Source organism: Thalia democratica, chromosome 4 (genome assembly GCF_965202585.1).
Source record: "Thalia democratica chromosome 4, ktThaDemo2.hap1.1, whole genome shotgun sequence".
Lineage (NCBI taxonomy): Eukaryota > Metazoa > Chordata > Thaliacea > Salpida > Salpidae > Thalia > Thalia democratica.
This window is the reverse complement of record NC_139168.1, coordinates 57,411,535-57,483,623: the sequence shown is the minus strand read 5'-3', so window position 1 is coordinate 57,483,623 and position 72,089 is coordinate 57,411,535. Positions and strand designations below refer to the sequence as shown.

Sequence of the window (72,089 nt, the reverse complement as noted above, 5' to 3'; positions counted from 1 at the left end):
TTTAGTACAAGTTATGTAAATTAATGTTTGCAAATGTCTTTTTAGTTTACAAGTCAGTATTTAGCTGTATTTTTCTTAATTTTAATAAACCTTTTAAATTTTACAATTTTTTATAGTTGATAAGCTTAAAGTTCAAAAAATATACTTTTGTTCCTCAAAATTAAACACTACTTTGTATACTTGGGGTAAATTGGGTAATTACTGTCCAAAAAGGGGTAAACTTCGTAATATTCTAAAAAAAAAGGGGTAGAACATGAAAAAAGATTAAGTACCGCTGCTTAAAAAATATTAAATGGAATTCGAGGCTAAACTAATAAATACATATAAAAGGCAGATGTTTTAAGAAGTTTTTAATCTTTAATTGAATTTAAAATCATAAAAAAAATTCAAGAATTTATATTGTTTAAAAAAAGAACTTAACAACTAACAATAAAAAAAAATAATTAAGTTCAATTCTGGATCTTCATCTGGAAAGTCTTGACTCAAATCTTACTGCAAAAAAACTTACGCCTTCAACAGGCGCTTATATATATACTCTATATTTCTCCATGATAATTTGTTTTATCAAACGTTTTTGATTGCTGTTTATTTTCTCCTTCTGTTAACTTTCTCTTTATATAAACTCTATTTAAGTTGTATATGCACACGTCACATTCTAAAGTTTTCTGTCAAAAAAAAAACGGTTTACTAAATACAATTTGATATCCCGTTACAAAGGCTAATGGTATGCTCGAAATCTGTGTATGCAGACAGCGTAAAGTCTTAAGATCTTGGGTAGAGTGAGCTGTAACAGAGCAGAATCATCACCAAGGAATATTACGGAATACATTTTAAATTTCGCTTTGATTTCAGACGTGCAAGGTTGAATAGGCGTCCGTAAATCTCATATTTAGCTTATCGCCTATAATTGTCCGTCTGAAAACAATTAACAACATTAAAAAGAAACTTTTGAAAAGCGTTGGTTGAATTACCCATTTTTGCTTCACCCCACTTTTGATTTTCGTCATTTTTAATAGTTATGCTTGTGTGAAAAGTCTTCCCAATGTCAAGGAGACTTGGAAAGCATTCAATTTCCAACTGAATTGCTAACAGTTTTTCTTTACTTATTAGATTGAAAGCTTAAGTATGGACAAGGAAAGTGGTATACAAGTCACGTTCTGTTCATTATATTTCTTGTGCAGCTATTGTAAAAAAGTACTTATGTTATTAAATTAAGCACTGGGATATATTGTTATGTTTTCTACAACTACTTATTTATACTGCATACTAATTTATAGTATAAAAAGTTTATTAATCCTAAAAACAATTGTTGAATTTTATATTTTAAATTATTTTTTTTTATCTCATTCAAATCAATTTTTTTTATTCAAAAAGTGATAAATGGTGCTCTAAAACATAACATCTTATTTCGTTCAAACTATAAACAAATGAATCAAACTTTGTTAAAACTTATTGTTTTTACTTTTAAAGACATCTTAAATCTTAAATAGTTATACAAGTTCTTATTTAAAAATTTACAAGATACCATCATTATAAATTATGTTTTCAAGTTCGTTGTAGTATCTATAAAATATTGCTTTGGAAGTCTCGTTAAGATTTCAACTAACATTAAATATATTTAAATTTTCACCAACTGAGTAACAATAAAACTTCAAAGGATCAATCTGATGAAGTCAGGGAGCAAAACACCGCGTATTGAGCTCGAAGAAATGGGACCTCACATGGATCTGGTGATGAGAAGAAGGGAGATGGCAGATGATACGCCCTATAAACTTGCTTGCAGAAAACCAAAGGCTGTTGAAGTTTGTTTTTGGAAGTTTATTAAATTAAAAATCATTAAAATCATGTATCTATGTTAAAATTTGAAAAATGTTCAAAAATTTTAAAATATACATTACAATACATTTGCCTTCGTCTAGAAGTTTATATACCTAATAGTTGGAAATAAAATACTTTGATATTATCTTAGTTCTGAATGTATATAGTTTTTTGTGACGAATTATGTGCGAAAAAGGTCAAGTTTTGAATAGCCTAATTAAAAAGGCTTTTGCTATAACAGCCTTGCCTGAAACCAACTAGCGGTCAAATTGTTTAACTATTTTAAAACCCTTGATACATCTAGTATTATTAAATTTTTAATATAATTAGACATTGTGACCAAGAAATGTTATATTTACCAAGATATTTTACTGTTATAAAATAACTCTATTAAGAATAAATTTAAAAAACAAATAGGTTAAAATTTAAAAAGTTTACTAATAATTTATATATATTATTATTATATAAATATTTTTTTAATTAATTTATTTAATTAGTTTGTAATTATATTTATATACTAATATATTAGATAAAGAATATTTTTATTTTTTTATTAAAAAAGTATAATTAACAGGGTTGCCAAAAAACCTGAAATCCTAAAAAACCTGGAATTCAAGAAATTTTGAAAAATATACCTGGAAATTTGAACAAAAACCTATAGAAATATGAAATTTTAGAAAATTTTTACATGTTAAGCAATGAAATTTCAATTTGACACAAAATCTATCATATAGATAAAATTGTTTTGTTATTATTAGTTTTTTCTCTTATCAGAAAAAATATTTAAAGTAGCTTTACAGTATCTTTTCAATTTTCTTATGTTATTAATGACAGCTTTTTTACCTTAAACTTTATTTTATACTAAAAATAGACCCAAAAACTTGTACTTTTAAAAACCTGAAAAAAGTTTTTTAACATTTTTGGCAAGCCTGATTTTAGATCAACATAAGCAGTTTTGTCTTAAAACTTGAAATTAATAAATTTTTTATGTAATATTTTTATTGCCCGTTGTTTTTGTTTGTTTCCAGACCCTTTTTTATCGATAAACGTTATTAGTGAAAAAGTAGACACTCAATTTTTTTTTAATTACATTTTTTTAAACAATATAACGATAATAATTGATAATTTTTAAATTAGTTTACGAATAGTAAAATAGTTAATAAAATAATTTTTATGTTAAAACTTATAATGAACGTTATAAATGCAGGCTAAAAAAGTGAAGAACGTCTCCACAGACATGTTTGGTAAGTACGGTCGCGTCCACATGACCAAACAAAATCTTGATAATATGCAAACTCGAAAGATGACAGCTCTTAAGAGACCAGTCCCTGAACATTTTAATTTAGAAGATGATGAACCAAAAAAGGCTAATGTTGAAGAATAACCAAATTTCAGAACTTTTTCTAGGACACCAAAATTTATTTAGCGAAATTAATTTAGAAAAGTTTATAAATATAGTATTAAAAAAAGTCTAGTTTAAAGATAAGTATTAAAACGTCTATATATATATTTTGATGTGGCTTGCTTAGTTTAAAATGAATTCGTTAGTGGTTATCTTAGTTTTGGTTGTTATAAAAACATTGTTTTAGGGAATTATTAAAAACAGTTCTTTTACTAGTCGTATCATACTGTTTAGGAAACAATAAATGTTCAAATATATAATTTGTATTTCTATTACTTCTTATTATTTAAAGCTTTAGTTTAATTTAAAGCAACTAAAACACCTTTTGTATTAAACCATTAGCTTGTTTAATATTATACTTGACTGATTTAAATACAGCTATGTATATAAGCTTAAGTTTACTTTTAATTGACTTTATATGACGAACAAAGGCTTTTCATTATTAGTTTTTTTAAATAACTAAATAAAAAAAAACTCATTAAAATATTTATCTCATTTTTACAAATTTTATTAAATTAAAAGTTAGTTTTCAGTTTTAAAAATGTGAAGTCAATAGTAAGCTGATTAAAGAGTGTTTTACAAAAATCCATTGTTTAAGTAAGTTACCATGAGCAGAACAAAAAATAAACGTAATTAAAAGATACTTAAATAATTTTTTTTAAAGATGAGTTACTTTTATTTGAATTTAAAAAAGAGTATTACATATTAAATAATTTGACAAGATTTTATACTATCAGTAAGACCAGGGTTGCCAAAAAACTTGGAATCCTGGAATTTCACAAATTAGGTTAGAAAAGCCTGGAATTTAAAAAATAAAAATAAAAAAACCTGGAGTTTTGAACATAAATTACTAAAAACCCTAGAATTAGAACCAATTAAGTAGTAAAATTTTGATTTGACATGAAAAATCTATCATGTAGATAAAAATTTTTGTCATCATCAATTTTTTTTAAATTTAAAAACACATTTCAAGTAGCTTTCCAGTATCTTTTAAATGTTGTTATACTACTTAACACATTTTCTAACCTAAAACCTAACTTTAAAAACCTGGAAGAAGTTTCTTAAAAACATATTGCAACCCTGGTAAGAGTATAAAAGTTTTCAAGGTTGGTTGAAAAATAAACAAGTAGTATAAACTAAAAAATATTTCTGTTAAATTTTAGAATTTAAACTGTAAGATATAGTCTTAACTTCCTTAGTTGTATTAAATGCAGTAAGCTGGACTTAACTAAAAGTTAATACTTCAGACAAAGATTTGTTGTGCTCGATGTATACATGTAACTATATACGAAAAACTTCATTATTTTTGTAATTTAAATTCTGCTCTTAATATTCTTAATTTAGTTCTTGTGTCTAAATACTTAAATTTTGTATAAGCATATTTTTGTTTTATATAACATAATTTCGACTAATTTTTGAGAAAATTGAAAAAATGTTGAGCCAGAAACTGAAAAAAAACTGCTGTTAATCAAGCTTAAATACCTGAAAATATCAAAATATATAACAAAAGGTCTTATGAAGCCTGATGTTTAAGAAATGAATCTTAAATAGCTTGAGTTTTTCAAAAGTGTGAAAATCCTGTTTAAAAAATTTATTCAAAATAAAACTAAGTTATTCTGTTCCATAAGTTTAACTTCTGTAATCTAAAAAAATTACTTAAGAAGAGTTAATTGAAATTTTTTTTTTTTGCGAATGGTCATTTTCAATTTTTTTAGTTAGTTTTATGGAAAACTAATATTCTAAGGTGATAACAAATTAACAGCATTCAACTGTATTCTAAAACGAATCGAAATTTATGTGAAGAAGCTGTGGCTAATTTTATTATTTTGAAAAAGGGCTTATATGTATTGATGCATTTGATAAGACTTTGACTGCAACCAAGTATAATAACATCATGTCAAGTATTTTTCAGTTTAGTTTGTAGGCCCCGATTTCTTCATAATAGAAACATGTTAAAGTTTTAATGATTTCGTTATACACTGTTTGAAACTTTAATTTTTTACTTAAATCGAAATTGGATTTTATGAGTTATTTAAAAATAAATTGGTAAACTTAAAATAAATCTCAACACTTTAAACAATAAAAAAAGAAGTTAAATCAGGGAACGGCAGCCTTATATGATGAACGAGTCAGGTTTACTGAAAATAGTTCTTTTCTAGCAACGTTTAAAAGGAAAAGGCTTTTGCGGGCAAAAGTACTTGAAAAAAATTCTTTAAAACGAAAAACTATATAAAAGAACAATTGTGTAAAAAAAAATCATAAAACAGGCAGCAGATTTTACTATAAAGCAAAGAAAAAGTATGTTAGTTATTAAAATGCTTAAACTTGCTACTTCTGCATTCGTTGTCTTTTTAGCTAAAAAGCGCGTTGGCCCTTGCTTTAAATATTGCTCACATTTACGTATAATTTATCTTAAATACACTAAAGTAGTTATTTGAATCCAATACTAATTAAACTTGTAAAACACCAATTTGATAAGATTATAACCGTATTTAGTGTATTCATGATTGCCACTCACTAAGATTAGTTTTAAGTTTTTGAAATCTATGGCTAAATAATTTGAATTATTTTAAAAAAGACTGGTTTACTTAGGATACATATTCTACCGGATCCAAGTATATGCTTTTTTAATATACCTTTTATTACATACTTTTTTTTATATAGTATAATGCTTTTTGGATCTGGATCCGATCAGATCTTAATTTGAAAACATTACCTGCATCCGGCCGGATCTTAATTTTAAAAATATCCGGATCCTAAAGTTATGAGTTATTATTATTCGTTTTAGCTTTTTGTAGTGGTCTGCACGGGGTGCTTGAAAAGTAAGGTAAAATACATATTTGAGGGGAGTTTTGAAACTTACACTAGATATACTGAAGTTATAGAAAAAACAATAATTTTGCAACTTACACTAGGTAATACCTAGTAGGTATTATGAGAATATTTTAAAAAGTTACGGTAGATATTACGTGAAAACTTGATAGTTACACTAGATTTCACGAGAAAAAACGAAACTTAAACTAAATACTCTGGAGTTTATGATGAAGAGCAAAATAAAAATATGTTAAGAGTGTTTTCGAGTAGTTTTAAAGCTTATACTAGATATTATGGGTAAATTTTGAAAATTTGAGAGTTTCATAGGGTCCAACCGGATACAAATTGCTAAATAAGATCCGGATACTAATTTGAAATAAGACCCGGATCCGGTTTTGGGCGGATGCTAATTTAATGGATCCGGTATATTAATAATTAGGATAGTTTGATTCTTTTTGAAAAGATAAAGATAGTTAAAATATCTTTTGATAAACTTAATTATATTTTGTTAGAACTTAAATTATACTAGTTATGTACTGAAATTAAACTCTTGTTAACTGTATTGTAGTTGTTTCAATCATTAAAAAATTTTTGCTTTGTTATAAACAGTTAATTTTTATTACTCTTATATATTTAAAATTCATAATAATGATGGTTACTCAACAGTTAAAATAAAATTAAAAAGGAGTTTTAAAAAGTTATTATAATGTACTACATCCTAATTTAAGTTAATAAATTGAAAAATTAGCTATAGGTTTTCATGGTGTGCATAAAACTAATTTTGGGGTGCAATTAATCTTGAACTATATCACTTGAAATTAATGAGTTGTTTTTTATGTACAACAACATAAAAACTGAAGAGAGCTTTATTAATTTAAAAGTTCTTAAATAGACCATGTTTACTTATATTTTAGGAAAACTTTGCCATTAAATTAATTAGTCGTTAGAAAAGCTATGTCAGTTTATGTTTTAATTTTTCAAAACTTATTTACTTTAACAGTTATAAGCTTAACTTTTAGAAAAAAAACGGTTAACGTTATGAAATAGATCGGTCTTTTAAATAAACTTGTCTACTACTTAAGTTTATGGAGTTAAGGTCGTTTCTATGCGCATGTAATATTTATTTTTAATACTTCAAAAAGTTGTATATAGATTAAATAATAATTTAGCTGACTGAGAAACATAACATTACCATTTCGGTTAAAACAAGTTTTAACTCTACTTTCGGAAATAGTATTTCAGATATAAAATAATAACTTCACGAAATTAACTTTTAAGCTACTTACAAATATAGTTCCCATAAAAATTACGGTAATCGACAATTACATTGTGACATCATTTCATCAATACACGATAGTATAAAGTTTGGAAAGAATTATTTGTTAGTTTTGCATTTGAAAAAAAAGTAATCGCAGACTTACGATCATGAGGATTATGTGTTATATTTTTGCATTATATTTCTTCACATGTTTATTTGTAAATGGCATAAGTAAAAACACTTTATTTATATTAGACTCAACCTTGGAGTGCTTAAACAATAGCTATGAGTCTTCAAATACACTCATATCAAAAAGTTTATCAAGAAATCAGTTGTTTAACTTATCAGCTGAACATTTTGTAAAATTTGTTTCAAACAAAACTTTGAATAATAAAACAGTTTTCGGTGTAGAAAATCCCCTATCAAATTACGTTTTAGATTCTCAAAGTTTGAGTTTTCACTCAATAGCAACATGTGAGGATGATAATGTACAGCATCAGAACTACAAAACAAAAAATGTGAGTTTTGCTTTATTTACAAAAACAAGCTTAAAATTTTACGCTTTTCAGTAAACTATCTATATATGTGTATGCAGTTGTCTTGAAAGTTTAAAATCTATAAACCAAATTTTTTTAAACTTAAAATTATTGAAAAAAAGATTTACTTATACAGAAGTAAAAATTTTGCAACCGTTGTTTTAAAATATACTTGATTTACAAACGTTTTTGTAATTTTATGTTGCTCGTACTTTTAACTATTTTTTATAAAATAGTAGATAAACTTATCTATGGCTTAATTGAATGATTTTAAACAAACTTTCAAAAACGTCTTTTAATGACTTAGCGTAAAATTAACGTAAAAAAGTAAGCTAAAATAAGTACTCTATAATTAAAAGCTGAGGGCTTTTGTTGTTCAACTTAGAACTAAAAGAATAGTTTTATAATTAAAAGTTGTAAGATTATTTAAAAATTAAAATTAAAACTTGTTATTTTTTAAATATTGAAAAAATGTACATTAGACTATTTTTTTTCTTATACAGCTTGTATGATTTTCAAAAAGAAAACTTTAAACTAAAACTAAAATACTAGATGTATCGTTCTAAAATCTAATTAAAGTATACATCTATACAACGTTTTAAGTATTGGATATTTAAATTACTGATTTATTAAAAATAGTTTTTGTATAAATTTCAAATTAAACTTGAAAAAAAAAACTAGATTTAAGTTTTCAATTTTTTTTTTGGTATTGACTAAATTAAACTTATTAAAGCTTTATAAACTGTTCGATGCAATATCAAGTAGGAAACTAAAATCATTTACAGTTGTGTCTACTACTGACCAACACTTATTTTGCTATCAAAGTATTCTCCATGATCTATCGCGAACTTATATGATACAGGTTATCTTTAGAAAGTATTGTTTTAAAGTTCATTAATGATTAAACTAAACTTATACTTTATAAAATGAATTATTTATACTAACCAAGTCATCGTAATAGACTTTTGTTTATAAAAACTTATATAATTTACCAGTTAAATTAAACTACTATTACATTTACAAACTTTGAACTTATTTGAAAACCTTTAAAAACTATTTTTTAAAATTTAATGTCTGAGATTTATTAAATTTAAATTATATTTTAATTAATCTACAGATGCTACCAACTATTTTTATTTCAAATAAAAGTCATCTGAAGTTTAGATTGAATAACGTTTATACAAATTTAATAATAGCCATGGGTTTTAGTAATGAAACTTTGGAAATGTACAAGAAATATTTTGAAAACTTTGAAACGATCAACTTTGCAAACTTTAAAGTAAATATTTTTATTACTTTGAATATTTTTATACTTTAATACCTAGCATTTTTTATAGTTTTTTTTTCTGCTAAACATAAATAGTATACTAAAACTTTTTTATTCAAGATAATTGCACTAAAATTCAAAAAAGAAAATAAGCAATAGCAATCAAGTTCTCTGCAAGTATTTATAAACCTTACTAGTCAATTAATAAATATAAACAAATTGAAAACATGTTTTTAATTTAAAAAGATTAAGAATGAAACTTAATATTTGTAGGTACAATTACCACTATACTATACAGCAGTGTACTTTATTTTCTTGAAACCTACATTAAAAAATAAATTATGTAGTAAATAAAAGACATACAAGTTCAATGAATAAGACAAACTTCAAGCTACTTTCATCAGTTTTATACATAGCTAACATGAGGTATAATATTAAAACTTGTGTAGTAACAACGTAACCATAATAAGTAATATAGTAACAACATAAGAATAAAATTGTTGAACTCCAAAAAGTAATTATTAACTATTAGTTAAAAACAAGTTTTATTTAATTTAAATTATTTAAACTATGGTTAAAAACACACAATAAAAAGAAATAATTAAATCTATAAAATATAACGTGTTAAAAAAATAAAAAAACTATACAATCAAATTATTTTTGCTTACGTAAAGTAGGTTCTTAATAAAATACAAATAGCTTCTAGTTTAATAAAAACAAAAAAATTATTACAGTCTTAATTTTCTTACACGAATTATAATTGTTTGCACATGTTGGTTTACTTAATGACTATTCTGCAATCGACAAAAGTTTCAAATCTCTCAAAATTTTAACCGATGTTATAATTACAAAAACTCTCTATGCTCTATCGAAAATTTTCTTTAATCCCTTTTCTTAGTTTTCATGTTGTAATCCCGATGTAGCTTACTAAAAGAATAGAATTTGAATTTCAGACTACAGATTTGTAGTCATTAAGAACCTTATTGCTCTAAAAAAGCAGCTACACCTTTATATTACAATACTCTTTTCACAGTTTGATATCGGGTCTTTTTCACCTGGTATTATTAGTTGTTTTGACGTGAAAATAACTATTGGGTTCGCTGCATAATAAGTGATTGTGATTAAATGTCTTACTTTTTTATCCGAAACTCAAGAATTTTTATTTACAAACGCGAATTTTTAAGTCACAGAACATCTATTATACCAGATCACATGCCTTCAAATTAATCGTATTGTTAACCAACTTTTGTTGAATTATTGTAAAGATCATAGTATTAGTAACAGCATCGTATTAGAGAAACATATTTTGATTTTAATTAGTATCATTGCCACATTTTGCTGAAAATTTCTTTTGAGCTGTTTCTTTAGATATTTATTCATTTTGTTGTAAACTATAATTATCGTTAGTCAGATTATTAGTCAATTCTTTTTTTCAGAACTTTAATTTAAACTGTTGTTAACTATAGTCGTGTCCTGTCCTGGACAATGACCTTAACCTGTATCCAAGTGGTGTACGACTCGATAACTGAAATATTCTTTTGTACACCAGGTCCAAGGATCAAATATTTTGAGCATTTAATAAACAATACTATTAAAACTATAGTACACTGAGGCACTGTTAAATGTTTGTCCGAGCATCAAGAACAAAAATTTACAAAGTCTAGTCAAATATAGAAGTGAGCTAGCATTACAAAAAAAGTTAAATGTACTTTTAACTCAATACTTATAATACTGAAGATTTTTCAGTTATTTTTTTGAGAAATTAAAATTGCGTAGCCAAACGAGTGCGTAGGTTCGCGAGAGGTTACTGTGTTAATTTTTTTTTAGATATCGTTAAAATGGGTATTAGAATATGGCTGTTTAAAAAAATATTTTAAGTATATTGTATTTTATATTTTTAATTATCATAATACTATTAAATAGGTCTACGACCGTTTTTTTCAATACCTATATCTTTTTGAATTGTGGGCTTTTGTACATTTCTTTAAAGAATTTAAGCTGTCCAAATTTGAATTGTCCTAATTTTACAAAAAAGTTGTTACTTTAATGATTAATTCATGAATACGTTATCACTATAAAGTTTTTAAATTTGTATCTCTTGTTAGCTATACAATTGGTGAAAATAGCTTGAAATATGATTTTAAAAGTTGCGTGTCCTTCATTCACTAAATAGTTATTGGTCAGATTTTTTTTACTATTTTAAAAAGTAAGCGTTTGCAGCTAAAGCAATATAACCAGCTTCTTTAAACATCATGAAAAAATAATAATAGTTTCTAGAATCCACCGACATGTGGAAAACAAAATTTTATTCATGCTTAGATTTTAAAACATTCAACACGTCTAACAAATTATGCCAGTATTTTCAAGATGTAAAATATATGGGTAAGATTTTTTTTAAATATAATAAAAAAATCTGATAAATTTTAAATTTAATTAAATGAATGAGTTATCATAACATAAAGATGTTTTTTTATACTTGAAGTTTGATTATTTTTAAAGATATTTGCCTGTTTTGTCATTCTTAATGATTGTGTAAAGTTTTAACTTGACTGCCTTATTATTACTTATTACTTCAAGAATTTAAGAATAATCTATTGCAAAGTATTTCATAAGATTGGTATTAACACTACTAAAAATCGAACTAAAATGTTTTTTTTTGATAAAGATATATTTTGATAAAAATCTATAGATTATCAAACTTTAAGTTTTGAATAGATTTTTTTAAATGGGAGCAGTATTAAGTTTTAGAAAACTTTTCTTTTTCGTTAATGTTTTCAAAATTAAGCTTGCTAATTAATTATTAGTTTTTCAAATAAACTTACTTAAAAAAATGTATTAAAACGACAAATAATATATTCTAAAGATAATTTATTTATGTTTTTAAAAATGTATTATGCTATGAGACTAAACAGTTCATTTAACACATTTATAATGGATTTACAATTATAATTTCTGAGTAAACAAAAGTATTAAAAAAGTGAAATTTTAATTATATTTCATCATACTTTTGTTGATTAGTCTGGTAGAATTAAATTTTAAATTACACCTTGGTTTGATGTTTGATTGCTCAAGTCAAATAATCACCTATTTTGATAAATTTATGTTCAATTGTTTTAGTTATTTTTAATTAGTTTCAGTTTTCCGCTCTCTGGATTTTTGATTTTTGTACTTTAAAAATTAACTTTATTAACAAGTTAATGGAATAAACTAAATATTTTACATCGGTTAAACACTAGTGTATTTTTAAAAACTAGAGTTTTTTTTTGGTATAAAGTTTTAAATTAGTGATAAATCTACGTACCTCTAAAATTAAAATCGATTACAAGTTTGTACCCTTTTTTTTAATTCTTTTAACTTTCTAGGCTCATATTATCAGAAGCAAACTGTTTCTTCTCACGATGGTAAGGTAGTAAAACTAGTGGCTGAACTACAAAAGCCTTTGGCTTATAGAGTGAGTCATACACAATTTGTTATACTTTGTACAACTTTTACTTAGTCTTAATAAAAATACAGACATATAAGATTTTTACTCTATTTAATAAACTTATTTTAAAGTTATTTTACTCAACTGTTTTCTTTTATTACAATAAAAATATCTAATTATTTTGACGTCAAGAAGTTTAACTTAAAATTATGCAGGTGTATAGCTTAAAAATTAGCAGCAAAAACAAGTACTTATATATAATTTAAAATACTTAATAAAAAATATAAGGAATCTTTTGAAGATATTTCGTTAAAAAATTGCTACCAAAGTTCTGTAGTCTAATAGTGTTAGACACTTTTTAAACTTTGTATACTTGAGCTCTAAAAAACTAGTGTATTCCGTAATTGTTTTTTATACTTTTTATTTGATGTTGTTAGACACTTTTACAAACTTAATACACTTTACTAACTGAATAAAAGTACTACAACTAGTAGTTAATAGTTTAATACAAAACATTTTTATTATTTTGTAGAAAAAATGTAACTAATGTAAGCATTTTTATAAATCAATGTTTATTTTTAATATATGTTTGACACCTGTGAACTCATGTACTAGTATCTAAAAAATCTAATTAATAAACAAATTTAATGTTTTGTAAACGTTTGTTGTCGAATAAACAAGTAATAATATCATATGATGTAACATAAATAATGAAAAATTGTATTAAAGGCAGTATTGCCTACATTATAAAAAAAGGTTGATTGAATTCTTGCAACTTTTATAATGTTTGAAACACTAGTTTCTTATAACTATAGCTATAGTAATAGTTTATTGATAGAAAAAAAAAGACGCTCAATATATTTGGTCTTAGGACTTGATGCTCAAAGAACCTTTTAGTTATCGTTCTCAAATTTTTAAGACAAAAAGTTATTTTTAAAGCATTGTCGTTAAAATTGAAGCTTCATTATGTCTATCGTTTTTTAAATTGTGGTTTTTTTTAACTAATTTCGTCACCAGTAGAAGCATGTCGAAATGAATGAAAAAATAAATAGCATAAAAAACAGCCAGATTTACAATACCCAAATTTTCGACAACTATGCGCTGAAGTAAATAAATTAGAGCATTTATTCTTAATAGCTGTGTACGTCCTTAATATAAATATAAACATGTTATACAGTGTAGTACAGTGCTATGTGCTTTATTTTAAACAAAAATGTAGCAAAAAGTATACAAAAATAATATTTCTTAACGCATGCACAGTTGAACTCAGACATTATTATACTGTGGACAAAAAAAATTAATTTGTAATTAAATTTTATACTTCTTAAATAAGTGAATATTTTGTTTTAATTTGTTTAAAAAATGATAGTTTTAACAAGTTTAATAATATGTTCAGCACGAAAAAGAAGTTTTTGTAAAAATGTACATAAAAAATCTAAATAGAACAAAATTTGTTTTTCAGTGATATACTGTGCACAATTTTAGAAAATTTAAAAATTACAGTTCTAATTTGATTAATAGAAAAATATAGTTTACTTAAACGACAACAACGTACGATGTATAAAAATATGACAACTATTGTAAAAAATCTCACTTAAAGTTGCCTTCCTTATTTTTTTAGATATAAAATAGTTAGTTTTAATTACACTGCTTTTCATAATTTAAGTGAATCTCAATTCGTAAAAAACAGGAAAACAAAAATGCCACTGGATTTGTTGTTGAGCTATTTAGAAAAATTTGCAAGAATTTAAAACTCGAACATAAGTTGTTATTAACTAAAAACTTTGGAGTCACTGTTCAAGAAGCTGTAGTAACAGGTTATTGGAGTAAAATACTAAGCAAACTACATATAAATTCGTCTAAAGAAGTTTTAGTTATTCCCATCATACATTCAAAAACATCAAGTGAAGACTTTATTAAAGTTTCTACGCCATTTGCACAAGTGAAATTTTTACGTTTCTTAACTAAGTTCAGTTTTTTAAAAAAGAAATAAATAAAATTGATTTGCATTAAAAAAAATTATATAACTAGTCAGAAAAAAAAAATCTTTTGTTTAAAATGTGCTTATTAACGTACTATATTTAAACTGACGTAGTAAATATGCTTTATAACAATCTGGTTTACAGTCTATTCGTAATTGCAGATTTAGTTTTAACACTTTAACTATATAGTTGTTTTAAAAGCAAATTTGAAAAGTTTAAAAGTTAAATTAGTTCTAAACTAGGTTTCTTTTGAAAATCTTTTGACTCTCATAAATACTGTTTAAATAACTTATATTTACATAAAAAATAATAGCTTTAAACATGTAGTTGAAAACTTAAACTTCACTTCTTTGTATGTTACAGATTTAAAGAAATTGAATAACATAACCAAGTTAAATAAAAAGTAATATTTTTCATTATTAAAGGTTAACAATACCACTTAAAAAAATATATACTTAAAGTTCTTTATTAGTATATAACCAAAAAAGAACTTTTATTTCAAAAAAAAAAGGTAAAATGTTGTTTTTTGTGTAGTTCGTTTATGATTAATCAATCTAACGCAAAAATTTTTTTTTTACTTTTTTGAATAAAATTATTAATAAAAGTTATTAAATCACTAACAACGTACAAATTTTAAGACAGAAATTGTTTACGCTAAAAAAGTAAATGGTCTCGGCTCAAATTCAATAAGGGCTAGCTTTCTTTGGCCATTTAGTCATCTTCTTTGGTTTAGTTTGTTTGGAAGTGCATGTGTACTTGCTTTATTTTTGTTTTTCGTATCCCGACTAAGTCCTTTTGGTGCCCATGGAAAGTATTTGCAGAGTGAAGAAGCAGAATTAGCAATGGTACACCTTGAAACAAGAAGAAAAAGTACTTTGATTGCATCCAATGCTCAAGTTAGTTAGCTTATATCTAAAAAAGCTCTCAAAAATTTAAAGGAAATAAAAAAAATAAGCTAAAGTGTTTTTTCTGTAGACTTAGTTATAGCTCATAAGTTTTACTTGGTTTCTCTTTATTCTTTATCAATCTAAGGTTATATTTTAGGTTTATCCTAAGCCTTTTAGTTTAAATAACTGTTAAAAATAATTTATTACTTAAAGAAAAAGCTAGTAATATTTATTTTAGTCTAAATTTAGTTTTTATACTCTTAATTCGTTCTTTCATATTTATTGCTGTCGTTGAACCCAAAATTCTTTTATTAGGGGTTAAACAACTTATCTTTAAATTATTCTTCCTTTATTTAGCTTTTGCTTTGTAAACTGACTCCTTTTTAAATTTATTATTTAAACTAATATCTTTTTAACTCGTAATGTTTGTTTAAAATTGGATTGTTTCAATCAGGGTTGGTAACATACAATTCGTGGCCAGATCGGCTCGACAAGAAAATTTTCTTGTGCGCTAGCATAACAAATGTATTAATAACAAATTTAAACAGTACTCTTTCTGTATTATAAAAGTTTATATTTTGAATAGTTATAACAAATGTACTAACAAAGTATAATTAAATAAATTTGTAGAAAGATGGTTTTGTTTAAGCAATATAAATAAAGTTGTGAGTTATCTGTGGTGCTAATACAATGTTTTTTTTATGTCTATGATTAAAAAAAAACGTTTTAATGTGAGTTAAAAATACGGCGGTCTTTGAAAGAATATTTCTAATAAAATTAGAAGTTTTTTGTGCAGAAGGCTTTTACATCTAGCCTGCCGTCTAGAAAAGATTATACCTAACGTTACCTTTTTATTTAGTTTTGTGCTCTTTTTAGTCAAATAACTTACTCTTATAAATTAATGGTAAAACATAACGATCGACCGATGTAAAGTTGTTACTTAATTACGCGAATCTGGGTATTAACTGACTAAACGCGTTATAACAATATCGGTGACGGTTACTTAAATGTTTAGAATTGACTTAGCTAAGTTATTTAGCTGAGTCGATTTTCGAAACGTGAATTAACCTTAGACTATCATTTAAGCTTAGCCTAATTAAGTAGTAAGATTGTTAGATTGCTTAAATTAATAGTATGTAAAGAAATCGAGTCTTAGAAACAAAAAGCTGTATTACGATGAATAGAAAATGCGATAAAAAATACAACAACTGTACAAATAAACTAATTTAATTCAAAAGTTCATATAAAAAACAGTCGCCATCGTACAAGTGTACGATGCGAACACAACACTTTGCAATAGATAAGCGTTATCAACTAAGACACTGAAAACTAACTCACCAAAGCAAGCGCGTTACTGAATTTAAGTAAATAAATTTGAGAGTAAAGAAATAAAGCCAATTTCGACTGCGAAAAATACTGTTAAAGTGTTACACTGTTAAGAAGATTTGAAATTTTATTGACAATTTGAATTGCGTTAAACTTTTACGGTAACTTTCAGTAAAATACAAAACTTTGTGTATAAATTTTAAGCTGAATAACAATGTCTTGTATGATTAAGAAAAGTTTGGTATTCATAATAAAACCGATGTTAGTTTTTATAGCTCTAGTTCTTTAAAATTTAAGAATAAGTGTATAAATAACATTATAGCTTGTTAATATCTTCAGATAATAAAAATAATGTCATATGTATGTTTACAGTAAAAGTATAAACTTTCTTTCTTTACTTAATCAGAAAAATAACTGAATTAAAAACAGATGTTCCAAGATTTAGAGCCATCAGGTCTGTTTTATATTTTGATATGTAAAACTTTTGATTTTTAATTTCAAAAATTTTAGAAAATATTATTGACCGGAAGAGGAAAGTGTCGTTTCAGTATTTAAAGAAACACAATGGTTAGTTTTTTTATATTTATTCTTCACCAAGAATTTGATTTTTTTTTTAAATAATTGTAACCAAATAAATCATTAAAAACTTATAGTAACAATGTTTCAGGGCCGGACATATGTTTTTTAAGTGAGATAGCATATACTTTACTTGTAATATAATGGAGTGCTTTCTATAACAGCTTTATATAAAACACTTTATAAAACTAAGTAACTGTCAACTATTATGTTACAGTATTTGATTATTTTTATGTAAACCAAAGAAAAATTATTATTTTTTTATTTCTTCGTCAAATACAATTATTATGATAACTAATTTACCACTGGCATATAATTAAGAAATAATAGTTAGTTTAGAACAACAATAATTTTTATAATTAAATGAAAACTACAAACATCTTATATAGTTTATTGAGCGACAAAAAAAGCGCTTAAAACGTTTGGTCCTAGGACCTAGTGAACGAAGAACCTTTCGTGTATCGAGTCGCACACCACGGATACCTTTTAACGTCTTGTCCAGAACTAGTTTATACTTATAGATTAAAGTAGTTTTTAATTTTTTCTTTAAACTAAAAATTTAACTTCTTAAAATTTAGATATTTTTTATTAGTATTTTAATTTGATGAAAAATAAATTAAATTCCACTATAAAAAACTTGATAATTTTAGAATTAAGTTTTGTTAACAAATTATACTTGTAAGATAAAGCACCAACGATATTTTTAAATGAACGCATAATATAACCTAAACTTAGGTAAACTGTTTTAATATAACCTAACTTTAGTTACTATATATTTAAAATATACACATTTTGTTTTACATAAACTTATTTCTACAAATAGATATATGTAGCTCAACTTTAGTAATTAGCAAAGAAAATGTTTAAGTAAAATTGTAGTTTCTCGTTCAAAATAGAGCGTAAATAGTTTTAATTTAAAATTCGTTACAGCTGATTTCGATCTGATCCTAACCCAAAAGTCATAATATTAATTTGTAATGCTTACATCCCGTACTTAACATTTTAAAGCATAGTAAGAAAGCACAATTAAATCCATTAACGTATTTAAAGTTTCTTATCAAAAAACAAATTCAATGAAAAATGTTTTTTTTTTCATCTTTTTTGGTAGCACAGGCGCCAAGTAATCAGTCTAGAGCTGCCCCTGATATGCTCTGTTTAAGTTCTTAAGATTGGCTCAAATAGACTTGCATGCATAGTAACAATACTTAAAATAATCGTTTCAAAAAGAGATTACAATTATAACCCTCACCTCTTACAATATCTTCTCTTACCTTAAATGGCTCAGGGTTTATAGTTGGTTTGTGGTAATCAGCTTCCATACCTTCTTCAGCATCAGTAACTAACCTCGAGCGGTTGTATACTGACACAGGTATGGATTTCTTGCTGCTAGTGCTCATACTCAAATTAGTGCTACTAATCGTGTTAGTGAGAGTATGTTACAATTAAACGTTCTACAGAAGGTCTAATATAATCTAGCTTCTAGCCTATAAATAAATGCTAGATATATAAGTTAAGATTAACTAGGTTAAATTCTAGTTAGTAAACGAATATGAATTAACACTCAACGTTTATTGTACAATGTAAAATTCTACGATCTTGGAAGAGAAACTAAGTGACTCGCTAAATGAGAATTAAGAATATTAGCAAGAGTATGAATCAATGCCCAATAACAAAATAATGCTTAGTAAACGACTCAAAAGTACGTCTTAAACATAATCAAAATAGTGCTCGAAAAATAAACACATACGCCTACCCCTACGAGAACACAAATTTTTACCAACTAATATTAACGCTAAAGCAACCACGCTACGGCTACCACGACTACAACGACTCAACTACCAACCCTTGATCTCTCTCGCGGTGATTTTTATACCGTTTTCGCGTTTTTTTTTTTTTTGCGTTTTTTATACTCTCTTCAGAATGATGTGTGCAGCTATCGTTACACAATCTTTCAATGTAAAGTATTTTATCTTAATTAAGAATTTATTTGATATGCAATTATAATATTTAATACTTTTATTTAAAATATTTAATTTAAAGTTTACACATAAATTAATATAAAAATTCTAATATAAAAACTGGGATAGAAATTTCAAACATTTGTTCAATTGTGTAGAATTCATGAGTTTTGCATAGATATTTAAAAAAAGCTTTAATAAAACACCAGATATAAGTGAAGATGAAATAGAAGACCGAAGAAAAAAGTTCGAGCGAGAGATGTCACTTTCCAACTCTTTGTTTTTTGCTTTTGCTGGTCTTATGTGGCAGTCACCTGAATCTGTACCTCGAGCTCCGTCATCACGCATTCCTGCTTCTCTTTGGTACATGATAGGAGTTATTACTGTAACTTCGTACACTGCAAATTTGGTTGCCATAGTAAACGATGACAAGTAACAGATGTTTATTATTAATGTTTCAAATATTCAAACTACTTATAATCCAGTATCCATCCTTCTACTTATGATCCCAAATGTTATCAAAATATTTAGATAAACTAGTAAAAACTGTTTTGCCTATCTTTCTTAGTACATGGTAGTAATATTCTAGAAATATAACAGCTTTCAATCTAAGTCAACATTTTTTCCAGATTTACTGAAAGAATCTGAAAAATTTAGTCGTTGAAAAATATTAAACAACTAATGAAAACTTTTTTGTCAAAACAACTAAGACTTCAAACTAAATTTTCTATGTATCATTTATTCTAAACAAAAACCACTCAGATAACTAAAGACGATGTACTTGAGACTTTTTTAAACCTTAATAAAGTGTGTTTCCAAATTTTCAGAAAAAAAATCAATGCAAAAATCATGCAATTTAGATGAAATTTATTAAATGTTTTAAAAAATTAAGCTTACGTGCCAAAATGTCGTTAATTGTTTTTATATTCAAGCTTTTTATTGTATAAAATTAAAAAATATATATATACTAAAAAAAGAACGGTGTTATAGCAATTTTTTGTGCACTTTAGTTCACATTTAATTTTAATGTTCACTCTTAAATGACTACATTTAAAAAAATATATTTTTAATTCCCTTTAATCTGTCATACATAATCATATACCAAAGCTAATACGTTTCTAAAGGTTTTTAAAGACAAAATAGTAATAAAATTTTAACGTTTTTTCAGTTTAGCGTAAGCTTTTTGTTTTTCTTACTTTCTGTTTAAAGTTTAGATAATTCATTAATTTAATCAATTATCGTAGAGAATTTTCATCAGTAGTAAATAAAAGTAGTGTTAGTTAAAAAAACCTTAAATTATTTTTTTCACGTATTTTAATGTATGGTTATATATTTGGTTAATACTAAAGCTTGATGAGCAGTTTGACACAAACCTAGAGTTAATTTTACTATATAAGTTATCACTACTTTCATAGTATAAAGGTTTGATCCTACAACCACAAGCTTTCGGTTGACTGAGAACCGGGTTTCGTCTCATTGAAACTTGCCAGTCATTCGTAATGAAAATTCTAACAAACTTAAGCTCTAGATTCTAGAGCGTAATCTTTCTTTCCTAATGAAGAATGTTTTAAACAATGTACGGCAACTAGACAAGACTGGCGTCACTGGTCATACCAGCAAACGGCAGCTTCATGGTGAAATAAAGTACACCGTTTGTACATTGAACACAGTTTTAGGTTGCGACTGATTGACAAGTTTCAATGAGAACGAAACTCGGGTCTCAGTCTACTAAAAGCTTGTGGTCTGATAATCGAAGAGGTGTAATCGAACCTTTATATTAAACTATCATAATATTAGTTTAGGTTAGAAATAAAGAAAACATATTTTAAATTACAGCTTGTCTGCATATATGCAAGTTAAGAATATAAGAACAAAATTTGTAGTAAGGGAAAAAAGTTATTTAAAATATCACTTATACACCTCAACTCATCCATTAGCAGAAAAAATTGCTAAGAAAATAAATGTATATGCTGGTAAGTTAATTTTTTTTTTCAAATAACCAAACTATAATCAACATTTCAAACTATAAGAGTGTATTAACTCCCAATTACCAAACAAATAAAAAACTATAATTGTTTTATTTCTTATACTCAATATCTGTTAATAGTCTGTCTAAGTAGAAAGTAAAAACTTAAGGTTTAAATGAAGCTATCTACAAAAACTTAAATAAGAACACAGTAGTGTATGCTGAAAAAACTTTACTTACAAAAGAAAATGAAAAAACAAAGTGTAGCTATAAGGTGTTTAAAACTAATTTACCAAACTTGATGTACTCATTTGGATTTCAAAAAAGCTCAGTGCTAAATGGTAAGATTATTCACAACTTGACTCAAAACGAGAATAAAACTATCTTAAAATTAACAGATGAGTTTTCAAGAGAAATTAAAAAGTTACTTAAAAGTGGTTACATACGAAGTTTACGAAAAAAATACTTTTCAAAAAACGTGTGTGAAATTTTCAAAGAAACAAGTTAGTAATATTAATTACGTACTGAAAAAAAACATTGAAATTTTTTGTTAGTTTAAATAAAAGCTATGCTTTTGAAGAACTATATAACTAATTTTGATATAATTATAAAACTTTAGATATAAGTCAATATTAGAAAGGTAGCATTTCTAGAAAACTAAACCACTCCTAAAGTAAAATTGTTTACTGACTATGGAAAAAATTTGACACTTATAGATATAATTAACGAACTTGGTGTATAGAAAGACCTTTTGATCATTGAGCTACACACCACTTATTTAATTAAACTTATTTTAAACTTCAAAAATTTGTTTTATATTTTTCTGAATTGTTTTCATACAGCTAAGTAAGATTACAGCATTAATACATTTTTTGTTTTATACAATAGTGTTCTAACTTATTTGGCAAAGTTCCTCTGTATAAAATATTTTAAGCTCTACTTAGATATAGTAAGACCGCGTATACTGCTTCACCCTTAACAACTTTAGATGGAACTCCTTTAATAAACACAGAAAAAGCAAAAATAGTAGAATGACTCTATTTAAAACCAAATTGGGGATTGTTTAAAATATTATACTAAAAAACAATACAAACGGTTTACATAACTTTTTCAGTTATTTTAATTTCGAATGCTGATATTTTTAGACTATCAAATATATTTAGTGTGCTACTTCTTTCTACTTGTTTGTTTCCCATATTAGCAAATTTAGTAATAAGTTTATTAACTATATTTATATCTAACTTTTATGGAAAATTAATGTTTTTCTATTCTTTATTTTATTAGTTTCATTACTCTCTAAACTTTAGATGTAGTTTAATAGAGTTTTTAAACTTATTTTCAAAGTTTTCTTTAATTAATGTTGTTTTTGTAAGGTTTTTTCATTATTTTTTGTACTCTGGTACTTGAATTGAATAAGTAGAGTTGTTTTGCCAAAATTTTTTGTATGATTTTTTTTTCCTTTTTGTACTTTAATTTGCTTTTGGTTATCTGATGGTGTTGATTTCAACTTTAGTTTAACTTAAGTTAGCTTTGAAGTTTGAATATTTTTCTTGGTAGTATCTTTAACTTTTTTTTTAATTATAAAATATTGTATCTTTTAAAATTTTAGACTTAATAAACTTATCAGTTTAAGGTTTGTTAAAAGTAAGGAAAGGATCAGTTAAAGTAGGGGTTTTCAATATTTTAATTCAGTGGGCCACATTTACCTAGATAGGTTTATTACGGACTTAAGTTGTTTAAGTAAAAACTCGCGCGAAACATAACTTTGAATTATTATACTATAAAATTCAAAGTAGCATCTGAAAAGCAAAATTATAACTAAATGACGATTTAGTATTACTTCGTACTGAAAGTAAAATTAAGAGCACATGTTATTAAATTCTTTAAAAGTAATTAGTTTTTATTTTTTTCAATGACTTTTCAAGTAAAAACTACGTCGCAGGCCATACGGTTGGGAACAGGTCAGAGTAGCACGGTGTCACTTAAGCACGGAGCGACACTTTAGCACAATGCGTCACTTTAGCACGAAGGCCATTTTGCAAAACTAATTTTTTGATGCCTATATAACATTTAAACCATTTTATTCAAAAATATAAAATCGAATTATGCAAAAGGTGCTACAAGTTTTAGCTTCAACCAAAACTTGGTGTTTGAATTTTGATATAGTTATTTTAAAACATTCTTGAACCATTATCATGTTAAAACATGAATCATGAATAATAACATAAAATCAAATTATTTGTTACTTCGTTTTACTATAAAATTTGACCAAGATACTTTTATACTTTTATTTTAAAATTTTCAGCATTAAATTTTTTTTATTGACTTTGCAACAAATACGAGCTATAGTTTTTTTAAATAATATTAATAAGCTTAGTTTAATTTTAGTAAGCTTAAATTTTGATATAAGATTTAAATAAAAGTTGTGAAGTATAAGTATTAGTTTTTATCGATAAACAGTTTACCTTTGTTTTTAAAAGCTGTGATGACTCGATAGACGATAAAGAAATTACTTAATTTATTTCTAATATCATATAGCTTTAAATGCCGTAATACTAAAATATGTTAAGTACCTCTTTCTTCTTAAATTTACATGCACGAGTCTCACAAATTTTTTTTAATACTTATCTATGTGCTATAAAAGTTAAATATAAACATTTAGTAAATTAATTCCATTAAACGATATTTTCATATTTTTGTTTTTTATTACTTTTATCGTTTTCAAAATTAAAGGAACAGCTTAATTCAAAGTCCTTTTAGTAAAAACTTTATTTATAATCCTTTTAAGACTATACAATAACTTTAATCGATGTTTTGTGTGGTTTATTAACAATATCTTATACTTAAAATTTAGCTATCAGTTTTTACTATACTGATCAGAGCTTTAGTTATAAAAATAGATAAGCATGTAATAAACTAACATTAAGTCATGTATAACTGCTTGAAAATAATAACTATTTAATGTAAAACAAATAAAAAACGCTGCTTATTTCCTAAACTTAATGACCTTATTAGTGGAAACAAATAAGAAAAAGAATCATTTATTTTACACTATATTAGTCAAAAAGTAAAGTAATTTGATCCAAGTGTTAACTTTCAAAAGTTTTAGAATTATGTTTGTTTTTTTAAGCTTAATAACTATTAATTTATTGAATATAGTTTAAGTGTACAGTTTAAAAATATTTAGTATTAGTATGTTTACGAAATTTCAAAACATTTTATGCTTAAAGAAATTTGCTAAATACCTAACTTTATAAATAAATAAACCTTTATTTGGTCAGTTTATACAATAATATGTTTGTAATTATTTAAGAACTATATAAAGAAAAATTAAATTAGGAAAACTCCAAAAAATCTATGCTAAACAAACTAGGATGCTTTTATTTGTATTTATTATTTGTATGTGTTTTTAAATCAATTTTAAACATCTTATTTAGTATATTATCAATTATTACTATATTTACTAACTAAAAAGATATCGATTGTTCTTAATAATTCAAGCTACTCGTAAAAGTTACACTACGTGCTGAAGTGTTACTCCGTGCTGAAGTGACACTCCGTACTAAAGTGTCACTTTGTGCTAAAGTGCCGCTGTGCGATTCTGGCACCAACCCACGTGGGCTACCCTTAAATAATTTATTTTTGGTATTAGTTTTTGCAAAGTTTTTAGTTGCTATTATTTATTAAGCTATTGGTTACATTGCAATGTTTGAGTTTAATGTAAACAGGATAGTGGTCAGATATATCTGCTAGTATTGTTAGTAATATTTTCTTGACTTCATCAATAAGAACTATTAGACAATATTCTACCTAAGTAATTTACTTACTTTAATAAACACTTAACTTTTGATTTTTCTAAAGTGAAGACGATAAAAGGAATTTAAACGTAAAAATGATGGTTTTATTATTAATTAGCTTAATTTTATAACTTGTATTACACGTAAGTAAAGAATAAATTTAAGTTATGAATTTATAAGTTTTTATAAGCTGGTGTAGATTTTAAACTATAAATATTTAACGCGTGTTGATTTTTAAGGAATAAAGAAAGCACATGAACGCCATAAAGTATACACAAAAAATTTAAATGTTGTTCAAATATACTTAAGGTTAAATTTAAAAAAAGACTGCTTTTTAAACTAGTCATGTTTACACAAATTAAAATAAAGTAATAGCCCTTTTGTAGTAACAACACAATATAGCTTGTAGCAACTAATTGATTTTTAGTTTAAAATTTTAAGACTTAATTTTTACGACAAAACAAACATTTTTTTAAAGTCAATAGCTTACAACTTACTCTTCGTTTTGATTTTGTTTATAAACCTGTAAAGCAAAACGTACTGTATATGTTATTACATCTAATTTAGAAAGTTTTTCTAAAAGCATTTTGTTAGACTAGAAACTTTTAGTAATTCATTGAATCTCTCAATATAAAATATTATTTAAAGAAAAAGAAGATACTTTCAAAAGCGTAAGTTTCAGCAACATCAAGACCACTTTTATGATGCTATTAATGGCTGCTCTTTTAAGCTTGTCCTTGGTAGCTGCTGAGTGGATAGTTGCTTCATTTTCTTCAATAGACCGAAGTGATCCAACCAAAGAATCTCATTTATCTAATTCCTTTAAAATAAGATTAGCTCGAATGATTGAAGATGCAAAAAACAACTGGTTCCCTTTTTCTTATATATTTATCAACAAGTGAGTTTTCTTTGAACATTCTTTGAACTTCATTAATGCAATATTTTTATGAGTCATAAAACTTTATGACCGAGTATTATTTGCTCTAAAATAAGCTGCACTAAAAAAATAAAAGATATTTTAAATGAATAAATTATTTTCAACATTAATTTTTTGATTAAGAGCCGGATCTGATAGAAACGATGTTCATAACATTGCTGCGGATCAATGGAAAAGATATGAACCAAACAGAGTTTCATATGATTTAAAGCCTGGATTTTCTGTTTCTGCACCTGATGTTTATAAATAAAGTGTTCACATTATTCTTAGTAACAAACACTATCAAAAGTTTTATAGCCATATTTATTTATATGTAAAATATCACATTTATTTTTTAAACTTCAATCAAATAATTTACTTAAATTTCAAACATCCAAAGCAATTATAATGAATAAAAGAAATAAAGTTTTTTTGTTCTATGTCTTATTTTTGTTTCCTTTAGTATTTCTAAGAATGGCTAGACAACATAACAGTAGCTCATACCGTTATGTTCTAAGATTTTTATACTTCATTAAGTATTCAAAAAATAATTACGTGTAGGAAAGTTTATGTTACTTCAAAGTTTAAATATAAATTATATAAAACGAAGTTTTAGTTGTTAAGTATAGACTTATTTGACCAATTAAATATTGAGGTACTAAAAAACCTAACTAAACTTCGTTAAATAATTTTAAAGGTTACAAATCTAAAACTTATGAATAAGTAACGAGACTTTGTTTTAAAATCTAAATTTATAAGTTTATAATCAAAATAAAACGTAATATTCTGATGAGCCAAGTATAAAATAAATTTAATAAAAACTTTACCAAAGTACATTATTTAGTTGTCCTATATAGCAAGTACCAAAAAACATTATAAAGATCTGAAATTGCTAAATTGACGTTTTATTTTTTAATATACGATAAATCAGTTAATGAGATTATCAGAAGATAAAAAAAATAAAATAAGGTTATTTAAATTAACTAACTTTTAAATAAATGTGCATGTAATTTTGAAACAAATATAGACCTATGCCTAATGATTTGCAAGCAGGAATCGGTGCACAAAAAGATTTTTTTTTAATATTTATAAACATAATTTTAAAATAAAGCTTTTTTTCATATCTTTAAAACAAAATAACGTTACGATGGTCAGTATACTTAAAAATCAGACTGAGCTGAAAAAAGATGAGTCAGCAAAAACTAAGCTTTTTTTAATGTTATTTTTATTTCAAATTATTTTAATTTTATTTTTGACTAATTTTTTATATAATTTGGTTAGGGATAAGGGTATAAAAAAAACTTTAACAAAATTTTCTGACTCAGCTCAGACTGATCTTTAATTATACTTTCCCGTAGCGATCAAAACTTATTTAAAACAAGTTAGTTATTTGATTAGTTCACTTAGTTGTAGTTTAGCTGGTGTATATGCTATAAACTGTAGGCGTCAATACACACAAACAAAACAATATTACTGTTCTATGATAGCTGATTAATGTTATTTTGTAACAAAATTTTAATCATTTCAAAAGTTTTACTTTATTTTATCTGTTTACACTAGAGGAAAACTTGTATAACTTAAGTTTAGTTTAGTTAATTTGAGTTTTTGTTTAACACGAGCTACATTCAAATTTAATTTTCAAACTTTAGCTAAGCCTTAATGTCTCCATAATTTTTATTTTCAGATATTTCTTATAACTGATGATCTCATTAATTATTTATAAAATGAAAAAAAAATTATTAATAAAATCATAATCAATAATTTTGTAATTGTTCGATATCTAAAAGGTTATTCATACACCAGGTCCTGTGACCAAACTTTTTGAGAGCTTAGTTTTTGTTGTTCAATTAGAATAACAAATTCTCCTCATATGTAAATTGAGAACTTTTAGTTGTAATTCTGAAATTAAAACAAAAGTATATTAAACACAATCCAACAACAACTCACTTTTACCTTAAAACACAATCATGAGTTCTTAACAAGCAAAATGACTAACTTTTTACAAATAGTCTTGACTTTTGATATATATGTCACTTTGTGTGTTAATTTCTTTTGCGTTAAAAGCATCTTTTTTTGTTCAGTTTGTCTAAAAAAAAACAACAGACTTACAAAAAATTTATGGTATTAGCCAATAACCTTTAAATTAATGAAAAATTTGTAAATAAATACAAATTACTAACACTTCATCAACTACTAAATAAAAACTTTTTCAAACTATATTATAAGTTAAATGTAATTGTATGCTCATTGAGTTTTTAACACTACATTTTCAAAAAATTAAAAACTTTGTGAACATTTTATTACTAACTTCTTGAATCGTTTAAATTATAAATATACCACTTAACAAGTTAATGATCGCTGTTGTAAAACCCTTTCAAAAATAAAACTAGAAACGACAAGTAATAGTAGAATTAAAACGTTCTTTAAAAACAAAAAAAGGTTTCAACAAAATATGCACAATTTAAGAAAAAATTACTAACGTGTGGTGCCGTTAAAGTTATAACTATATAAGTTTTAGCATAAAAAATATTGCTTTTTTTTTCACGCAAAGCAAAATATTACCGTAAGAGTACGTGTGAGTGTTATGCATTTTATTTATTTTTTCTTTCAAGATAAACTCTGTAATAACTTTTTATAAGTAGTAAGATTCATCTTTTACACAAAAAGAATACAGATTTAACTTTTTTAATAAAGGTTATGACTAATATTTAGGTTGGCTTAATTCTGACCATAATTATTTAATTTATCGGAATTTTTTCATTAATGAACTTTTTAAAAGTTAATAAGTTACTGTCAGCATAATATACTGTTTATAAATAAGTATAAAAACAGTTAAATTAATAAAACAAAAAAAAAGGTTGCTGTAATTTTAACTCTAAACTATAACCTTTACAGACTTGCAAAAATTAAGAGTTCTAGTTTGGATATTTTATTTGTATTATAAAATAAATTTTCAGAATTTTTTCATAAATTTTATGCAAATTTTTTAAATTTAAATGAGAAGCATCTCTAATACAGCTGTACAGTTATATTATTAAAACTCTTTTTCTTCCTATCTTTATTCCTTTTTAAAAATCTATGTTATCTTTTTTAAGCACATAAAAAACAGTACATGTGATAAATTAAAACTTGAAAAATAGAATAGTCTAATTTTAGTTAATAACCTAAAAGTACTACTGCAGGCAACAGAAGCTAACAGCCGGACGTATAATCAAAAAAATTATTAACCTAACATAATTGCAGAAAGCTGTAAAGTTTTATTTGCTAAACAATGTTTTAAAATTTAAAGTATATACATGTCATCAATTTGTTAATATTTATTAAAATAAAGGCTTTTAAGACTAAAAAAAATAATTTTATTCAATTTTTTTCGTTGACATTATTTTGATTAAATTATTTTCCAACAGAAAAACTTACAAATTGTTGGCTAAAATCTAAAAGTTTCAATTAAAAAAAGTTTAAATACTTTTTCCACTTACCTTAAAAACTTTAAGTTAATGAATTTTAATAAATAATCTATTTTACCTTACAATATTTAAGAATTTATTTCTAAGTTGTGTTTTTACACTTGATTTTTATATCTTCTAAAAAATTGTTAAAAGCTAATAAAACAATTGAAATAACAGAAAATGAAGTAGTAGTAGGAAATGTTTTCTAAAAAGTCAATTTTTCTAATAAAGTGATAAGAAAACTTTTTTTTGAGTTGTGAGAGCTTTAATAAAAGCCAAAGAACAGGCTTGATAAAAATTAAAAATCATTAAGGTATAGAACAATAAAATTAATCAATATTTAAATAAGACAAGGGTATTGTATACCATTTGCAACCGAGTGTGAATGTATTTAGGTTTTTGATTTCCTTTTAATTTTATTTTACAAACGTTTTCAAAACTGACTGTCTATTTCTGGACACTTAAGTAAAGCAAGTATCGAAACAACTACACACATTTTTACAGAAAACCAACAGACACAGGCCTAATTGTGCAGTACACTAGTATCCGTCAAAAACCTTGTTGTTTTAGTAAAATAAATATTTATCTGAGCAGAGCGCTGAGTATATGCTCAAGTTCTAAAACTTTCAAAGAAGAATTTACAAAATATTTTAAACTTATTACTTAAGAATCATTATCCACAAAACCTTATAGAGTCCAAAATTAACAAATTTCTTAAGCTTCATAAAACTTGTAATTGAACATTCAAACACAACCAAAAAATTAACATGAAAAATAAAAAGAAGACAGACATCGAAAATTTCTGTTATTCCACAACAGTTTACGTTGGTAATTGTTCAAAAAGATTCCAAAAATTAATAGCATCTATATTTCAAAAACACTGAATTGCTTTTAAAACAGCCTACATCAGCAAAAAAGTTTCTGACTACTTAAGTAACAAAAGTAAATGCTCGGAAATTTTTGACGCGAATATTATTATTGTTATTATTATTATTATTATTATTATTATTATTATTATTATTATTATTATTATTATTATTATTATTATTATTATTATTATTATTATTATTATTATTATTATTATTATTATTATTATTATTATTATTATTATTATTATTATTATTATCATTATCATTATCATTATCATTATCATTATCATTATCATTATCATTATCATTATCATTATCATTATTATTATTATTATTATTATTATTATTATTATTATTATTATTATTATTATTATTATTATTAATATTATTATTATTATTATTATTATTGGAGTTTATTGTGCAAAGATGGACTCGGGCATTAAAACCCGAGCCGCTTAAACGATACACACGAAAAAAGAAACAAACAAATTACATTCAATGAAAATTAAAATCTAAAAACAATACAGTAAAAAAAAAATTACAAACAAATAGTCCTGTACGATAAATAATAACTTTGTATGCACATAAAACAAAACGAAATAAATTCTCATATAAAAACCTATGCATAGACTAGAAAAGATTACACATTTACAAAAATTATATATAAAAACTTTTAATCTGTAGGGGGAAGGCGTAAGGAAGAAAAATTGATCTTAGTGATACTAATATTTTAAAATGAATTTCTATTCGTTAATCACTGTATTTTACTTGTGTTTATATTATTTAAATAGAATTTTTTTAGTTTTAATCGAAATTGTTCCACCCTCCCACACGAAACTACATCCTGCGGTAACTTATTCCACATATTTATTGTTCTGCAGAAAAAAGAATTTTGCCACTGACTGTTATTAAAATTATATTTACATTTTATTTTTTTATTATTTCCTCTCAAATTATAATTGGTCCTAGAAAAAACAAAAAACTGATTGAAAAATTCTTTATATTTACCATTAACAATTTTAAAAAATGTTATCAAGTCAAACTGCCATCTTCTATACTCTAGATACTCCAATCTGAGTTTCACCAATCTATCTTTGTACGAGGTATTTAAAATGTTGCATCTAATACAAACAAAACGGGTAAAATTTCTCTGCACAGACTCAATCCTAATAATGTCTTTTTTTAAATAGGGTGACCATATTGGGGTATTGTATTCGAGTTTAGGGCGAACGTAGATTTTAAAAAGTTTAGTGAGAATACTAGCAGAACTGGTCTTAAAACTTTTAAGTATTTGATATGATGAGTTTTGAGCAATTTTGTATAAATAACTTATATGTTTGTTCCATTTTAGATTTTCAGATATATGTATTCCCAAGTCTTTAAAAGATTTTACTGCTGGTATTTTAGTTTTATTAATTAAAAGGTTAATAGAGAAGGGTTTATTTTTATTGATGGTTAGAACTTGGCATTTTTTTTGGATTTAAATCAAGTTTTCTTGTTTTTAGCCATTCGTGAATATTGTCTAATGTTATTTGTAAAGAAGTTTCTAACTTGATAAATACTTTTGCGTCATCTGCAAATAGACTTATTTCGCTTTGAATGTGAGTATTAAAAGTGATATCGTTGATGTAAATTAAAAAGAGAAGAGGACCAATGACTCCACCTTGTGGTACTCCACTGTGGATTTTTAGAGGATCTGATAATGTGTTGTTAATGAGTACACTTTGTGTCCTATCATTTAAAAATTCGCTTAATCAGTTTACTAAGTTATCATCAAAACCATATTGAGTCATAATTTTTAATAATCTAATGTGTGACACAGAGTCAAAAGCTTTTTTGATGTCAGTATAGACTACTGTGACTGATTCATTGTTTAAGTAAGTTATTAGCCAAGTATGTAAACATGTTAATAATTGAATTCCTGATGATCGGTGGGGAACAAAGCCAAATTGTTTTGGTGTTAATAAATTAAAGTCGAAGAGGTGGTTAAATATTTTTTGGGAAATAATGTGTTCAAAAATTCGGGAAAACGTAGTGGTTAAGGATATTGGCCTTTAATTTAATGGGTCGTGTTTGATACCTTTTTTGTATACTGGAATTACATAAGATGTTTTCCATTGTTTTGGTATTTCTGACAATGCTAGGGAGCAATTAAAAATTAATAATAAAGGAAAAACTAATGATGGAATAGCATGCTTAATAAAATAAGGTGGAGTTTTCTCTGGCGTTCTAATAATTTTATCTTTAAGATGCTTCGTCGATGTTTTATGTCTCCAGAACTTATAATAAAACTTTTCATTTTACTGCATGTTTTTTTTAGGTTGCTTAAAACTTTGATGATTTTGATCTTGTTTAAATACATTTTGAAATTTTTTATTGAAGAGTGTGGCTCTTTCAAAATCTGAAATTACTGTTTTTTTTTTTATGGTGATCAAATAGGGGAGGCAATGAAGTATTTAATTTAATTTTAGATTTAACGTAGCTATAAAACTTTTTTAAATTTGGGTTAGTGCAGAACGATTTTTCATATTCTAAATTGTATTTTTTAACAGCTAATTCATATTCTTTTGACTTAATTTTATAGTCTTTTGAGAATGATTTATTTTTCTTATTTTTTTTGTAAAGAATAAGTTTTTCTTTTAATGATTTTTTAATGTTAGATGGATATTTTTTGCATTTTTTATTTTTAGGATAAGGTGGAATAAAGAGTTTAATTGAAGTTTGAATTAAGTCGATAAATTGGTCATAAAAGTGTTGGAGATTTTTTGATTTATTAAATAATGAAGTCCAATCAATGTTTGATAAGTATTTGTTAATATTTTTAAAATCAGCCTTTTTAAAACTATATGAAACTACTTTAGAATTATGTATTTTTTGACTTTCAGTTTTAATGTTAAATGAGATCAAGTTGCGGTCACACGTGGTTGTTAATGGGAAGCTAGTTAAAAGAGATGTTATTTTATCTAAACCCAAATGGTTGCAAATTAATAAATCGAGTATATTTCCACTTTTATGAGTTGGTTTTTCAATTACTTGAGTTAAAAAATTATCTGTGCAGAAATCAAGAAAAAATTCATGGGATTTATTAAAGCTTGTGTAAGGAATTCTCCAGTTAATGTTTGGCAGATTGAAATCCCAAAGAATAAAATAAGAATAGCTATCCGGCAAAAACAACTTAATCAGTTTAATTACATTTTTAACAGTTGGGGCACATTTCGCAGCCAGTGGAGGAAGGTAGATACACAAAAATCTTAGTTTAGTCTTTTTAAAAATCACATCTATACATAAATATTCAAAACCAAGGGTATTAATCAAGTTTATATCATTTTTAACGCTAAAAACTTTAAAGGAATCTTTGTAGAGAACTGCAACACCTCCACCCCTACTTATCCTATCGTTTCGGACAATGTTATTATTACGAGGACAAATAACGGCATCGTTGACTTTAGAAGTCAACCATGTTTCAGTTAAAAAAATAAGTCAATATCTTTCTTAATAAATAATTTTCTAAAATATCAACTTTATTTAAAACAGATCGTATATTAGTATAAAAAGTCTTTAAATTACTGTTAATATAACTATTTATAGAAGACTGATTAATCTTATCAGAACTAGCAGATAGATTCAATTTTTATAAAAGTTTAAAACGTCTGACTTACAGTCTGTCCTATTAATCCCAGAGTCTCTGGGTGTCGAATCGAAAAAGATGATTCGTAGCTTCCACTATCTCATTGTTCTTTATCTATATTTTTTTTTATAAATATTTTATGTTGAGATTATTTTGTTCTGCTAAAACTTGTTTTCTTTCTAATTCTTCTCTTAGCTTCTTAAATTTCTTCAGTTGTTCAATGGTTCGATCTTGATTTATGTAGATTTTAACTTCAAATTCATTTGTCACATACTTGAGATTTCTCAGTTTAATAAGTCTTTCTTTAGCTTTTTTGTCATTGAGACAATTATAGGTCTGATTTTTCCATCTTCAAATTTACCTATACGGTATAAGGATTTTAGTTTGTGTTTCTCGATTTTATTTTCACCTAAAACTTCTTGTAGGACTTTGAAATCTTTCTTGCAGCCATCAAGTTGAGGAACACCTTTATTTTCAGGAATATTAAATACGAATATATTTAATCTTTTTTTCTCAATCTGCTTTTGTTCGTTATCAGCTTCTATTTTACCTTTTACAACATCAAGTTTATTGTTTATGTCGGTAAGAAATTCATCTGGCTTGTTTTTGACAATATCAGCATAAGTTGCTTCAAAACTGTTAATTTTAGTATTGATTTTGGAATAAAAGTCTTTTGGTTTCATCGTTTCCATTGCATCAACATATGTAGAAAACTTTGATTCAAATTTTTCAAATTTGAAAGAAAACTCTGTTTTGAAATCCAAAAAACTTCTTTGTAACTCTGTGACTTTTTCTTCTAAAGAAATAACTATGTTACTAAACATCACATATTTGTCATCATTCTGAATTTCAACAATACTCTTTTCAATGCTTTTACTTTTTTCATTATACTCAGTTTTTATTCTACAAATATCAGCCTGGAGTGAGTTGAATTCATTGTCTTTTCTACATCCAAACGCAATTAACTTTTCTTTCAACAGTTTTCCTATTTTGGAACATTCAATCAAAGCTTTGATTTCAGCTTCCATAGACATTTACTTTATTACTTACAACAACCTTTCTTTCTTTTATCAAGTAATTTTATTTTATTCTTTTTTTTTTTAGAATATCATTTATTAATACTTTTGCTTTGCAGGTCAGAGTATCTTCTATAGTGGAGAGATATCTCGATAAGTTTTCCGACAAATTTCAAACCATTGTGGAAAAGATAAAATCAGCATTATTATTGACTTAATTTGCACACTTTGTCAAACTTTTGACATCGTAGAAACCTTTTAAGTTTTAAAACGATGTAAACAGAGCAAACTCTATAGTCTGGAATCTGTATTGATCTGGGAAGAACGACCTAAGTTAAATACGAAAATAACACAAAACGGAGAAGAAAAACTACAATAATTTACTATTTAAAATATCTTTGTTTAAATTTTTACTTACTACATTTTGAAATTTGTACTTGTTTAAATCTTATATCTAAAACTAAATTACTTAATGATAGTCTTAAATTCATGTGTCATGATACTTAGATTTTTTCTATAACATCTTTCTTAAACCGTTTGTTAACTATCTTTAAATTTATCTTAACTCTAAAAAAGAAACTTTTTTGTTTTAAAAACAAAAAAAAAAGTAACATAAATACATACTTGGTTGTAAATGGTATAAAAGTGCTTTAAAAAACCTTTCTATAATAGTACAATCGTATTACCGTTTAAAAATGTACTGCAAAGGTGCTAAAGTTAGACTAAGGGTTGGCAACGTACGGCCTCAAACACACATCTCAAGCCTGAGATTTATTTTACCTTAAAAGTAACTTGTGAAATTCGAATATAACTAAGCTGTTTTAACAATTTTTTTAATGTTTCTTAATTTATTTTACAATACACTGTAAATTATATTGAACGAAAAAAAAAACGCTCAAATATTTGGTACAAGGACCTGGTGTACGAAAAACCTTTCGGTTATCGAGTCATACATCAGGATACAGTTTAAAATTATGTCCAGGACAATCATTAGTGATTAATAAAAATTTTATTCATAAAGTTTGTTTTAGCTTTTTTGAATAAGACTTTTTTGTTTGTAAATCTTACCTGCAACTAGAAAAATTGTCATTCCCTAAAGGTAAAATATTGTTGCTTTTATTTTATAATGTTTTTATGCTTCTCACATGCTGTCTTCAACAAAAAAATTCAAATATGAATTCAGTTGTAATGATGACCTACCTAAGTAAATACATATGATTGAACAACTTTATAGTTTTTATTATTCTTAGCTTTAAACTCGTTTTCACAATGCTTTCGTTGACCTTTCAAATTTATTATCTAATTAATTAAAAGTATATGTCACAAACAATGATATCATTAAGTGTTTATGGTGTAGTCTTTCTAACAATATAGGGTTGAATGTACAAACTAGTAGAACTGAAAAATTCAACAACCTATAAAGCAAATCAATCTTTTTAAAGATATTTTCTTTAACTATGTTTTTAGTAAAATTCTTCTTCTAGGGAGATCAGCCAGCATGAGTGAGCAAAGACTATCCTGAGGTTATTAGAAACAAAAATTTATTTTGAGCTGTTATTGGAAGAAAAGTGTTAATTAAGCTTAAATAGCTAAAAATACCAGAGTGATATCAAAACAACTTTTAAAAAAGAATAAAAGAGTAGATTTAAAGAAACCAAAACTAGTAAGATATTTTTAAAGTCAAAAAAAGACTTAGTTAGACAAAGCTTTCAATTTCAAAGTAAAATTGGACAGAGTTTTACAAAAAAGTTTGAAACTAGTCTGAATTATACTGAGCAGCCCAAGTTTGTGGCAGTTCTGTTGTTCTCAAAAACTCTTCATTTCACTCACTTATTTTTTATAATATAATATTTGTTTTAAATTAAACTTAAATTGTTTTTATTGAATTATTTCTAAAACAACTAACAAGTTTACAAAGAAATGAATTCAATTAAAGATTCTAAGTATACAAAATGATTATCATTATATTTAGCAGTTACCAATTTCAACACAAAATAGATTTTCAAACTACAAAGCTGTAACAAATAATAATGAATTTGCATTCATATCAATTTTTTTATTTTTTCACTTTATTATTTTTGTTAAAGTTTTGTAATTTAAAGCTAATAAAATAATATTAAGAAACTAAATAAAGTTTTATGTAAATAAAAATTAAGTAATCAAAAAAGAAGTTTTTCAATTGCTAAATAACTTAGATAAACTTAGAATATTTAAGTAATGTTCTTCATAAAAGAAGAATATTAAAAATCAACAATCTAAGATCAGCTTACTAAAATGCCAGATACCTCAAAGTAGTTAGATGCCCTAAATTTTTAACAATTAATATTTTTAAAAGAGTACAACAATATCCCTGTTTTTATTAGTCACGATTCCTCCAAGCACTCTTAAAAATTTAAATTTTGTTAACAAAAAATAAATATCTAGATTTTTTTGATTTTTTTGCTTGTGGACTATCATTTTTTAATAATTTTCCTGATCATTTTCAAACCAAGATCCAGAAACAAATAGTTTTCAAAACTTTCAATATGTTAAACTACACTTATAAATCACTGTGTTATTGATCATAAGGTTTGAAATCTTTTCAATTTGTTGGCAAGATTCATAAAAAAAGCCTCTCTGCATGGAATATTTTTTTATAAATTTTGTATAAATGTTTTTTTTAATAAAGACCTTTTTTCAACTAAAAAATGATAATTTCTTGTTTGGCTTCTCAAAAAAATAACTCCACAAAATCTGGCTGGAACCAGAAACAAATCTGATTTTAAAATTAAGATCCAGCCAGATCTGAATTCATATTTAAATTTGGATCTGGACGGATCAAAGTTTTAGTGAAAAAAAGGGTGGATCTGTTAGATCACTATATAAAAGGCATTAAGAATTTCTTCACTACTCAAAGTGATTATAAAATTTAAAAACTTCATTTTTTCTGCTGGAAATTTCACAAAAACACTTTGTGCAAAATTTTAAATGATTTGAAAACTTTTTTATCAAACCTAAGATAAACATGGTATTTGTGCATTCTAAAAAATCATAATGTTTACAAAATATCAATGTCTATACCAAATGAATTAAGGTCAATAGGGAGGTGTCCAAAGTTTTTTACAAAAAATTAAATTGACTATTTTTAAACCTCAAATATAATACTAAAAAATATTTTTTGTACATAAAAAATTTATCACTTTTTTAAAAACATTTGAGATATAGTGACTAATCAGTTTAGTAAAAACTTTCCAATACAGTCATATAGAAACGAATTTCTAAACATTAATTTTATTTGAATAAAAAAAGATAAACATCAATATTTTGATTTTTTCTTAAGTAACTAACCTGAAAATTTCAGGAAGTTTTCCTTGTATTATATAAAAAATATTCTCATAAAATTAGTATAGCGTTTAAAAATGTTTTTTTTAACCAAAAGTTATAAAAAATATTTTAGTAAAGGATATTTTTACTTAAAAATAAAAAATTCCTACAATGAAATTGTTTATCATTAAGTTGAGAATACACTAAAAGTGTTTGAAAACAATTGCCAATACTGAAAGCAAAGATAGTTTTTTAGTAAAATGTTCTTTTTTTGTCATCTTTTTAATTCGGTCCTTAATTAAAAAAATTATTGAGCTATCTAACTTTGTACATTTTATCTCAAAAACTATTTTGAGATTTTAGATATGGTTAAAGGCAACTGGTACTTTACTTATAGATCTTTAAAATTAGATTTAGTTGTAAAATTTTGCTTCAACCCTCTATATGGACTTAATAACCATCAAATCAATCTGTCTAATACATTCTAAACTTAAGTTTACATAATTGTATAAAAAAATTATTTGGTTATTTGTGATATCTAGTGCATAAATTCTTAGCAGTAGGATCATTTTAGGTTGTTAAAATTTTTGTCAGAAAATTGAGTTTGCTTCCATGATGAAAGAGTTTTTAAATCATCTCAAATTTTGCTCAAGGTATTTTTCTGAATCTTCTATAAAGTAAAACTTATCCAGCTAAAAACTCAAAGTTTGCATTGTTTAAAAGCACCATTTATTAATATTTCTGTGTAAAGCTATTTCTGAAAACTTAAAGTAAAATGTCTTATGCCATAAAACTTAAATTGACTTAACAACTTATATTGCCAAATTACTCACTTATATACGGAAACTCGCAGTGCATTTTAGCATACATTTATTACATTTTTTCCAAATTTTACTTAAAAAAAAAGCGGGGTTTTTATTTTCCAGCACAGTGCTTTTAGAGATTTAGTGGGAACCTGTATGGAATTAAAAGAAAAATGTGGGTTTAAATTAACTTTTAAATATATAAACTTTTTTGTATTTATGAAAAGATGTTTTGTACACAGTTATGGTTACCTTTGAGCTTTTTAAATAATTTGCATATCAAACTAACAAATATTTAATTATTTTAAATATTTTTTTAAGTTGTGTTCAACAGTTTTAAAAAGTTATGCAATTTTTATTAAAAAGTTATACAATTACTATACTAAAATTGATTACTTAATAATTTTGTTTGAAAGTTATGGTGTGTAAAAATATGTAATTATATTAAAAAAGTTATTTGAGTTTAAACAAATTGAATATAATATCTTACTAAGGTTTAAGCTATATTTGTTTATTTTTTGTAGTTATTATAATTTTAAAACAGCTTTTTATCAATATTTAGATTTTAAAATTTTTGCTGTAAAAGTTAGATTATTGAACAAACTTTTTTCAATGGTATAGTAAAAGTGAAAATAATAAGAGTTTATATTTTTAGCCAGATATAAATTACAATGCAGGCAGAACAAGTTGTTGCAGATGTTTCTGATGATGAGCTAGATGAAGAAGACTCCTTTTTCTTAGACATTGATACCCTCCAGGACCATGGAGTTAATGCTGCTGATTTGAAAAAGCTTAAAGCAGCCGGAATATGCACAGTAAAAGGAGTACAAATGAATACTAGAAAAGCCATGACCCAGATCAAAGGTATTTCTGAAGCAAAAGTAGATAAGATAAAGGAAGCTGCTGCAAAGCTTTTGAAAGTTGGCTTTTGTTCAGCTTTAAATTTTAGCCAAAAAAGAGACCAGTGTTTTAAAATTTCAACTGGAAGCTCAGACTTGGATTCATTATTAGGTGGAGGGGTAGAAAGTATGTCCATAACAGAAGTATTTGGTGAGTTTAGAACAGGAAAAACTCAACTTTCACATACGTTATCAGTTACTACACAATTGCCAGGTAATAATGGTTATTGTGGAGGAAAAGTAGTATACATTGATACAGAAAACACCTTCCGTCCTGATAGACTAAAACCAATTGCAGATAGGTTTAATTTAGACCAAAATGCAGTTTTAGATAATGTAATGTATGCAAGAGCCTATACAAGTGAGCATCAAATGGATCTTTTAGATCACGTTGCTGCAAAATTTCACAATGAGCCCAATATTTTTAAACTATTAATAGTTGACTCAATTATGGCTCTATTCAGAGTTGATTTTAGTGGTAGGGGAGAGTTAGCTGACAGACAACAAAAATTAGCCCAAATGCTTTCACGTTTGCAAAAAATTTCTGAGGAGTACAATGTTGCTGTATTTCTAACAAATCAAATGACTGCTGACCCTGGTGCTAGCATGTCTTTCCAAGCTGACCCTAAAAAGCCAATAGGAGGTCATATTTTAGCACATGCTTCTACCACAAGAATTTCATTACGTAAAGGAAGAGGTGAGACTAGAATAGCTAAGATATATGATAGTCCAGACATGCCAGAAGCAGAAGCTACTTTTGCTATTACTAATGGAGGAATTTCAGATGCTAAAGATTAAAATTAGTTTTATTTCTAACATAATAGCTTTTCTTTTACAATCAGGAAATTTTATGTTATTCAGCTGTGAGACAGTTAGATTTTTGTTTATAATCTGTATTAGTTCTTTAGACTTTTTTGACAACATTTTACCTTTATAAAGTTTCAATTTAATACAGGTATATTATTTTTTCTTAACATGAGTAATTGGGTCAAAACATTGCAGTCTGCTAAAAAGAGTGCAATAGTTCAAAATGGTAAGTTTTTTATAATTTTCAGTTCGTTTAACTGAAATCTTTTAAAAGTTTTTTTTTAACTTTTATGATAATTTTTTATTTTAACATCTTATTTATATCTTTATTAACTTATGACCATTTAAGTTATAAAAATATGGTATAAACTTTTAATAACTAAGCATTGTTTTGATCTTTAAACATTTTTTTACCCTAGAAATTGTTTAATAATTATAGATAATTGATTCTCTATTTTAAATTCATTTATAATACCTTTAGAAAACATTATGTTAGTTAATAACAAAAACTAGTAATTTGTATACATTTTAATATAATATAAGTAATACCACTTGATATATATATATGTATATTTATGGAATATTTTTAAACCCATTAAAGTTTATTATTTTTATATTATATCAATACTTGCTTTATAATTGATGTTGAAAATATTTAATTATACCTATTTACTTGTTTGTTTAGTTTTTTTTTCAATTATAAGTTAAAAATTTATTAAGCTTCTACTATCTAGATTCTAGCTTTAATTCAAGTTTATTCTTCTTTATTGAATAACTAATGTACACAACCTTTAAGTATTAAATTTAAAAATTTGTTGTTCATGCTGAAAAAGGTGAGTTAACTTAGTTTAACATGAAAATAGTTGTATACTTTAAATTTTTGTGTAAACGTAATTTAAATAATGTTTTTAGTTAAACTGTAATTATATGGTAAAATATTAATTTTTTAAAGAAAAAATAATAATATCCAAATAATACATCTTAGACTGCAATTAACTTTACACTTTGAAGTTAGGGCAAAAAAGTAACTTTAACTATTAAATTGAAATATTTTGGTAATTTCAATAAGCTTTTTATTGCTATCTAATGAACAAAATGATTTATTGTAAAAGGCAGAAAAAAAGTTCATTTTTTGTTGGAAAATAAAGATGAGCTGTGCGAAGAATATGATGTTGATAGTAATCAACTTCTAGTAAGGAAATGGAGAAGGAAAAACAAGTTGGGTGGTATTTCTCCATGGGAAGTTGAGATTGGAGAAGAAATGTCAGCAATTAGTCCTGCAGTTGTTGCTGGGAAATCTTTTATTGCTGAAAACCACCTTAATGTAAGTGATGTAATTTTTAAAATGTTTTTGTGTGTTTGTAATTTATGTGGTTCGTTTAAATAAAGTTTAAACAGCAATTGCACAATAAAAGTTTGATATTTATGTAGTGTAGTTCAGTGGCGTAGCGTGGTGTTTTGGTCAGAGGGTGCGCAAATTTTTTTCTCAAAAAATCCCCTAAATTAAAACTTTTGGGGCGCAAATTTTTCGGGGTCACTTTTCTCGGAAATTAAAAAAAATACTAAAAATCTATCTCCTACTTGATTTTTCAAGCAATCTTCTCCAAATTTTAGAAAATGTATTAAAAAAAAAGTTTTTTTTTCAAAAAAATATATTTTCACTACAAATTTTTAAATTCACAAGTAATGTTTTTTTGTTATTGTATAAAGATTAAACTGTTAAAGTTTGAATAAGATTGCTTGAAAAATGTATTAGGAGATAGATTTTAAACAAACTAGCCTTTTTTCTCTGTTTTAGTTTTCCCTTCCCATAGGGAACCTATTATGCGGCCCGACTTTGACTGGTCATATCTCAAAAAATAATTCGAATGTTTTAAAACAACAATAAGCATCTTAAAGCTTAAAAAAAATCTATAAAATAAGATCAACTTCTAAAAAACATGGCTTACCCCCCCCCCCCCCCCCTATGGCCTTAAACTACAAATAAATAGTCAACTAAGTATAACAATTAATACCTCAAAACATTTTTCTCTGTGAAATTTCTAAATAATGTTCAATATCTATTTTATATCAGCAAAAAAGAATTGTATTAAACTCAAAATAACACATAACAGTTTGTTGCAGCTTTTAATATACTATTTTAATCTTATATATATAAATGTTAAATCTTCAGTATTAAAATTGAAAGTTTTAAATATTTAAATTTTTTGTAAAAGAAATCTAAAGCGCTAGTTTTTTTTTAACTTCTACATTTTTACCTATATCACAATATAAAACTGTAAAAATAAATCTTAACAAATGAAGAAAATTTATAATATAAACAAAATTTAAAATAAAAATTTCATACCTTTTGAACTGCAATATTGAGTAATAGCAATATCTGATGTTGGTCTGCTATTTTTTAATTCAAGCTTTTGAACTTCAGATAATTTTACTATCTGACATATTTTTAGATTGCAACATTCCATACAATATCACTTTGCATATTTTTTTAGATAATATACTAAAAATTAAAAAAAAACAAGTGTTTACTTTTTCTTTAGTATAATAAAACATATTTTACAAAAAAAACAAAAAACAATTAACTTTGAAGATATCAGGATTGCCTTGCCACTCTTTGAGTCAAAATAACTGTCCTGAGGTAGTTTTTTATGTCATGTGTCATCATAAGCAATTTAAATTCTTTTAAAGATTTTTTTATTGTTTTTAAACTTATAGAAACTAGGCTTTATAACAAAGCTTTTAAAACCACTAAATCTACCCTGAGTTAAAAAAACAAATCTATCCTTAGTCAGCCTGAGATTAAAAATACTTAAAACATTCTGAGTTATCCTGATTTTTACTGAGACATACTAAAGTTTTTCAAAACTTCATAAAATCATGAGTTATCCTGAGTGTGTGGAAAGATTTTACTAAATGTTTTTTATACAAAACATATTGTTTAAAAGATAAATTTTTTAAGGTCAACTTTTTCAATGCTTTTAAAAAAATCATTAGAAATATAACTTTTCACTTATCTTAAAATCAGTTTTTCTAAGATCTTTAGGGAATAGCATTTTTTAAATACTAAAAACAGTTGGTAGAAAGAATTTTTATTTAAATACCATTTAAAATTTGATTTAAAACTAAATGAATTTAAATTTTAAATTAGCCTATTATGTTTTTTAGACTACAAATTGATTGTAAAAATTTTGTTTTACAAGTTGCTATAAATTAATTCATAATGTAACTATTTAAATTTTAAAATAACTTGCTACAATTTTTTTAATTTTTTAACTTTATGGCTGATAGAACAACAAAGTTTGATTTGTTTGTTTTCTTAATAAAAAAAGAAACTACTTTTAATAAAAATTTTAAGTTTAGATAATTTAAACAATACTTTTTGTATAGTAAGATTAAAACTGTAATCACAGTATGAACTGTTTGTTTATTATTTATTTTAATTTATTATTTTATTTTTTTCTGTTTTTTGTTATTTTTCTTTTAAATTATGTTGTTAATATTTTTTATTCTTATTATCATTTTATTTTTATTTTATTAGCAGTTGTTTATTGCTATTTTTACTACAATTTGTTTATTCTTGAATCATTATCACTATAAAACAAGTTTAGCTTTATGGTTTGTTAACAAAATGTTAGCATTTGTCCTTGTAAAAAATCTGTCATAAGGTTATACTACTGCGGTGCACTAACTAGTTGCGTACTGTTTGAGTGTAAACTCTTATGAAGTTAATAAAGTTATAAAATGCTTCCTTATGGAGTTTTTCATCAACATCGGTGCGCATTTGCAATTACGCACCGAATCAGTATACTGGGTAATTTCCCTAGCTTGTCACTAATTGGCATTCGAAATTTCGTTTTACTTTTCAAATACTAGAAAAACATAGTTGAAAAAAGGCAAATTAAGCAGAAAAAATAAACAATAAAGGATAAAGATATTGCATTTTTTTTTTCTTCTTTCTTTTTTTTTGGGTGGCACGCATGCGCCATTGTCCCTCCCCACGCTACGCCCCTGGTGTAGTTGCATTGAATTTTTTCTTAACATTTAATTAAAATAAATGATAGTTTAAAATCTACTATTTCAGGTATTTTCACTATTATAAAATATATTTACTAATTTTAAAAAACCTAGCGTCTTATAGGTCTTATATTAATAAGTATTGTACTATATTTACTATTAAACATTGTATTTTATCCAGTAGGGCAGTGCTTCTGAAATGGGATTCCGCGACGCCTCTCAGGGGTGAAAAAACATTTATTTAATTAAACATTTTATGTAAAATTAAAATTAGGGGTTCTGCGGAAAAGTTGAATTTTGGAAAAGGGTTTCGCCACTAGAAAAAGGTTCAGAAGCACTGCAGTAGGGTGTTTTTCTAGTTAATCTGATATAGTCTTATCATATAAATAAAAACACGAAAAAAATAAAATCAAACTACAGACATTAAACTCAAATACTTAAGATAGTAGTGTAGTATTTTGATATGATGTACTGCTAATTATCTTCAAATCTTAAAAGTATAATTTGTAATAGTCTATTATTTCTAATTGACTATTGTTTTACTTTTATTAAAATCTTATGTTATTTTTGTTTAGAAACATCATCAATTAAAACTTTAAAATTTAAGTTACTGTAAGGTTAATGTAAGAGTTTCAAAAACAAAATATTTTATAGTCTCTAATTTATTTTTAATCTTAAAGTTTGTACTTAGTTTAACTTCTGTCTATTTTTGTTTGGAAACATATTAAAGAAAAAATATTCTGGATAGTGGAAAACTTGTTGAAAAAACAGAGCGATGCTAGTTATTGTTGATGTTTTTAAAATTTAATATTATGGGGAAACCTAAAAACTTTAAGCTTGTTTAAGTTTGTTGTTTTAAGTTTTTATCAGGAGCCTTATAATAATTCTTAAGTTTCTAAGTATTAAGTTGCTTAAAGGACACGGTTTTTCGAGTTATATTTTAGCTTTAATATTTATACATTTATTAGTTGGTAGTCAATAAATTTATGAAAACTCAATATATTTCGGTTTTAAGTATTGAAATCATATTAAAAAATATAAAAATTATGTATAAAATGTTTAATGGAAAAAAGGTTTGTTTTTTAAATAAAAAACAGCTGCTTTTTTAAACAAGTTAAATTAAGTTAAGACATTTCAAAAGTATCAATAAAAATGAATGATAAATAACTTACCCTAACCTCAGTGAATATTGAAAATAATCAAGAAAAGTTACGTTAATATTATGATTATATGTTTTGATTTTTTGAAAACAGTATACAGAGATCTCTACTTCTAGAGGGAAATTAATATAGTTTTTATTCTTTTAAAACTTTAATTAGTAAACTAAGTTTCTTATTACTAAGATCTAATTCTTATACTTAAAGAAACTTAGTTAGTTGATGAGGTCTTTGACCGACACTTAGTTTATTAGTATTATAGTGAAAAAAGTTGTTCAAATTATATAATCAGTTGATGATTTTTTTAACATAAAATATTAAAATGATCAGCCAATATGTTCAAGACTGGACTCCCAGAAGTTTTTTCAGTGGAGAATAAGAAATCTTCCTTACGAATTATCAACATATAACTTATCAATCGAAAACGAGGAAAAAATAGTAATTAGAACTACCAACAAAAAGTATTTCAAAAAATTGTCAATTCCAGATATGCAACGACATGGTTTAAGACTATCTCCTAAAAAGTTGAAATTTAGTCATGCCAATAAAACCTTAGTTATACAGGTTTGTAACCTACCAATTTTAGTATTTAGATTAATTTATGAATAAAAATAATTCAACTAGCCTTAAGAATTAATTCTTTTATAATTCCATAAACTAAATGAAACCGTCAGCTTTAAATTATTTTAGTAAAAATACAACACTGTTACCACACTTTTAGGCTAGTACGAAATTTTTGAAGTTTTTCAAAAATTTAGGCTTTTTTTTTTTGAAAAACTCTAGCTGTTTTTAAAACTTTTAGAAAATGCAGACTGACTTTTTATTAGAAATTAGTTTGAGTTTAGTGTTACTATGTATTTAACATGTATTTTACATTTTCGTTGTTTCAAATTTTAAATTTAGATTTAATTATTAGGTACAGTTTTCCACCTTGCTTTGTTAAATAAAATAATGATATTTTCTTTGCTTTTTATAAACAAAAATTGCGAATGCATACGTATACGTTGCTGCTCTTTGTAGTTTAACAAATTCTAAGTATATATATGAACAGAAAGTAGTGGTTCTCAACATAATAAAATCTTTGAATAGTAAATCACTAGAAAATGTCACAGGATATCACTAATAAAGTTCTTGTTAACAGTAGATAAATTATTAAAACTTTTTACTAATTAAAAGTAATTTTTAAAGGTTAAGGACTGTTTAAGGTGGTCCAACATTTTTTTTACAGAAATTTATATTGACTCTTGTTTAAAAGTTTAGAGTATATACTATGAAATACTTTTTAAAGAACAAAAAACAATTAACTTTTGAGATATAACCAGTTTTGTAAACAAAATCTAATACAACCATATGCAATCAAAAAATTTTAAGGCAAGTTTTCTCGGAATTTTGAAAATTTCACTAAACATCTATCTCCTTCATTTTCAAATAATTTTTTTTTCAAACTTTCAGAAAATGTTGTTTTCGATATTACAAACAACTTGTGAAGTTAAGTTTTGTAAACATTTGTAAAAAGCATATTTTTGAAAGAAATACATTAAAAAATATTAAGAAGAAAATTTTGAAAACAATCAGTTTTTTGTTTACTTTTTAAAAAGAAAATTTATACAAAAAAAAATCTACAAGCTGTTCTAAATTTATTAACAGTTACTCTAAGAAAGTTTTAAAATAATATCTCAAAAAATTTAGGAGGAGATAGAATTTTGGTAAAATCATTAGAGTATGGGTTAGGAGGGTTAGAGTAGGCGTCTGGGTAAGGGTTATGAAAATAGGGTATAATGAAGTAAAAAATAACCACCAAAAGCATAAATAAATAAACACACTCAATGGTATCAATAAAAAACTGCACTTAATGAAGTAGTCCTACAAATTCGACCAACACTTTGAAGCCGTTCAGTAAGTATTTGAGTACAATATAAAACAAGTATGATTACTGCAGGATGATAAAAAAAAGAGAACATTTTAAAATCTATTAGATCTGTCAATTATTTGTATAAAGTTTAAATATTCAAAAAAACTTTATGGAATCTTTTGTAAAAGACGAATGACATTTTTTTAATAAGCGCTAACTATTTTAAATCCATAAGTTTTATGAGACAAAATTTTTGTGTAAATATTTTGAAATTAAGTTTGTCTGTGATCAGGTTCATTTATTTTTACGTCACTAAGGTGTTTTAATGAAATAATTATAAGCCTAAACAATATTTAAAAAGTTTGATAATTAATTGATTTTATCTTATTCACTTCTTTTACAAATCAAAAACTTTTTTAGCTACAGGTTAATCAATAAAATTTTTGCTAAAACTTTTTGTTCAGAGACTTAAAATTGTATAAATTTCAGTATGAAAAGCCGAACGAGGTACTGAAAGATCACGAGTTACTTGTTAAAGAGTTCAGTAAAATGAAAGTTGCTGGCGACGGAGATGTCGATTGCAAACAAAGCTGAAATTCAATTGAACAGAGTTTGAAAATATGATCTTACTAGTCACTATTTCTTTACTCTTTTGTACAAAACATTTGTTACATGTTTATATTTCTTCTTTACTGTGATTTTAAGAATATGTTACTTTTGTTATTTAAGTTTAATTAAGTTCTTTGAACTCAATCTATAAAATGAAGATCAAGTATACATATAAGTTTTAATTTTATTTTTTATGAAAATCTGTATAAAAAACAACTATATTTATACGCAAATATTCTATCGACCTGCGGCATCTCACTGCTCGTAAAATATGAACAGCTCTACGGAGTCAAGTCTTCAAAATTATTTGCGTACAATAATAGTTGTTATGATTTGTTCAATTGGCGCTTACTGTCTGGATCTCTAAGATTTAACGCTTTATTACGTTATATTTTAGACTTTCTTGTAAAAGTTTTAAAGTTTTACTACAATAAAAATCCATACAAAAAATTAAACATTTGGTATCCATTCGAGTTCTAGATATGACAACTTCTCTAGTTTTCTGTCTAATTAATAATATTCGTATTTAATTTATAATTGATCGTTTGTAAATTCATTGTAAATTTTATCTTTTTTACTTTTTAATGATATTATTTGTTTTTATTCATAGTATAAACGAAATATTTACTTACTTAATACATATGCTTTTATAAAAATTAAAACTAAATATTTATCTTTTCTTAACTCCTGTAAAATGTTTCTGTGTCAAAATTGTGTCTTTCACTTGTTTAAAAAAGATAATGCGAATAAAACTAAAATATTTGTAAAAATGAATATTTATAACAGTGTTGAAAACTTAATATTTAAGATACTTGTGAACAAGGTAAGATGAATCTATTCACACCAAAATATTCCCTTTTAAGCACAACCCACAATGTGTAGGGCCTAAATATTTTATGTGTTATATTTCTTTCTAAACAATATTTTAAATTAATAGATAATGTTATGATTTTTTTGCAATAACTGTTGAATAAACAAAACATTGAACTAAAATTAACAAACTCAAAAATTTACTTTTATAAAAATCATTGTTTATATCTATTTTTTTAAACATTAAAGACATGATGAGACTTAAAACTCAAGAAATATATAAATAATTCCTCTAAACTATTCGTGTTATTTCTCAAAACAATCATCGTTTTTTCCCATTATTTAAATAAAATATCAGGAAGCCAACATAATTTAAAACGAGTTTTAAACATAGTTTTTTTAAAAGGTTTACAATATATTAAAAATCTGTTTTTGTAAAAACTTTTTCCAAATAAGCAACTAACCATTAACTAGTTTTTTAAAAGTGTTTAGATTTTTAAAATAACTTTTAAACTTAAAAGAATTAGTATTTAACATAAAGATTTGATCGAAATGGTATGATTAAACCTTTAAATTAACTTAAACCTGTTTCACGGCTAATGTAAGTCCAGACTTGGGATTTGATTGACTTTTGCCGATGTTTTTTGATTTTATGAAAAGTAAAGACAATTGCTATAAATAACAACAAAGTTGAAAAAAAGGTATAAATATACTGTATATATAAAAAGGGTATATTTCTCATCATATAATTAGTACCTTATCTCATTTATTTCTATAGTAAAACTTTTATTTTCTTAATAACTTTTTAAAACATCTTCTTTAAAACTAATTCTAGTTTTTAAAACTTTTAGTGTATGTAAAGATTATAATAGCCATCTCAGTGTTCAAAAACATAATCTTAGAAAAAACTAATATATTAAGACACTGTTCAAAATATAGTTTTAATTGTTTGCTAACAAAAGATCCTAGTAAAATAACTTCACTGGAATATAAATAAAAACAAATTATACAGTAATCTTCCTTTATTCTACCAACATATGTTTCTGTGTGTCAACGAATCAACACACTTCAACTGGGTTCTTTAAAAAAATAATTACTGTAACGAGAGAATAGAAGCATAGAATAAAGTAGGTGTATACATGTTTTCATTAAAATAAGATATTTTCTACAGATAATAGTTATTAATAGGTGAAATACTTAATATTAAATCCGACTGTTATAAAACTGTATGATATTTGTAATTATTAAGTCTAAAATAAATAAGTAAGCTAAATTACACAACAAAACATAATATAAACAAACAACTCACGTTAATAGGAAAGATAACTAAATCAAAATTTACTGTTGTTAACTAACGAAAAAAATACATTCGTTACAACTAATAATTACGTCACGATGTAAATGAGGTTATTTAAACTATTTAATTTGTATTGTAAAGAACATTAATTTTGTTTTTATGTAATCTGTTTTAAACAAAAATAAAACATTAACCATCAGTTAGTAAATCAATAAAATTTAATAAAACTTAACGACGCTGAAGGCAATAAAAGTCACAGAAACTCGGTGTAACATGTATATTATATATTGAATGTTAGTAATGATTGAATCAAAGTTATATAGAATTAGGAAGCAGATTTAGTTCAAATGTAAAAATCAAAAAGTGAAAAAATTAAACTTTAAGGAAAAACAAAACACAAAAAACATAATTATTACTAGGCTTTCAATGTACTGACCGATAATTAATTTACAGCGACATACATAAAATCATAATGACCTGAATTAAATATATATTGTATTTTATAATTAATAAAATAATTAATTGGTAAAGTAGGAGTCGGCTGTTTAATTTAAATATCCCATACAGATATTTTATATATTTAATAAGTAAATTGTGTTATATATGAAAGTTAAAATGTAAAACAACAAGGTAGTCATATGCTAAGTATAAACCTGCAGTAAAAAACCTACTAGCTCTCTTGGGCGTTGTAGGTAAAAAAGCACGGTTTATCTGTTATTTGAATACAGGCTTCCAATTAAACTTGGAACTTAACATATAAAGGTGTGTTAAGTACTGCTGGTTTATACTTAGCATATGACTACCTTGTTGTTTTACATTTTAACTTTCATATATAACACAATTTACTTATTAAATATATAAAATATCTGTATGGGATATTTAAATTAAACAGCCGACTCCTACTTTACCAATTAATTATTTTATTAATTATAAAATACAATATATATTTAATTCAGGTCATTATGATTTTATGTATGTCGCTGTAAATTAATTATCGGTCAGTACATTGTAAGCCTAGTAATAATTATGTTTTTTGTGTTTTGTTTTTCCTTAAAGTTTATTTTTTTTCCTTAAAGTTTAATTTTTTCATTTTTTCACTTTTTGATTTTTACATTTGAACTAAATCTGCTTCCTAATTCTATATAACTTTGATTCAATCATTACTAACATTCAATATATAATATACATGTTACACCGAGTTTCTGTGACTTTTATTGCCTTCAGCGTCGTTAAGTTTTATTAAATTTTATTGATTTACTAACTGATGGTTAATGTTTTATTTTTGTTCAAAACAGATTACATAAAAACAAAATTAATGTTCTTTACAACACAAATTAAACAGTTTAAATAACCTCATTTACATCGTGACGTAATTATTAGTTGTAACGAATGTATTTTTTTCGTTAGTTAACAACAGTAAATTTTGATTTAGTTATCTTTCCTATTAACGTGAGTTGTTTGTTTATATTATGTTTTGTTGTGTAATTTAGCTTACTTATTTATTTTAGACTTAATAATTACAAATATCATATAGTTTTATAACAGTCGGATTTAATATTAAGTATTTCACCTATTAATAACTATTATCTGTAGAAAATATCTTATTTTAATGAAAACATGTATACACCTACTTTATTCTATGCTTCTATTCTCTCGTTACAGTAATTATTTTTTTACAGAACCCAGTTGAAGTGTGTTGATTCGTTGACACACAGAAACATATGTTGGTAGAATAAAGGAAGATTACTGTATAATTTGTTTTTATTTATATTAAGACACATGATTACCGTAAACATTGATTTGAGAGTGCAACACCTCATATGCTCATTTTATGCGTAAATTTAGTGATAAATAGAATCGTTATTTGTAAGATACTCTGTATACAACAAGCTTCAAATTGATATTGTTGAAAAAAAGCTAAGTTGTCATAGTACATGAGTATTACATATTTATATGACAGCTTCTGCAACTATAAACTTGAGGTGAAGCTACAGTTTAGACATTTTTTTATCATTTGCCAATTTTTGTATTTTTTTTCACTTACTGATAGTTTTTAGATGAATAAATGATACTTGTCATCTATTTTTACTACTAATAAATTTTTTCCTTAAAAATTTATCTATTCTGTGCCACCTTAGTAAAATATGTAGAAAAATTTGAAAATTTAACTATTTTTTGACTGTCTAGCTAGATTTTAAATTGTACTAGACAACAACTTACTCAAAAACAGTCCTTGTGACAATCTGCGACCTCGTTTCGTCTTCATAAAGACCCATCAGGCAAACATAGTCACCATTAACTGTTGTACTGGTCAAAAATTGATTAAATACATTTGCACTTAAGCGTTCGTTTGTGGGTACAGCCAAAAAATTGACATAGCTAAATCGGTCACTGCTCAGCGTCTAAAACATAGTTGGTTTCGAGTCCTATTGAATTTCTAGGTGTTTCCCAATATTTCCTGAGTCACCATAATGTTTTTAGTCAAAATTTTGTTTTTTATATGTTTGGGTAAGATGGGTTAGGGTTAAAGGTATAAATAAAATAAAATAATTTGGGTAAGGAGGGTTAGGGTTAAGGGTATGAAGTTTAAAAAAAAATAAAAAATTAATTAAAAAATGCTGATTCAGCAAATATTAGGGGAATTACGTTTCACTTAAAATCGGACCCGTTGGTTTCAATGCCAAAATGTAGTTTACGCTTTTTTGTTCAGTTAGCTAGTAGTTATTTTGGCTAATTTAGAAAAACTGAGATGCTTTTACGCCATTGTTCAATAAGCACTAAACTGCAAGCTTGACTGAGAAAGTACTTGAATTACTTTTGGTTTTGACTGCTATAAGGTTGTTTTTATGTCTGCATCATGAGTACTAATAAGGACAAAACAAAATCCCAGATTGTCACATGGACTGTTATTGATTGTTGTGCGGTGCAGCTTATTGCTTATTAAACTATGGCGTGAAAACATCTCAGCTTTAGTGAAAAAAAAAAATTAAAGCTTTATGCTTCTTGATGTGTTTGATAAAACTTATTCGGAGAAATCATAAAACTAAATTTTATTTCTTTATTTATTCTTCAGTAAAAAGCTCTCAACTTTAACTTCACACTTGTTATTTTTTCATGGTATATCAGAAAATACTTTCTGTGTAAAAACTTAACGTATCTTTGAAGCATGAAGTACTATTTTATCTATAAACGTAATATAGTTTTGGAAAATTCTATTGTTGCGATTTTGCTAAAAATAAACCAATTTCTATCAACTTTTATAAACCTAAAATCGTTTTCAACTTAAGTTATTACTTACAATCAGAAAAGTTAGGTGAAAAATAAACTACTTTTTAGAATCAAAAACATGTTTTAGAAAAGAAAATACTATTTAAAAAATAAGCCGTCGTATAAACATTTTGACACCTAGTAATTATAACCATAAACCAAAAACGAACAGATTATTTATTTTATTTAAGCTAAGTTCTGTATTAGAGTTGTATATAAACAAAAACTATTATAATAGAGTGACTAACTTAAATTATATTATAACGCAATTATATTGTAAAGCCGTTTATAATCACTTGAAAATGTTTTAATAAACGAAAGTACTTGTGAAACAAAAGCGTGTATTTGTTCAGTTTTCAAAGACAGTAGAAGCAATGTTGTATTTTTTACAATAACCTTGTATTTACTTATTTTCTATAATTTACTGTCTGAACAAAGGAGTTCTCAGTATCTTGGACACTGAAAATAAAAAAACGGTTTAAAATTTATAACTTAAATATACTTATTAGCTATGTTGTTTTCTACAATTCTTATTCCACGTCACCTTTAATAATTAAAAAAAGAAGAATGACTTTTATTTTTCAACTTGTAGTTTGGATTAAATTAAGTTTTTGCGTTTATTGATTTTATCTTAAAGTAGTCAAAAATAAGACGATTAAAATATTTGGTTTTAGGACCTGGTGCACGAAGAACTTTTCAGTTATCGAGTCGCACACAACGGATTCCTTTTAATGTCTTGTCCAGGACATTATAAACATTACTTTAGTTTGTTATAAACTATTTACTATCAGTTTTTTTAGGATTAAATTTAGATCACTTTTAAGAGATATTTTACAACAATCTGGAAACGCCTACAAAAGCAAAAACTACTTTTGAAAAATAGTAGAGCTAACTTTTTTATCGGTTATACGTCTAACAACGTAGCTTAATAAAACTCTAAGTTTTGGTTTGTTATATCAAGATGACTAAAGCTTTCTTTCTAAATGTCAAACTTATTTTTTAAATTTTTTCTTTTAAACGTTGTTTTGATAATCAGAGAGCAACATTAATAATTTCTAAAAACTTATAATTGATATTAATATACAGAAATAAAGTAGCGTAAATTATTTTTTAATTTTAACCTGATAATTTAAAACTATCAAAATTCTAAAACAAAAAGTGAGTCTATTTAACACAAAAAAAAAGTTTGGTGCGTAAATTATAGTGGTATAAAGTGTTAATAGATAAACACAAAATTATTGTAAATATAACCTTTTTTTTTAGCTCGAGTAATTAACCAGCTAATGCATGTTAAACTAATAAAATATTAATATATAATACTGTATAATGTTATAAAATTTATGTGTATTGAGCTATTATTCTGAATAATTTATTAAATCTTTTTTTGTTTATTAGATATAAAAATCAGCTTTAAAAGTTAAAAACTTTGTACAAAAAATTCTAAATAAATTATGTTTAACAAACCTGCTTATAATAGATAAAATAGAAGTCAGTTTAAAACTTAACAAAAACAAAAAACTTTTTTTATAAAGAAAATAATAATTAAGTGTTTGTGTAAAAACTTTTATTCAACAAAAATTTAAAAAAAAATAGAATAAACAGTACTTAGGTAGGAATTAAATTGGTCTGAATTATAGTAAGCAATAAATGCTTCACAAAAAGCAACAATCAAATTAGTAAAACTATATTATTAAAATTCATAGCATGCTAAAAACTGATGATTGACTAAAAGTGTCAAGCAAAGGTAGATTACCCTTAGTTTAAAATATAATTATCATAATACAAAACTCTAAATAGAAATTAATACAAAGTTTACAGGTTTTAGAAAATTGTGCTATTTTATGTTTAACAATATTTTAAGAATAAAACTATAGCTTACAGCATTTGGTATCAATAAAAAAAGTTAGTATACTTATGTGTCTATAATGTTTGGTATTTTATCAAAGAAAGTTTAAGTTTAAAAACGTGATTTGAGTAAAAAATTTCTTACGTTTGCTAAAGCAAGTGTATAGATTTAATAATGTATTTTAAGAGAAATTTTCTATTTAAACGATAAAATGTACTAAATAATAAATAATTTTAAAACATAAGATTTAAAAAGTAAAATTCATTTAAGATTTTTATTGGGCAAATTATTAATTTTCTAAAAATAAATCAAACGAGTTATTTAATGTTAAAGAATAATTAATTAGCTCAGTCATTTAAAACTTTCTGAATTAATTGTACCATATCAAAATTACCTCACTTAAACGGGGATTAAATTTCATTATAGTATTTTTCGATTAATGAGAGTTTTGTCACAATTTCAATTTGCAGACTAGCTTATTTCCTGAAATAAACTTTCTTAAAGAAACAAATATAGAATATCTAACATTATCTGTAGTCTACTAAAGTTTTCTTCTAACCATATAAAATTATTATTTTTTTAGCTTCTATTCTCTCACATAAATTTTATAAAAAGGGGAGAAATTTTGAATATAAAAACAATTTTTATTGTGATAACTTATTTCTAACCTTTTAGATAGGTAATTTATGTATGTTCAGAACTTTATCATGACTGAAAAGTCATTGCAAAGTAATAACACTTTATCAGTGAGTAACCAATATTATTTGAGCAACGATGGAATGGATTTATTATACGGTATTTTATTAACACATGTCTACTACCTTACTTTAACCATAAGTAAATTTTGTATATATTCATAAAACTGAATTTAGACCCAAAAATAATAATGTAAAGAATTCTAAAATTACCCTGAAAGACAAAAAAAAAGTTTTTAAGTTTCAAAGGTCTAGTGTTAGAAAATGCATTTAATTAAGTATAAAAGTGTTGAATGTTAGTCGTTTTATTTAAGTAGTTTTATATTTTATATATTCTAAAAAAAAAATCAAATATAGTATTTCAAGCTACTAATGTTCTAAACATTTTTAACTTACTATATATATTTATGTATTCTAGCTGTTTTAAGGGTGTTATTAATCTCATTTTATGCTGAATATTTGCTTGAACTCTCAGAAATCTAAATTATGTAAGTAAACTTCTTTAAACACCAATTACTTTTTTTGTTATTCTAGATTAAATTTTTATGATTTAGAAAAACTTTATTAATATTTAATCGTTTTAAGTTTATCAGGCATTAATTTGTCTGTTATGCTTTTATTTCTAAACTCTAAAAATACTCTCAATAACTAAAATGGAACTTTGTATATGTTTTTTTTTATCGTGAATTAAGCTTATCTTGCTTAACAACACTGTTTAGCAATCGTAAAGTCCTATTGTAGTATTGAGCACAATTTTACAACATCAATAGGCATTAGTTTTTATAGATTTTCTTAAGAACTATGTTTTTAAGTATTCAATCTATTTTTAAAGCTACAGGTTACAACATTGATTGGGTAAAAGTAATACTTTCTATATTAATTTGCACGGTAGGACTTTTTGGAAACTTGTTTACAATTTTTCTAGTTGTTGTTTTAAAAGAGTTCAGAAAAGCTACTACTCACCGGTTAGTTTGTTTTATTAATGTTATCTTTAATTTTATCTACCTAGTACATTTACGTTATATTTTTTCTACTTGCATTTAAAGTCTTAAATTAAATTATTTCAATAGGATTTTAAGGTTTACTTTTTGAATTTAAGTTTTACCATTTAAATAAAATAAAAGTATGTAATAACTTTTTAACTGAATTTTAAAGTTTCCTATCATTATGTTTCAAGAGTTTTACTAGTTTTATTAGTATTGCTTTTATACAAAACTTTGGTCTAAATGATTTTTATTTTCTTTGCTTTGGTTAATAACTAAACATTTAGTAGCTAGGAAGGTTGTAACTTTTCAAATAATAACTTGTTATTAATCATCAATTTCAAAGTTTGCTATTTAATTTTTATGAAGTTAAAACTAAAACACTCTAAAAAAATACTTTTATAAGATCTTCATTTCTCAACATATGTTGTATAAATTTTTCATTCTCGAGATGGTTGTAATGAAAACCATTATTAAATCAATAACTTGTTTTCAAAACATCGGTTTTGCTTCAAAATGGTCATTGGAAAACTAAAATTATATTTTAGATAAATTTTTTATGCGGCACTAAAAGTGTTCTGTTAATATAATGTTTAAGCTACTATAATAACTAAGTTTTAGTAGATTAATTATTTAAGATAATAAATCTTATAATATAATTAGTCATTAAACTTAAACTTAATATGTTTTATAAACTTTTGTATTATACTAAAAACCTATAAACTTTTTATAAAAGTGTGTGAAACTATCCATATGGGAGCGGGTCAGAATGACACAGCGACAAAATGACACGGTCGTCAAATAGACATGGTGCGTCACCTTGGCACGGTGCGTCAGTTTGGCACAGAGGGTCACTTTGGCACGGCGACAAAATGACACGGTGCGTCACTTTGGCACAGCGACAAAATGACACGGTGGGTCACTCTGGCACGGTGCGTCACTTTGGCACAGAGGGTCACTTTGACACGGCGACAAAATGACACGGTGCGTCACTTTGGCACAGCGACAAAATGACACGGTACGTCACCTTGGCACGGTGCGTCACTTTGGCACGGAGGGTCACTTTGGCACAGCGACAAAACGACACGGTGCGTCATTTTGGCACGGAGGGTCACTTTGACACGGCGACAAAATGACACGGTGCGTCACTTTGGCACAGCGACAAAATGACACGGTACGTCACCTTGGCACGGTGCGTCACTTTGGCACGGAGGGTCACTTTGGCACAGCGACAAAACGACACGGTGCGTCATTTTGGCACGGAGGGTCACTTTGGCACAGCGACAGAACGACACGGTGCGTCACTTTGGCACGGAGGGTCACTTTGGCGCAGCGACAAAATTACACGGAGGGTCACTTTAGCACAGCGACAAAATGACACGGTGGTTAATAAGGAAGGGAACGATTTGTTGTGAAACTTCAATCTTCATTGGAATGGACAACGATCTTATTTATCTAGGAAACTTTTCGGTTTCCTGTCTTTAAACCGGTTTTGTAGAATTAGCAATAATCACATTGATTAACTTTAAAAACAAAGACCGCAGGAATTTTTGATTGTGACTTCATAAAATAAAGTGAAACACGTAATGTTTATACCTTCTATTGTCCATCGTCGTACTTATAAACAACATGCTCATTTTTAAGCAGTAGCAAGGTGTTAGGTAAGCTTAAAAGCTGTGCTTAATAAACGACAAATAGTTGTTTGTTTCAAACAACGTTCACAAAGATGCAAAAGCAGCAACTTTTTTAACAAAATACGACTGCCAAAATTAAAGGGAATTTATTTTTTATTTCGTTCAAATGGAAAAACTTAAACACAGGTTAGTACTAGAACTTGAAACGAGTAATAAAAATTAAAAAATGACTTGCTATCTTACGACAAGAAAGATAAAAACTCATATAAACATATTTTTTAAACTTCAGCAACATTCTGATTTAAAAAATACAATCTACAATATAATAAACTAGTAGATGTAAATACAGAGGAAAATTTGTTTTATAAACTAAAACTAAGACGTTATCGAAAACAACTTTTCTGCTGTTGTAATTCTAAATTCTAATGCGGTTCTTATTTTACGTTTTTATGCTAAAAAAAATTAATACTTGCCCTCTTTTGGCGACTTAATAGGTTGCAATTTTGAACTAAAATACTGCATTCCCTGACGACCTACGTTAGTAGCAACATCTTCAAAAAATCATTTTGCACTTGACTTAAAAGATCGAAATTTTGCACCTCTATGCGACTTATGTTAGTTGCAACATATATCGTGCACTTAAAAGTAGAAACATAATGCTATTTCGCAAATAAAATTGTGCACCTATGCACTAAAAATGCATAGATAAAAGTATAAGTACAAATAACCGCAAATGAATTAGTTTTTTTAGCAAAATATTCCCTACATCAAGCATCTCTTTAAATAAAACTCAATAAACCACTAATACACACTTGTAATACAATTGTAGACTTGCTTTAACAAAATACAATTTTTCTTACTATTATGTTAGTAAAACTTCGCAAAATAAAACATTATCGCAATTGATATTGTCAAGATTTTAAACTCGTTAAAAAATTGATTAGTAATTATCTAAATTATTTTCTCGCTCCGTTTTTTAATGGATTAGGCGTCTGATTCCTATTAGAATATTCCTAAAGCTCAGGCAACTCGTGGTCTCCAATGTCTCAATACAGATATATTATTATTATTATGATTGCCCATGATAATTAGGTAAATAGAACATCGCTTTCACCAATTACTCCCAATTGCCCCATACTTTCAAAATGTTATATTAAAATTTCATATCAAAAGTAAATAATTTTTTTTTTACTTTTTCATCAGAAAGAAATTAAGTCCTAATTAATAAACAATATTGTTTTAAAATTTTAGAAAAAAGTATTTAAAAATCCTAGAAAATGTTTTTATTTTTACAAAAAACTCCTTTTTTTATTTGCAAGATTAAAAATAGAAAATTAAATATTATTTTCACAACAGGATTAAGACAAAACCGAGTTTTTTAAAACTTTGTAATAAAACTCAAGAATATAAAGTAGCAGAAATGTTTTACAAGCAAATTAAAATCTGCTTTTACTGTATCATTATGAAATTTATTTACTCATTTTGTATTAAATATAAATGCTATTTAATTCCTTATATGCAATAAAATACTATAATATCTGTCATAATCTAAGTTTAATTTTTAATATTTTAAACTACAAAGTTTTGTTAAAATAAAAAAGACTTATAGTATTAACTTTAATAGAATGGCTGCAGCTTTAATTAGAAGGCTGCAGCAGCAATGTTGTATGTATAACCTCTAGTGATTAACGTTTTTTTAAAGTGATAAATATATAAATGCGCATGAATGGTTGCATTAGACTCTTAATTTTTTCTCAACTGTTCATAATACTATTTTTAACTTTTTCATAAATTTAGGCTCCAGGTCCGTTTATTTTAATTATTTGCTTTTAGACAAGTTTATTATACATTTTCAATACAGAGTTTTAAGTAAACATCCTAACTTATTAACTTTTGTTGAATATAAATATATATACATATTTAATATAAATAGCTAGTTACTACAAAAGCATCTGTATTTTAAAAAAATATAATAAATCTTTTGTTTAACTAATTACTATCAAAATTATACATTTAAAAGTTATATTACCGAAGAAGTTTAGTTTTGCTTATAAATTTGTTAATCCATGCTATAGTGACGCACCGTGTCGTTTTGTCGCTGTGTCAAAGTGACGTATCGTGTCATTTTGTCGCTGTGCCAAAGTGACCCTCCGTGTCATTTTGTCGCTGTGCCAAAGTGACGCACCGTGTCATTTTGTCGCTGTGCCATTCTGACACACTGTGTCATTTTGTCGCCGTGCCAAAGTGACCCTCCGTGCCAAAGTGACGCACCGTGCCAAGGTGACGCATCGTGTCATTTTGTCGCTGTGCCAAAGTGACGCACCGTGTCATTTTGTCGCCGTGCCAAAGTGATCCTCTTACTAAAGTGACGCACCGTGCCAGAGTGACGCACCGTGTTATTTTGTCGCTGTGCCAAAGTGACACACCGTGTCATTTTGTCGCTGTGTCATTCTGACACCCACCCATCCATATAGTTTAAAAAATAAACTAATTTAAAACTTTTCGTACTGTTTTTTATTGAGCTTTTTTTTTAATAACTTAAACTACTTAGATCTAAAGCATTAGTATATTATATTCCTCAATTTAACTTATTTCTTTAAACTTCTACTAACAGGTATGTTTTACAGCTCGCGTTAGCTGATACGGTTTTTTTACTAACATTACCTTTTAAAGTGAATGAAGATATAAACGATGCATGGATTTATCCTAATTGGCTTTGTAAAGCTAAAGAATGTATACTTTTTGTTAATTATTACGCATCAGTTCTGTTTTTAATGGTAAGTATGCACTAAAAATATTTTTTTACTGTACTTCAATTTATAAAATAATCTACCAATAACTAAAAGAACAAAAATTTTAAAATTACAAAGCTCGTAAGAAATATAAACTTTGGCTTAGAGTTTTAAAACTTAAATTTAAAAACTGCTTGAAAGTAAAACTAATAAAGTGTCATGGTTTTGTAAGTATTATAAAAATCTTTTTGTTTAACTTGTACAGCTAAGTGTAAAACTTCCACCTCTTGTAAAAAAAAATTAAAGTATATTTTTGTTCTAATACAGCAAAATAATTAATGAACAAATAACTCTAAGTATTATACAAATTGTCAAAACTTCCGTCAATCTAAAAGTTAATCAAGTCACTTTAAGAGACCTTTAAGCTAACTACAAGTGTAGCAGTCGATAATAAGTTGCTAATAAAAGTTTTTTTTTTCTAAAGCTACAGCACTCAACCTTGAACTTTATTGTTATATTTAAAGTTATAACATTTTTTGTTCTAAAAGACATATTTAGAAAAACCGTTAGCTTATGTTTGTAGTAACGTCAAAAGCACAACAGTTTTGTTCTTAATTGCATGGTAATTGACTAAACTGAGTAAATTTAACTGTATTTTACATTACATGTAATAAAATAAAGTTAAGAAAAAAATATTTTCAAAGTTTGTTAAAAAATAATTTTAATACTAATATCTTACAACTTATTTAAAATTTAGATAATGAGTGTTGATCGATACATTGCAGTTTGTCATAGCTTTTCTGAAAAACTACAAAAGCTTCGTCAGAAGTGGTCGGCATTATGCATCACATTGATTACGTGGATAACATCAATATTACTCTGTATTCCTATCGGAATGTACAGCACTAAGTCTGGTATAGAACCAAACTGTAAATGCCAGTTAGTTCTAATAATACAAGTCAAAGATATCATTTAATTGTATACATTTAAAAAAAGTTTTTTAGAGATTTACAATTAGAAATAATAAAGAAACACTTGAATTGTTTAGATCATAAAATCTTATTTTTCAAGTTTTTTTTGAGGAGTTTATTATTTTATATTGTGCACAATATTTAAAAATTATTCGTATGAAAACAGTTTTTTTTTATTGATATTTTAAATTTTTAATCGCTTAATCGGTATTCATGTATGCTTTTAATAAGTACAGTCGCTAAAATAGAAAAATCATTAGTTTCTCATAGTTTTAAAAAAATATATAGTTTAGTCACTCTTTATTATTTGTTTAAGGTATTTTTAGTACTTTGTTTTATTTTGTTCAATTGTTATTTCAAAAAGTTAAGTAGTGTTTAAATATTGAAAAATTTATAGGAAAATAATATTTAAAGTAAAACTAATAAAATAAATTATTCAGTGTTTCTAAGTTAAAAAACATTTTAAAATGTTTTTAAACAAGTTTATTTGATAATTTTTAAACAACTTAGCAAAGTATCATTTGTATAGTGTATGTATGCACTAGATAAAGAGTGTTCTTTCTTTTAGAAGCCAGCTTACTGTGTAAAACTTAAAGTTTAAGTTTAAATAAAATAACAATTTAAAATGTTAAACTTAAAAATACATACACTAAAAAGTTACAACTTTTGAATAAACTATGCAAACCAAGCAGATTACAAAATGTATTTAGAGTAATAGTTGTTACAAAATGTTATTTGAAAAAAACCATTAATTTTTAAAGGAAACATGATATGACTTTATGGAAACATTTAACCTGTCCAGGGCAACTATCTGAGCAGAGTTCATCAGGCACTCAAGTCCTCCTAAACTTACAAATAAAAATTATTGTTCTCCACAATTAGTGTTTAAAGTTGTATAGCTTATAGATTAAACAGGAGGGTTCACATTAATCTAAAAGCTTTTGTAAGCGTGTAGGTTCTTTTTTATTTTAGTGCGGACAAAATTAGATTTAAAAGTAAGATTTAACAGCTCTGCATTAAGAGTATACTATACTCAGTATGGTATTGTCTGTTTATTTTTTAGTTTTCTACCGAGTTGTTGCAAACTTCAAAAGTTAATTTATGTTGGATATGTAGATCTTTGGTATGTGCAATAAAACTACATAACTATAATCGCAAAAAGGGTGTTTATTATAAATAAATGTTTGTATTGTTATATTAGTTTTGTATCTTTATAGCAAAAAGTATTTGTACATTACTATTCTAAATGAAATTTAATAACTTTGATTTTTCTAAAAATTTTATTGTAAGTAAATCATGATCGATATTTTTTATAACAAACTTTATATTATTATAGCTCCTTAAATTATTATGAAGCAAATTTATTTCAATCATGCAATAAAATTTTATCAAAAAAAAATCCAGCTTGTTATTTAGTTTTTAGTTGAAATAACTAAACTAAAAACATTTACTAAGGATATTTTTGCATATTTAAAAATAAATTATGATAACAATGCTAGTTTTATTTCCATTACTATTTTTTTGTATTTATGTTTTTTTGCAAAAACTTAACAGGTATGAATTTGAAGTAACACCTAAAATTGAAAATTGGAAAGAAAAATGTATAGTTTATGATTTACAAGAAAGTTTAATGTCTCGATGTCTCAAATTTGCAAAAGAAATGGAAAGTGAAAAACAAGAAGCTAGTTTTTGCAAGTAAAGTGTTCTATTTTTTTTTTTTTAATTGTTTTTTAGATTTAAAACTAATCTCTACTAGTAATTAAAATATTCAAAACAAGTACTAAACTCCTGTTAAAATATGTATAAAAAACTTAGAAAGTTATTTTTTTTTTGTTTCTATTAAAGTATATTTTTGTTGTGTTTAATCTGAAAATAAATCTATAAAAAAAACAATTTTTGTTTTTAATTTAAACTTTTTTTACTCAATAAACAACTATTGTGTTAAGACATATGCGCAGGTGTTTTTTTTTACCGTATCATTTTAGCTTTTCATGAAAGATTTTTTTTTTATTCGTCTAAAAAAAAATTCAATTTAATTATTTTATACTAACGTCAAGTTTTTAAGAAAGAGCAATGAAGATATACTTCATAAGCTGTATAAATTTTCAATCAATAGTATTCATGGTTTTTATGGAATTTATGAGGATAGTACTTCTGATTCAGAAATTTCGTCGAATAACATTTCAGAATATAACTCTGGGTATCATAACGAGTATAACTATATTCAAAATGGTTGTTTTTATAAATAACTTTCTTTTGATGTTGTTTTAAAGTTTTAAAATTTTTGTTACCTACAGAGGACTCAAATAATGAAATGGAAGATTGTGACTTTTCTAAAACACCGGTAATTTGGAAAACTATAATTTGTTTTAACTTTTTCGTCATGTTTTTACTCCCTTTAATTGTAAGTTGCTTTACATATTTGCTACTAATTACATAAACTTGTTGTAATGCTAAAGCAAATATTCTTTTATGCATGTTTTTATTAGTTTAAAAAATCTTAGCTCAGATACAAAATAAAGTTTTTGAAGCTAACCTAAAAGTTTTTCTAAAAAAAATTAATTTTTAATTTGCTTTATAGTATATAGAAATCAGTTGAATGTTTTAAAATTTTAGATAGTTTATGGCCTTTTTTTACTAAACTGATGGTAAATTTATTACGTATCGAAGTATAAATATAGTATAAACTTATTGATTTGTAGTTTTTCTCGGAGATTCAACAGTTTACAGTTTCCAATAAACAAAAGCTTTTCTGATTATCAACTTTAGTTTGAAAACTCAAACTTTAAAACATATGTAAACAACTTTTTTTTTTTTTGTATATGTTTATATATCTACATAATACACGCAAAGTTCATAACTACATTATAAGTATGTACAATATATATATGATTACGCTTTTTTAGGTAATGCTTGCTTCATACGGCTTCATCATAGCTAAACTTCGAGAATCTCAATTACGATCTTCTATAAAGTTAAATGATAAAAAAAGTAACATAAAAGTGTCTTTGAAATCAGAAAACGATCGTAAAAGAGTTACATTAATGTGCTCTACTTTGATTTTATCTTTTACTTTTTGTTGGATAATTTACCATGCAAACCATTTAGCTAAAATATTTGGAATGAAAACACCGAAAGGCTATGTAAGTAACATAAATTTTTGATGTTTTATTCATTTAATAACTTTAATAAACATTTATAAAAAGAAAGTAAAAGTTTTGAATTGTATATCAAAAGCAAGTTAAGTTTCAAGCTTTTTAGAGCTTAGCTAAATTTACTATCTAATAAATTTGTATAAAAATTACATTAGAAAAAAAGCAAATTTTTGCTCTTTTTCTGTGTTGTTGTTCACTCAAGTATTTTTGCAGAAAAACTTCTGTTACACTTTAGGAACAATTGGAGGATTAATGGGTTATATGAATTCAGCACTCAACCCTTATCTATACAATTTTTTAGGTTCTGATTTTTCTCGTCGTTGGTCGTAAGTACTTGAAATAAAAAATCGATAAAGCATTACTGAAAAAAAGCTATACATTAAAAAATCAACCAGTACCGGGCATGCTGTACGCTTAGATATTACTAATTACTATTTAAAACTTGCTTGTACATTTTTAAGTTGTTTTTTATGGTAACAAAGTTGATTTTTTTGCTTGAAACCTATACAGTATAAATAAATAATAGCTGTTTAGTTTGATAGGTAATTACTTAACGCTATGTCGTTTAAACTATTACAACAAAGTCTATTTTTAACATATCTAAACTCAACGTTTGTTTATTTTATTTTCAAACATTCTTAGTTAATTTTCAAAAAAGACTAACGAAGAGAAACCTTTTCTAAAACAGTACACTACTTATGTTTATCAATTTTTAAGAACACACATTATTATAAAAGTGTTAAAGAAAAACATCGAATTATTTTTTTCAATAGTGTAGTATGTATATGAAATTTTTAAGCTAAACAACTTATATTTTCTTCTATCGATACATTTTTGTATAGCAAAATAACAACTGTTAAGTAGTTTCTTATGATACATTTTTTTTCATATAAGTGTTTAGATGTTTATAATTTTATGTTTTCCTTTTGATTAAGGCTGAAAAATCATTTATATTACATGTTATTTGTTTTAAAATCACTTTAATCCAATTCTTATTTAGTTATATTAATGTTTTTGGTTTTGTAATACCTTAATAATACAGAGAAATACGCAAGCTTAAATTGCGAAACTGAATGTTTTTCTACAATAAGTATCAATGTAAATGTTTAACAACAACAAAAATGCACCAATATCAAGTAATTAATTATCAAGTGATGAAAAATAAAGCAGACTATTATTTTTCGTATAACACGAGTAGAAAGCATGTCATCATTAGAAAATACTTTTATCAAATTTTATAGCCGTCAATTTCTTACCTTGTAACATTAAGTACTTAGTACAAACCTAAAAAATAGTTTTACCGTTCAGCATTTGTTTTAAGATATAAAGTAATATAGTATGTAAAAAAAATTAATTTAAGGTGTTTCTGTACATTACAAATTAAAATAACAAGTGTTTTTTATTTAAGAAGAGTTATTTTTTAACAATTTCTAGCTACTATCTATAATAATCTAGTTTAGTATAAACGTAATAAATTTTACAACAGTTTTGATAAATTTTATTCATTCAACAAGTATTTTTAGTCTGCTGTTTTATTTTTATTTTTAATAAAAGCATCATGATAAAAATTTTTGTAAGTTTGTATGTAAAGTTCTTTACGCTTTCAACTCAAATAAACCTTAAAAAAAGAAAAGCATCGTTCAAACTCTGTTCAACTCTTAGAAAACAAAAATATAGAAATAGACCAAATTGTTTGTTAGCGAAAAGACATAGAAAAGTGAAAAACATTTCAACTCCAAACAAAACTACAATAGCAGCACTTAAGTGAGTAAAAACTATTAAAAAAGAGTATGCATATAACTTTTATGAATTACTTTATTAAATTAAAATTTGAAAAGTTATTCTACTATTTCAATTTAAACTTACTTTTTTATAACAATAAATATATTTAGTGAAAAAAATTAATACTGAATTCATTTATATTAAGTCTAAAATATTTTTAAACTTTAGCGCATACAAATCATCGAGAAGACAGAAGACAAACGAAAAAAAATAATTTAAAATGTAAAGGTAACTATAATGAGTCTTGAATTTTTTTCATATCTCTCAGCGTTTATCTTTTGTCCTTTTTGATCTTTTTTTTTTATTTTAAATCTATGTCTATACTTTTTTAACAAAAAATTACTTATTTATTTATTAGTTTTGTAGTTTTATTTTTGTAGTTTTAGTTTACAAGTCATGTGTTAAAATTATATCATTTATAAACGTTGTACTACTATATTGTATAATTTCTAAATTATTATTTATTTATTTAAGTTGAAATTGGCGTAATCTTTTTAAGTATAATTTTTTTTTATACATAATATTTTTCTAATCTAGTTTAAATATCTGCGGTGTTTTTAAATAAAATTAGATGTTAGGCTTCAAAAAATGTATTTGTATTTTATATAATATGAATTTTATTTTAAAAATTGATTAACCAATGTCTTATAATTACTTATTTTATACAATATATAAAATATTACTAGTATAGTTTGATTGACTAAACTTATATTTTGAACTATAAAACTTTTATAGCTTAAAATTTCATGCTCGAATAACTTTTTGCGATACGTTCTTCGCAAAAATAGCAATTATGCTACAAGGCTATTAAAACTCAAAACTTTCTTTACTACACACAAAACAAAGCGAATATTATTTATCAATACAAAACATATTTTCAAGCAATTTAAGTGAAACTAATTAATTATATCAAAGTTTAGTATTTTTAAGACTAATACTTCTATCAAAGAAAATTATTAAACATATTTTATTTAAAGAACTTAATAAAAACTTATAAACTACTTAAGAAATCGTATAACCAACAGGTGTATCTAATTTAATAAACTAATGCAACAAGAATTTCTTAGCCAAAACTGTTTGAAAGTGTGTAAATTTACATTAAAAAAGCTTTTTACAAATTAATGTCTTTCAACAAATGCTATTAAACAATTAGGTTTGCATTTATGATTTTCATCAACTAAATATTATTTTTGTTCACTGATTTCAATCTTTACAAGAAAAACTAAATTTTCCAATTGTTTAACATATTTTCATTTCTTACCAAAATCTTTTATCATAGTTAAATTTGTTTTATCTCGACTGTCAAACTTTAAATTTTACTGCGATATTTTTTCAACTTATTTTTTTTTTTTGAATTAAGTATTTTAAATAAAAGAGAACAGTAGTAAAGTAACTATTAAAATATATTACTATGAAAGTTTTGATACTTCTAAAATAAAATTTATTCAAGTGAAAAAAGTGACATTAGTAATATAAAAAATATTATTTTTACAAACATACTTGTCTTTATTCAGTAATTTTCCAACTTCAAAAAAAAATTGTGATTACTAAAGCTTGTTTTTTATTATAAATATAATGTGAAGTAAAAACTTACGAGTATATATCATTTAAAGTTTAAAAAAGCTTAAAGTTCATTTTATTAAATTAGTTAGAAAACTTTTAACTTGTATTAAAACTATTTACTTATCAGAAAAAAAACTATGTTTTTGTAACTTAATGCTTGGAAGCAAAGTTTTTCAAAACAACTTGTTTTTCTTTTATCAAAACTAGATTTTTCAAGAAAAACTTAACATTAGAATAACACAAAAAAACTATTAAAAACAAAAGTTTGTTTTAGAAAAACAGTATGTTTTTCTTTATATTTATTAATCAACTAAATTTATGACTTCAACAGTAACAATCAAAGTTTTCAACTTACATCGAAAGGGAAAAATAAAAAACTTATTAATTCACGAATTTGTTAATAAAACAATGTTTTATCAACGTCAAATAATATAAAGAAGACTCTCAGTGATAATAAGTACTTTATTCAGTTAGAATATTTAAATTATTTAAACTAGTTTTAAATATATTATTTTGTATAAAAAATTTGAAAAAAAAAAAAACCTATCAATAATAAGCTAAAAAGACCTTAACAAACTTTTTACATTAAATATGTTCTACTTTAAATTAACTGAACTAGGAAACTTTTATTAGAATAAATAACTACTGTTCTATAAATAAAAACTTTTTTGTAGTATTTAATGAGTACTACTTATATTATAACACACTTTTTTGTTTAATTAACAATTTACTAACTAGATTGAAAATTTCCAGCTAAGTTTTTTTTTATAGATCTTCTCTTGATATAAGTTTAGTTTTATATACGCGCTATAAGTAATAAAAACTTATAAATTTTAATTTAGTGCAAGAAGGGTCGGAAAACTGCGGTCTTTTCAGCTAAAAAAGATACGTTTTTAAAACATAGAAAAAAGTATTTGTGGTAAAAATTCACAATTGACAAATAATATTAATAAGATTCTTAGTGATAAAAATATTAGTTTAATGGTAACTTGTGTTTTATTATTGTATATTTTATCAAATTTTTATACAGAATACAACTACGATCCGCCGAGGTTTTTTATACATCGCGGCCCGCAAGCAACTTTTTATAGGATAACTTGCCCACGACTTATAAAAAGCTGCCGACTCCTGAAATAGTGCAACAGTTTTGTAATTGAAAATGTAAATTACAAAGTACGCAATCATTTCTAAAACTTCTAGGTAACATGGCAACATATTATTGCGTAAATATTTTAATGTTGTTCAAAAAAAAAAAACAAAGTTATACATTCTGTATAGTAATCGGAGATATTTAAAAGTTTTATAAGTCATTATAAGAAATAAAGATTAGTCATGAGCATTCGAAAGATAGTTTCTACCTTTAATTCAATCAGTGACCAAAAAACATGCACCAGGTTAGTTTTAATAATCTTTACCATTTGACTCGAAATACTGGTCCTATAGGTATAGAAGAACAATATTAAACTTAAATATTACACTTTTTAGTTTTTCTGAAGGAGCTACAAATTTCTACTAACAGAATTAATATAAGTTATGTTTATTCTAATTTAATTAATATTTACAACTACATAGAACTAGTAAAAATATGTCAATTTTAGTACTTACTTTCTCGATTGAAGTTTGTAGCTAAACTAAATACTTTTTTTAAGCTCATTTTTTAAGTTCTCTAGCGAATTAGTTTATTTCACAACACTTGTTTAACGTTTTAAGATTGCAAATTAATGAAGCTTTGTTAGCAATCCGAAATTTTCCAATTACAACTGCACCAAAGGAAAATGTAAAACATTTAAAAGAAAATATCTACTTAAAAGACGTGTTTATTGCTTTGCTTGAATTATTTGAGCACGTTGATGAAGTATACAACAAAGGCATTAGTAGTGTAAGTCAACTTTATTTATACTTTAAAATAATGATTTAAAAATTTTTAGATAAAAAAAAAGTGAGCTTTTACAAAGTACAACAATCTACTTGTGTTAATACTGTAGTATAAGGTTTTTGATGTGGAAATTTTTAGATTTCAACTATGTTGTCTAGTTAACAGCACCCTTATTGTAAATTTAAGCTCTATGATGTTTATTAGAACTTTATCTTAAACTTAGTTCAAATTTTACAACACTATTTAAACACTGTTGTTTAAAAACATATAATAATCAGATTAGATTTATAGAGTTTTTATCTTTTTATAACACTCAACTATCTATAAACTAAAAACTGTCAAAGATTTTTTAGTTGATTATGATACTTGTTATTATAAATTTACTGTACTTAAAAATAGTAAAATACTTAACATCAGCTTATTAACTTTAACAATTTTAAGTTATTCTTTTCGTGCTAATAAATGAGAATTGATATAATTTGTTACCAGAAGTTTCTCAAAACAACTTTGGCTAAGTCAACACATTTTATTTTTTGTGTATTTACTAATTAAAATGTCTACGAACAGGGACTGAATGAAAGTCGTTTGGTTCAGCTGTTGAAAGACGAAACTAATGTAACTGAACTAGTTAAAATGACCAGTGAAAATTATTCAAACAATAAAATTATCAATTTTTGTAAGTTTACTAAATAAGTGCATTTAAATTGTAAAATTTCAAAAAGATACCTAAGAACTAGAACTACATACAACTTCAAAAGTTAATTATCTAATTTATAAAAAGGTATTACTAGTAAAGGTTACTATATCATAAAATATATGTCTTTTTTTACTCATGCATGTTTTTAATTTATTGTTAAGTTACAAAATTTAAACAATTTTTTTTGTATTATTTACACATAGGTTATACAATTCTAAATTTTATAAAATTCTAAGCTGAAAACTGTTTATCCCATTGAAATTGTTTTATTGTTTTGCAAACATAACTTAACTTTTTTAAAGTTCAATGAATTGCTGAAATATTTTTGTACAGTTTGTGTAGACTTAAACAAAGTTCAGTAAACAGTTTTACTTATAATTTTTATCTTCTTAGCTGTTGAACAACTTAACGAAATGATTGGGCAGCTGCTAATTGTAAGAAAAAT

General features: G+C 25.1%; 3 protein-coding genes across 3 annotated transcripts in view; all 3 read left to right on the top strand.

The window, feature by feature from the left end:
* LOC145834235 (ribosome production factor 2 homolog) overlaps nt 1-3,478 on the top strand; it is a 13,820-nt gene extending 10,342 nt beyond the window's left edge. The window contains exons 7-8 of the mRNA XM_082941611.1: nt 1,658-1,802; nt 3,026-3,478. Of these exons, the coding sequence (XP_082797737.1) occupies nt 1,658-1,802; nt 3,026-3,202 (322 nt within the window). The 3' untranslated portion in view covers nt 3,203-3,478. The remainder of the gene's footprint in view (nt 1-1,657; nt 1,803-3,025) is intronic.
* Nucleotides 3,479-39,666: 36,188 nt separating this feature from the next.
* LOC145833826 (meiotic recombination protein DMC1/LIM15 homolog) lies at nt 39,667-40,692 on the top strand. Its single transcript, XM_082941021.1, has one exon. It carries the CDS (start codon nt 39,667-39,669, stop codon nt 40,690-40,692), a length of 1,026 nt encoding a protein of 341 aa, XP_082797147.1.
* Nucleotides 40,693-40,853: 161 nt separating this feature from the next.
* On the top strand, nt 40,854-48,800 carry LOC145834240 (protein DPCD-like). Its single transcript, XM_082941615.1, has 4 exons — nt 40,854-40,927; nt 41,814-42,025; nt 46,206-46,439; nt 48,217-48,800. Exons 1-4 carry the CDS (start codon nt 40,870-40,872, stop codon nt 48,319-48,321), a joined length of 609 nt encoding a protein of 202 aa, XP_082797741.1. The 5' UTR covers nt 40,854-40,869; the 3' UTR covers nt 48,322-48,800.
* The last annotated feature ends 23,289 nt before the right edge of the window (nt 48,801-72,089 follow it).

Bases quoted from the DNA above. Each gene is read 5' to 3' on its own strand.
- LOC145833826 (XM_082941021.1), top strand. From the start codon at position 39,667: ATGCAGGCAGAACAAGTTGTTGCAGATGTTTCTGATGATGAGCTAGAT.
- LOC145834240 (XM_082941615.1), top strand. From the start codon at position 40,870: ATGAGTAATTGGGTCAAAACATTGCAGTCTGCTAAAAAGAGTGCAATA. The intron at 40,928-41,813 runs GTAAGTTTTTTA...TTATTGTAAAAG, and splicing joins GAGTGCAATAGTTCAAAATG to GCAGAAAAAAAGTTCATTTT. The intron at 42,026-46,205 runs GTAAGTGATGTA...TAAAATGATCAG, and splicing joins TTGCTGAAAACCACCTTAAT to CCAATATGTTCAAGACTGGA.